The following is a 70,023-nucleotide window of genomic DNA, read 5'->3' on the forward strand; positions in this document are numbered from 1 at the left end:
CAGAGACAGGGAGTAAACAGCTTTCTGCGTGTGAGCCACATGGAGCACCACGCAGCGAGAGAAATCACCTCCCAGACAGGGGGGTCTTTCAACACCGAGCATGCGGAGTGAAGAAGTATTTGGAATGATATATAATGATGCCATTTAGATAAATTAAAAATACATAGCACATGGCCAACTCTCAGGACGCCTGTGGAATGAAGCAAGATGGGCGCATGTAGAATAACCTGAGTCACAGGATGGCCACGAATGTGGGCAGGAGAACAGAAACAGCGCTAAAATGTTGGGCAAAGTCAAAATTAAAATGTGGAGCAAAAAATCTTAAAAAAAAAAAAAAAAACAGAAGAGAATGCTGTGTGGACCAGTGATGACGCTAGATACAAACGCGTGTATGAGCTCAACCCTCTGCAGCTGGAGACAAGGCTTACGCGAAGACTCAGCTGTGGCCCCGGCCCAACTCCACATGCTAAGAAGACACCTGTCCCTTTGCCCGAGCTCTTCCTTCGCCACCTCCTATCCTTCCCCCCAACACCCAAGGCCGACGGGGTCTGGGCACCCGCGCTGGCTGACTAACCCACCCAGGCCAGCAGGCCACGGGCGCGCTAACAGCCAGGGGTAGGCGAACATTGCTCGCACATTTTCCTTCCCTTGTAAGAAAAAAGTTTCTTAAAAAGGGCTGATGCTATTCTTACTCCATCTTCCTACCAGGAGCAACAACATGATATTGGCCACGTACAGTGCCCACTTTGCCGCCGTAAGTGTGAGAGTCACACAGCACCCAGAGTGGGGACAGGAAGGGCAGGCCCTGGTCCTCACTGATATCCTTGACTGGCTGCGGGAGCCTCAGCCTGCTCGCCCCAGGAGTTCTGGTTCACATTTCACAAACTGATACAGCGAACATCGTTGCCCCTTCATTACCAAGACTCAAACCAAGCACCCTGTCCCAGACCGGTACGCCGGTCCACCCACCCCCAGCCTGTGTCCTGGCCCTTTCTCCACCTAAAACATACAGCGGTGGGTGTGGGGTTTGTGTTCATGCTTAGCTATAGTGTAATACACGCCTATACCACGGTTCATTAATATGAAAAAGAGCCAATATTGGAGTTCAACCAACAAAAACACATAGGCTTATCCCAAGAAGGTCACAAACTCTCGAGTCAGTGACGGCTCTGATATGAAGAAAACCAGCCTTGTGCGGAAAGGAAGCCTTTTATTAAGAAGCCGCTATTTTTGCTCCATTTTCGTTCACCCCGATTGCACAGCTCTATGCTCACGCAAATAGCCATGGTACAGAGACAGGAAAAAACAAGTAAGAATTCACATTCAAAAAGCGCTCCAAACAAGATCTTCTGTCTCCAGAGATGAGCTAGAACCGCTCGGTCTCCAATGGCAAGTAGCTTTTTGAAGTTAAATCAGGTCCGACAGAGAATACTCATTCTTTGCTTTAGCATGAAATGAGTCGACAGAGCACTTCTCTCGGACTTGGGCTTGAACTTGGAGTGACGATTAGCAGCAAAAGGGCTCTGTGGGAAAATGGCTAGTAGCCACAGCAGCCATAGCCGTAGCCACAGCCGTAGCGGGAGCCATAGCCGCAGCCGTAGCCACAGCCAGAGCCGTAGCCGCAGCCGTAGCCACAGCCATAGCCACAGCCGTAGCGGGAGCCATACCCGCAGCCGTAGCCACAGCCAGAGCCGTACCCGCAGCCGTAGCCGCAGCCGTAGCGGGAGCCATACCCGCAGCCGTAGCCACAGCCAGAGCCGTACCCGCAGCCGTAGCCGTAGCGGGGCCATAGCCGCAGCCGTAGCCGCGGCCGTAGCCGCAGCCAGAGCCGTAGCCGCAGCCGTAGCCGCAGCCCCCGTAGTAGCTGCCACACATGGTGTCAGGAGGTGAGGTTCCAGGGGAGGTACAGGAGGGTGCTTCTGAGGTCTGAGTACCACCTGCTCTGCCCGCGCCTTTATATACCTCCCGGGCTGGGTGGGTCGGGCCCCACGTGGTCTCTGTTCCCTTGTTTTATGACAGTTTGCCTCAAATGAGCTCATTCCCGGCCCAGCGCCTGGTTAGGAGGTCATGAGTTTTTCACGGCTCTCCCAGGCATCTCCTCACGCCTCCAAGCAGAAGGAAGACATACTTCCGCGCCCCCGAGCTCACGCGGCCCTAATTTTATCTTCTGTAATTGCACTAAGTGGCCGTGACATAACATGTGACCAGAATCCATAGGACCTATAAACATATGTTTATGGCTTTGCTCTTTCAACACCTTAGAAATTTTCTATTAAATATGAACTCCTACTCACTGCTGTTAATATCCTCTTCATCATCATCATCATACCATCTTGGCATTTTTCCTCCTTTCCTAATATTTGGGATTTTTTCATCACAATTGTTCTTAAAGAGCTTTTCACGGCTTTTGGACAAGGAGTTGAGTTTCTCGACATGTTGTGTGCACTCCTTGAAACAGTCTTCTCTCTGCAGGAAAATGTGTGCACCCCCTGCCTTTCCACTCAGGTTAGGACACTTCCGCCTTAGGAGCAAAAATGTTTGTTAGACTGCTGATGGATAAGTTATGTAATATTTATTATTGATTATTTAAATACAAAGGACAAGCTTTCCCCAGAACGTCAGGCGAGAGTGAGACACAGCCTTGGGCTGACGAGCCTTTGTTGCAGCCCGGCCGTACCGCAGGCGCGTCTGTGCGGGGTCCTCGCGGACCGGCCTCCTGGGTGCCCCGTGTGTGTGCCCCTGCCGCACGCAGCCGCCACTGCTCCCACGTCCGGGCTCTGCCACGCTGCCTTTATTCTCACCTGTGTCCTACCACCAGCGGTGCTTCAGTAAAGATATTCACGTATGCAACCTTTGCTGGAAACCTTGCAATCGTGACGTGAACAATAGACGATGTTCCTTGGTGTTGGCTATCCGTCCTTGCTTCTCACTCACAACCCTGTTTCCCGGGGTTTCCCTGAGGAGCAGGTTTGTGCCCCGCGGTGTCTCCGGCGTGGACTAATCCTCCTTTACTTTTCCCTAAATGCGGGGCACCTCGGGCTCCTTTGTTCCCCGCCTCTGCTTCCCCCCTTGCGCGCCAGCATGGAACTAGAGGCCTCTGCATCTGCCTGAGGCCAGTCAGGAGACAGGAGCACAGTCAGTAAGCAGGAGAGCTTAATACAAAAATTACTGAATTACGATACGAGGATAACTATACGGTATGAGGAGGCTTCAGAGGGGATGCTGAGGATGGGGAAGACAAGACTGAGGAGGCGTAGCTCCGTGTCCGGGGCGGCAGAGGTGGGCTGGTTCGGCCAGCTGTGAACAGGCCACAGCCGGACCCCCGGGGCACGGACGGCAAGCAAACCGTGAGCCTGGCCATGGAGACGTGTCGGGGGCCTGGCGTGGCTGCGGCAACGAGGCGGGGCAGCCCTGGCTGCGGGGCTCGCTTGGTTGGAGTGTCCTTCCATATGCTGATGGGTCACCGGTTTGACTCCTAGTCAGGGCACTATGTGTGTGCTATGGTTTTATGTGTGTGTGTCTTAATTAACATTTTTTGTAATGACTTTTCAGAAGTGACTCAACTCCCCTAGAAAATGAACTATTACGTGTGTTGAAAATGCACCTTGCCTCAAGCATTTTCAACAGTAATATCGCTGTAAAAATGCAGAATTAAGCAGTAAGTGCTAAGGCTTGGCTTCAGGGCTCATTTTGAAGCCCAGCCGTCGTGAACAAACTGGAGTGACAAGCACCTGACTTAGACACAGGCCGCGTGTCTGATGGACACAGGCCCTGCCTGCCGAGAGTGCCACGGGGCGCCACGGAAACGACAGTCAGCCCGCCCGGGGGCGAGCATGCGCTGCTGAAGGTCCCCACGGAGCTGGCCCGGCCCCCACTCCGAGGGCTCGCTCCGAAGGTGCCAGAGAGCCGCGCGGGAAGCCGTTTTCTCTTTTCCCTCTTCCCCTCCGACGTCAAGTCAGTGGGAGTCAGGGTGAGGTTTGGTCCGACCCCCGCGACCAGGCGGCACTCTCTGCCTGGCAGATGCTTGACCCACTGGGAAACAATCCCACGGCCCGTGTTCGTGTGTGAGCCTCTCAACCACTCAACGGAGCCGGCGGCTCCCAGCTCTGCACGTCGCCTTGCAGAGGTGGGGGCTCAGAGGGGCCGTTTCCACAGTGAGGTTGCATCTCCAAACTTCCTTGGTCTGATGCAGGATCTATACTATGTCTCCAAAGATAAGCCAGTGGCCTGTCCTCGAATATTTTCAGTGTCGGGGGCTCTCCATTTCTTGTTTTACACGATCCTGCTTCATTGTACGACCTCTCTTCGTGAGCACTTTCCACGCGGCTCCGCGCCCTCCAGATGCCCAGCAGGGAGGCTCCCCAGGACTCAGGATCCCGCCACACTTCTTCCTCTGAGTGTCCCCAGGGCCCCAGGAAGCCTCTGGCGGCCTTTGCTTCTGGGGACAGTTCTGCCCCGCCTTCCTGCGGGCTCAGCGGCTGCCCACGCCGCAGCCTCGCCTGGCGGAGACGGTTGCTGTCCCCTCGCTCCAGCCCCTCTCCCGTCTCTTCCGCAGCACAGGAGGGGCAGCGTATGCGCGTCACCTCTGACCACCTCCCAAACCTATCAAAAGTTGTTTCTTTCACTGTCTTCCTACTGTTTCTGAGAACATTGCCACTTTTTCAGGGACTCTCGCTCTATGCCTTGAGGCCATTGTTTAAATTTTAGGATCAACTGTTTAAAATTAGAGAAAAGTATCCCGGCAGACAGATCTGTCTGTCCCCTGTGTGTGTACGTGTCCTCATGAAACCAGAACAGGCAGGAGTGACGCCCGTGCTCAGGCACCCTCCCGATGGATCGCCCCTTCCGGCACCAAAATCCAGTTTTGGCCATTATGTTAGTAAAACTGTCAAAGATTGAAAAGATAAACTTGCTATCATTTCAAACTTGTTCCTCTAATTCTGGCTCCTGGAATTCCCAGGAGACCCACACTAATCTGTCTTCTAGGAAACGATGATTTAAGTGCGTATGTATGCGGTGCGGGGACAGCGCCCTTTACGCAAAGCGCTCCCAGGAACACGCTTCTGGGAGCCCCTCGCCCATCTCCTCCTCTGCCCTCCTCACTCTTGGAGCCGCGCCTGCCACTCCTGGGTCCAGGCCACATGACAGGCGAGTCCGACATCCTCTAAACCAAACGCCCTTCCTCCCCATCCCATCTGCACACGGAAAGGGTCTGACTCTGTGTTTGTAGTGGACACAAAACATGATAAAGGAGCAGAAAAAGAATGAAGAAGCTGCAGGCACAGGAAGAACTGGCTGGATAAACCAATAAATATCTTAAAATCCAAGCACCCAAGCTTAGCTCCGTCTGACCTAAAGCAACTGGGCCCTACCTGCCTCGCCCGCCCTGCTGTCCGGTCACACAGACCCCCCCTCCGCCCCCGAGCACACTGAGCCTCAGCGCCGGGAGCCTCCGCCGGAGCGCGCTTCCCGCCCCGGGCGCCCGTGTGATTCAGCTGTTCCTTCCTCAGGCACGTACTCCGATCTTCCCGCCTGCAACAGCACCGTGTGGTTTCTTTAATTAAACGTGCCTTTTTAGAGCAGGGGTTTTTTTGGTTGGTTGGTTGGTTGGTTGGTTGGTTGGTTAGTTGGTTGGTTGGTTTATAGAGAGAGGGGAAAGAAAAGGGAGAGAAACATCACTGTGAGAGAGAAAAACCAACGGGCTGCCTCTGTTACACGCCCTGACCAGGGACTGAAGCCACAACCCAGGCCTGTGCCCTGACTGGCGACTGAACTGGTGACCTTTCAGTTTGAGGGACAACGCTCAACCCACTGAGCCACGCCAGCTAGAGCTAGAGCAGTTTCACCTTCACAGCAAAACTGGGCAGAAAGTGGGGTTTTTCTGCATGCCCCTCCCCCACCCAGGCATAGCTGTCCCCGTCAGCAACACACTGCGCCGAGCAGCACGTTTGTGCCACTTTCATAGGCATGTTTGCCGTCCATATAAAATCTTCTTTAGTGAGGTGTTAAGGTCTTTGGCCATTTTTTAATTGGGTGGTTTGTCCTCTTATTGCCGAGTTTTAAGAGTTCTTTCCATAATTTTTCCCATATCGGGCATGCCTTTTGCGAATATTCTCTCCCAGGTTGTGACTTGTCCTCTCGCTCTCTTGGCAGCATCTCTCACAGAGCAGGAGCTTTTAATTTTAATGAAGCCCAGCTTACCTGCTCTTTCCTTCATAGGTCACGTCTTTGGTTCGCATCAAAAAGCCATCGACAAACTCAATATTATCTAGAACTTTTCCTGCGTTACCTTCTAGAAATTTTGTAATTTTGCATTGTACATTTAGGTCTGTGACCCACTTTTGCGTTAATTTTCTAAAGGGAACAAGGTCTGTTTCCAGGTTCCATGTATTGCAGGGAGACATCCAGTTGTCCCAGCGCCATTTGTTGCAAAGACCGTCTTTTCTTCATTTTATTCCCTTTGCTCCTTTCTCAAAGGTCAGTTGGCTGTGTGCCCGTGAGTGTACTTCCGGTTTCCCTGTTCGGCCTCATTGACCCATTTGTTTATCCCCGACCCCCCGGGGTGATGGCCGCAGTTACAGTGAGACTTGCGACCGTGCCGCGCGGCCCTCCGACTTGTTCTTCTCCTTCGACACAGTGCCGGCCGCTTTCAGGGTCTTCGCTTCCGCGCACCTTTAGAATCTACTGGTCAACCTTCAGAAAATCACTGCTGGGATTTTGACTGGAATCGCTCTGAATCTATAGATGGAGGTAGGAAGAAAAACTGACATCTCCACAATATGGAGCCTTGCTACCTGTGAACGAGAAAGGATCTCTCTCATTTTTCTTTTATTTTTTTTTTCAGTTCTTCCTTGATTTCTTTAACAGAGTTTGTAGGGGTTTGTTTTTTGTTGGTTTTTTTTTCATATAGACCTTGTACATATGTTTTAGACTTATATCAAAGTATTACATTTTCAGGGCTGCTATTTTAAGTGGTAATATGCTTTAAATTTCAAATTCCACATGTTCAGTGTTGAGATGCAGAAAATCAGGTGACTTGTGCCTATTAACCTTATATACTCAACCTTGTTATAATCTCTTACTGTTTCAGGAGGGTATGTTTGCAGACTTGTATTTTCTAAATAAGCAGTCATGCCGTCTGTAGGAAAAGACAGTTTTATTTCTTCTTTTCCTGCCATTGTGACTTGCGTCCCCCGCCATCAGCACAGACGCCCGGGACGGTGCTGAGATGCGCCACGGGGGCAGCCGCCTCCCCCTCATCTCAGCAAGAAGCGCCGGCATCTCATGCTGAGCGTCTTGTTAGCCTCAGGGGCGCGTGCGTGGCCTGTCTCAGGTTGAGAAAGAGCCACTCTACTCCCAGCTCTTGAGAGAGGTTTTCATGAATGGGTTTTGGATTTTGCCGAATTCTTGTTCTGCATCTACTGACACGGTTGTGTGATTTTTCTTCTTTAGGCTGTTGATGTGGCACATGACGCTGACCGGTTCTGGGGGGTTAAACCAGCCTTGCACCTGGGACAAATCCCACTCAGTGATGGCACGTAGCGCTTTGTATCCATAGTGGGACTCAACTTTATAGCATTTTGTTGAGAATTTTTACACAAACATTCATTTCAGATACTGGTCTGTGGCTTTCTTTTCTTGCAGTATCTTTATCTGGTATCGGTATTAAGGTAATGTTGACCTCATAGAACAAGTTAGTATTTCTTTATTCTATCTTCTGGAAGTGATTGTGGAGAATTGGTGTAACTTCTTTCATAAAAGTTTGTAGAATTTACCAGTGAACTCATTATGGTTTGATGCCTGCTATCTGTTTGGGAGTACTAATTGTTGATTCAATCTCTTAATAATTATAGTCCTATTAAGATTTTCTATTTCTTCTTGTGGTTTTGGTAGACCATGTGATTTTTTTATAGCAAGTAACTGTTTATTGTTTATAATTCTGTTCCTTTATTTTTTATATAGTCTTATAGATGTCTGATTTGTTTTTTAAACTTTTGTCTTACTTCCCCACTAAAATATGCCCTCTTTGAATACAAAGATAATTATTCTTGTTCAACGTTGCATTAAAGCCCACCATGGAAACCCAAGGAGATGTAAATAAATGCAAAGATGTATCATGTTCATGGATTGGAAGACTCAGTATTGTTAAGAAGTCTGTTTTCCCAAAATTAATCTATATTCAACCCAATCCCAATTGTAATTTCAGCACTTTTTTAATGTTTAGACACCAAAAGGCTAAAATAGCCAAAATAATTTTGAAAAGGAGCATTACAGTACCCGCATTACCCAGTATCAAGATTCACTACAACCCTGCAGTAGAGAAACCACGTGCTGCCAGGGTCGGGGGTACACGCAGCCAGCGAAGGAACAGCCCGCCCGCGGCCCGGCTAACAGGGCGGCGGCTCCGCCGAGAGGCCGCGAGAATGGGCATCGCGGCGATCCTGGCGCCCGGGGCACAAGCGCATTTGTTTATTGAAAAGATATAATTTTCCCAATTTCGGAGTAATTCATGCCCATGGACAATACAAAACCATACAGAATGGAATAACCAAAAATTTATATTTTGAACATAATCAGAATCAAATCTTCTGTCTTTGGGTCACATAATGGAAGGATTCCCAACTCCTCAAAATGAACAGATTCTCTAAAGTGAATAAAGATGGTATCCAATCCTTACAAGATTGTAGAGATGATAAAATGGGGTATCCTTTGGAGGAAAAGCGTTAATTTTTAAATATTATGTTAGAGGCACAGGATGCTGCTGTAAGATGGTGTTCTAACAGCAAAAGGAGTAGCATCTTCTGTAGCAAAATGGTCGGAAGGCACAGCAGCCACAGCCGTAGCCGCAGCCGCAGCCGCAGCCGCGGGAGTTCCCGTAGTAGTTGCAGCACATGCCGGCGGAGCGTGAGGTTTCGGGGCAGCTGCAGGAGGTGCGCCTGAAGTCTGAGTGTCACCCACGACCCTGGGAGCTTTATATACTGACAGGAGGGCCGGGGAACGCCAGTCCTCTGGTGGCTCACGTCACAGACGTTTATTTATTGCCCCGAACGTGCAGGTCACGCCTGTCAGTTGATAGTGAGAGGACTTGGTTTTTCCAGACCTAGCAGCTGCCTTAAATGACCCTTAGTAAAGAGTCTCCACTGTTTCCTGGAGAACTGTGCTTGCTTTTTGTCACCTGGGCATTGTCTTGAACCAATCGCATATCTATGCGGTGAGTGCCCTTCAATTATCCAGTTATTTGAACACGTGATCCCCGACCTGTGTTTCAGAGAACGAGGCTCCGCGAAGGGGAGGGAAGCTCGTGTCTGGAAGGAAACTTCTCCAATGAGCCTGACTGCTTCCTTGACTGGCCGGCTGCACGCGAAGTGCCTCGCAGGTTATTTCATTGGAACACAACGCCGCTCTGCACAGAGACCTCGACGCTTCACGTCACGGACTCCCTGTGACTCCAAGCGCAGGGGTAAATAGGGTTCCGATGACAGATCCTCACCCCGGGGGTCACCCCTCAGTGACTTCTTACAATTCTAGGTGATCATTTACTTAGCACCAAAATAACACAAAAAATAACTTTTATTAGAACACTATTGAATGTTTTTTAAACCATAAATTTCAGAGATTTTAATCTCTTTGATCACAATGAAAGTGTAAAAGCAGTAGGTATCTTACAATATGGAAATGAGGTTATAAAAGGTGAGGACACCTAAAAGTTTCACGGCTGACACGCGACCAAGACCCAGCGTTTGTTCCTCTTTGCGACGCGGCCCGAAGCCCCGCTTTCTGACCCCGGGGCCTTGGGCGCGGGAGCGACCAGGAGCCTGCGGTCCCTTACGGGGCCCTGTCACTGTGTGATCGCTGTGTCCAAGGCCCCACGTGCTGCGGAGTCCCTCCGTGTTCCCAGAGTCGTTCTGGGTCCTGGATGAAATGTACTTCCGTGCATTGCTGACAAGCCACTGTCACGAGTGCAAGTTTGTGATACAGTCTTTCCCATAAGTCCCATCCCCCAGGAAAACTAGAGGTCAAACGCCTGCGGAGCGGCCCGGCACCGGGGAACGGACGGGAGTCACTCACAGCCGCTACGCTATGCACTCGGCCTTCCCTGAATGCAGGTTCACTCAAAGCAGAACATCAACGTACAGTAATATCCTACTCACACTCCAACAATCTAAGAGAAATGTAACACATACACAGCAATCGATGGGGGATAGCGAAGCCGAGTCCCAGGGTCTCGGTCTGCAGGTCCGGGAGTCAGCACGGTGGGCAAGGGAGTCGTCCGCATCCTGCGCGGAAGGGTCTCCGGGGCCGGGGGGGCAGCAGGGCAGGCGAAGTCCTCGTCCAGCAGGGCAGCGCCTCCGGCAGCCGAGGCCCAGGGAGATCGGCGTGGCGCGGAGCTCGGCTGTCCCAGCGGCGGCCTGGAGCCTGGTTGTACCTGGAAAGTGGTGTGCTCCACCCGCTGGGTCTTCTTAATAAATGTCCTCGCCCCCCGGTGCCAAGTGGGCACTTTCCCGCAGGCCCCCGGTGCTCTCTGTCCCCTTTTGCTATCAATGCTGCCACCCACTCGCAGGCTCCCCCGGCCAGGCCAGGTCACTGCGACGCCTCCCTCCGGCCTCCTGCCTGCCCACATGGCCACCGGCGGCAGGTGCTGCACGCAGGCCCCTCTGAGGCGTCTGACTGCGTGCGTGTGTGCGCACACAAAGGTGCGCGGGGGGTGAGTGCTGGCCGATGTGGGAAGGAAGGAACGGGGACCCAGGGTGGTGGGTCACTGACACTGGAGAACAAACCCCTGAGGACAATGGGTTAAAAACAAAACGTTCAGCCAGAAGAACCCATTTTCCAGACATGAAATCCCAGGTGTGTAACGTCCAGTATGTGACCAGTGGGAAAGGAAAACAGATGCACGCGATTGGAATGGACAGCTGAGCGTCAGCCTGCTGCCTTCTGAGGGGGTCACAGAAATAGAAGACAAAGTGTAAGCCAGTAGCATGTCCGATACAAAAGATACGTGAGCATGTTAGGACCAAGGAAACGCGTTTATTTGGAAAGTGTCACACAGAAAGAGAAGGCAGTGGGTTTGCACAGGAACTAGGACCGGAACGAGGTCTTCTGCCCCCAGGGATATCGGGGGCTGACTCAGGCGCCTTGGTAACAGCAGGGACTTTCCAGAAGACGACCAGCTTTCTGAGCCTCTGCTCTCTATTCTGTGTGATCTGATGTCCTTGGGAGACATGGAAGCAGAACAGGTCTTGGAACGATCATTTTAGGGGAAAGGGTAAGAGTTGAGCAGTTACAGCCTAGCAGCAAGAATAACATCTTCTATAGAAAAACGGCCGGTAGCCACAGCCGTAGCCACAGCCGTAGCCAGAGCCATATCCAGAGCCGTAGCCACAGCCGTATCCAGAGCCGTAGCCACAGCCGTAGCCACAGCCGTAGCCACAGCCGTAGCCAGAGCCATAGCCACAGCCGTAGCCAGAGCCGTAGCCACAGCCGTAGCCACAGCCGTATCTAGAGCCGCAGCCGTAGCCGCAGCCGCCGCATGACTTCCTGGAGTAGTGGCAGCACATGGTGTCTTGTGTGGAGACGGTTCAGCGGCTCAGGAGAGGAGCAGGTGCAGGGTCTGAGGTGTGAATGCCACCTCCCCCCGGCCGAGCCCTTTATATACTGACTGCCAGAGGTGGGTGGAGCACCCAACACAGACTCTGTGGCCTCATTACCACAGCAATTTTCATTTTTAAAAGGCTCATCATTCTAAGGACAATTCTGTTCAGGTGTCATGCCTGGGCTTAGGCCCCAGCTAGTCACGAGAGTGTGACAAAACAGACATCCATAACCCACACATCGAACACGCATGTCCCTGGAATGTCATAACCCTACTGCAGACATTCGCTGCAGGGGGCGGGGGGCGCTGACACCCTGGCTCCCTCAGGGACACGGGCGTGGGCGCCGGGCGGCACTGCGGCCGCTGCGCCGCGGCAGCGATGGGGACGCGACAGCAGGGCGTCCGGCAGGGCGGCGTCAGGGTCCCCTGCACCGGCAGGCGGGGCCCGGGCAGGCGGGCCGCGGCCGAGGCGGCGGGGACCGGCTGGCGAAGGGCCCCTGCGTGGGTGCGAACCGCGCGCTGCCGCCATTGACCAGAACGCCGCTGCGGTTTCGCTCAGCGCAACAGAACCCGCTCTGTCTGAAAATCCTGGGAGCTTTCCAGTGGGACGCTGCCTTTGAAGCGTCTTGTCCACGTGCATCTTCAAAACCGTGTCCGTCCAAGCTCCACTGATTCCTCAGAGCACAGCCTAGGCCGCCGCCCACGCGAGAGGGACCCCGGGCGCTCCCTGCGGCCCGGACACGCCCCCCCCCCCCCCTCCCCTGCCGCGCCCGCGCCCGGCCCCCCCACCCCGCCCCCCGCGCTGTGCAGAGCGCTCGGGCAGCCCCTCCGCTTCCGTGGCCTGCGACCCTCTGCCCCCCGCGAGCGGCTGAAGGTCGATGATGCCGTCTCTGTTTTCTGTGGATCTAAAGAACTAGGCCTCACTGCTGAATGAGAGCCTATAGACTTCTTCTGCCAGTAAAACCTATTATCATGTTTTTGTATGGGATGTAATACAAGAAAAATTGTTATTTATATTTGCCTCTATCTTTTGAGACACACTTGCATTTACTAGTTCATTTGGTTCTCGCAAAAGCAACGTCCATCAAGAACCTGTGCCACCCGCGTTCGCGCCCGCTCTGCGGAGGAGGACACGGAGCCAGGCGTCCGCCTCGCCCGGACACGCGTCGGCTGGGGCTGGGGGCGATCTAGCCCCGCTCCCACTCCAGCGTGCAAGCGGGACAGAAGCCATGAATTATTTTTCCTTCAGGTTCCCTAACGCAAAACAGTCCCTTCCCCTGACTGAAATTACAGGGAACTTGGAGCTTCTGCCTCATGTGCCTGTCACGCGGGCTTCCTCTCCCTGCGGCTGCACCCTCGAGTCAAAGCTCGGTGTGAGCCTCAAGCGGACAGCGCAGGCGCTCTCAGGCCCGCGCGGTGACTGTCCCCAAGTGCCATCCCAGGGAATGACAGCACTCCCTAACCAGGAAGAGTAAAATCGTCCTAACACTCTGCACATTAACTCTAGAAACTACAGCCTTCGAGTAGAAATGGTCACTTTTCTAGACACTGCCAGTGTTAGTGGTTACGGGAAAAAAGTGCCATAGATGAGCAACTCCGATGCCAAAACCAAAGCCTCAAACCCCAGGTCGGCTTTTCGATTCTGCCTGGTCCACATCCCGCCACCGAAACACGTCCCGCGTGGGCTCCACGCCTGCACACTCTACCGCCCGCCCACGTCACGCGCTGCCCGCCTTCTCCGCGGCGCGGCCTCAGCCCGGCCGCGCCTACCTGCGTCCTCCCAGTCATCGTGTTCCTGGGCAGGGACGGAACAGTGCGCGTCAGCTTTGCAAGCGTTTCTGGGGACCCACGTCCCGCGGGCGCTGCTCCTGCGTGGAGACCGCCGAGTGGGACACGGGCGGCCAGAGCCCAGGGCGGAGCCCCGCGCTGCGGCGGCAGCTCCGGGGGGCGTGGAGCCCCCGCCTCTCCCCCTCTGCCCCTCCCGCCCCCACCGGTCCCTGCAGCCCGCCTCGCTGTCCCACGGCCCCCAAGGACACCGTGTGCATCAGGTTTCTCACACCTCCCGCCAAGGCCACTGGAAAATTTTCCAGCAATTCCTACAATTTGACAAGAAAGTAAAAAGGAGGACCAAATCGCCAGGAAATAAGGGACTCCCTGAAGCCCGCGTATGTGTTCTGGCAAACAGACAAATGTGTCGCTCACTTGGAGTCACAGCACGTCAGAGGCCGCAGCCATGGAACCTGCGCAGGACAGGTGCACACAGCGTCTGGCCGGGCGCGCGCCCACGCGCTCCACGGGAAGAGACTGACTTTATGCATTGCAATCCCGGGGGTTGTCCAAATAGTGTCCATATTAGTAAGTGTAATACGTAACATATAAAATTGTCATTTTTGTATGTTATATATGGTTAAGTGTCAGCGATTTCATATTGAGCAACCTAATAATAAATATCATCGCAAAAACCTATGGAGTTGTCACAATGATAGAGCTTTGCATACTCTGTTTATCTGCGAGTCTCAACCATCTTCACGTAGCATAATCCTAGCACTCAACCCTCGAATGCTGGGGTTCAGGGGAGTCAGGAATGTGCGCGCGCTCGCCGTCCGTACCCGGCGGAGCCTGTCCTGGAGCAGAGTCGGTGACCCGGCCGCAAGGCTCGCAACCCCTGTCTGTGTGGTTCTTGGACGTGTGAGCGTCCCGGCGACCTGCAGGGAACCGCGCCTTGTGAGGAAGAGTGAGGAAGAGTTCTTCGTACAGGAGAACTTGGGTGTCCGCTTAGGCTGTGCAGCCTTCTGGGCACCGCAGTGCTACCGCTTGTCTTCGCCAGTTTCCAAGAGGGAGACAGGCCCGCCCGCTCAGCAGGCCCTCGAGCGATGCCATTTCCTCACAGCAGGGATGAGGCGCCATCGGGACTTAGCTCTTGTTTACCTCAGGTGGCTCAGGGGACACTGGCTTCTTTGCTTGAAATCATAGCACCAACCGACAATGTGAAATGAGGACTTGCTCCACCCCGTTCCCTGCAAGGAAACACGTGTCTCACACGGCAAGAGGGAGGCGGGCGGTGGCCCTGCGCACCGACGAGCGGCTGGCTGGTGGTGGGCGCCCGGTCTGCCCGCGCCCGCGTGTGAGTGCTCGGCGCCGGACGAGCTCGAGCTACCAGTGTGGTCTAGCGGCTGGCTCACAAAACTGCTGGGAGCCTACGCCGTGCTTCCGCGCGTGGGTCATGTGGCTTTCGGGCTTACAACTTTAACCGATAGAGAATTTCTTCTGTGCGTCACGGGAAGCAGGTGGTTAATTGGCAAATTAACCACTCCCTTTTGCTGAATAAACTCTCAGATGAACGTGTAGTCCTCAGTGGCTGTCCCGAAGCCATCAGCCCCAGCGACTGCTGCTTCCGGCCTCAGAGCAACCTCGCCGCTGGGCTCTGGGGACAGGACTCCATCGCCAATCTTTGCTTTTCTCCTAGCCTGAGACGTCAGCCACCCCACCTTCTAGAATCAAACCGCGCCAAAGAAAGAGACCGTGAAACACAGAGAATTTTAAATGGCCCCATAGCCACGTTTGAAAAAGACAGAAAGAAGGCGAATTCATAATATGGCACATTTTATGTAACCTATACATGCAAAACACTATCATTTATATGGTAATCAGTATTTTTAAGTGAGGTAATATAGTTGTCACTCTTTTTTATACACTGCGTCTTTAAGACCTGGTGCGGATTCTGCTCGGGACGCGCCGCACCGCGCTCGCGGCTGCTGGTCGGCAGAGCAGCCGAGACCAGAGCCCCCGAGGACTTCTCTGCTTCTCTCCGGTGGGGTCACTCGCCGTGCGCAGCGTTTTCCAGCAGAAGCTGCCGCACCAGCACTGAGCCGCCAGCTCGCCTGCTTCCTCCCTCGGCGCCTCTGCCTTGGCCCCTGCACCCCTCCCCCCGCCACGGGACTGCCCTGCTCTCCGGTCACCTCCCTGTGGGTGCTGAGCCACAGCCCCTCCCCCGGGGACCTCGGTCCCTCACTCCTCCAGGGTGAGTGTCGTTTCGCTTTTTCTTTCCCTTCCAGACCCATCGGAGACTCAGTGAGATCCCCAAGCACAGGTCAGAACCGTGTGACCTGCGCCTGCGCGGGCGAGGGCCTGAGGATGTGAGAGATGAGGAATCGGCGGGCAAGACGTTACTTGTGGTTCAGGTACAAGGAAAAATGCTTGTTTTAAATCAAGGAAGAACCCCAAACTGAAGTAACATATTTTAGCCCATGTTTCAAGAGAGCTAAAATAAGGAAGGATTCACAATCAAGGACACAGAGATTTCTTAGGACCAAAAAAAAAATTTTATTGCAATAGCGATCTGCCCAATGGTAGGATGTTAGATTCATCCCCACCATCACAACAGAGATTCAGAGATTCGGGAAGTCAAGGGTCACATCCGGAAAGCAGCCAGATGATGCCACGGAGCCGCGGGGTGCAGTCGCCGTTCTAAGGGGGGCGGGCGCTGGAGGCCAAGACCTCTGGCGAGCGTGCGGTTTCTGAGCTACAGAAAGCTTCCGGTGCGGGGGTTGAGTCGGCAGTGTCTGCAGAGGCGTCATTTCAGAAGCGAAGGAGGTGTGGAGAGTGACCTTCTAGCAGCAAGAAGAGTAACACTTTCTGTAGCACAGTGGCCGGTAGCCCCAGCAGCCAGAGCCGTACCCACAGCCGTAGCCGGTTCCACAGCCCCAGCCGTAATAGCGGCCAAGTCCACAGCCGTAGCCGGATCTATAACCCCAGCCATAATAGGGGCCAAGTCCACAGCCGTAGCCGGATCTATAACCCCAGCCGTAACAGGGGCCAAATCCACAGCCGTAGCCGCCGCAGTTGCCGTAATAAGTGCCGCACATGCTGTCCAGAGAAGAGAACTCAGCCGGGTTGCAGGAAGGTGCTTCTGGAGTGTGCAGTGTCTGCTGCCTGCCGGGGACCTTTATATATGGTCAGTGATTGGCAAAGCACGGCATTCCTTCCCTGACTCAGCCAACAAATATTTAAACAGCTACAAATTATGTGCCCGTCGCTGTTGACAATCAAGACTGCTTTGCTTAAAAGCAGCCCATTATTTTGGAGACTGGTTTTATTTAAAGAGCATCATTTTATTTTGCTTTGTCAGAGTTGTCACAATAGACTTGTGTGCCCAAGAGTAAACCTAATAGCCAATTTCGAAATATCCTGTTATCAAGTATATACCTTATAGAACAAGGCTTGGGGGTTGAAGGCCACCGCCGCCCCCTTCCCTCCCTACTCTTTCCTGTAGCGCCCCCCTCTGCCCACAGGCGAGGAGGAGATGACTCTCCCCTTGTCCTAGATGCGTTGTACCTTCTCACCGGGCTCCGCCCACCCACCTTGGACTTCCACACCTCCCCTTCGTCCCACTCCGCTCCTGTCCCAAGACACAGCAACACCTGATGACTCAAAGCCAACGACACCCACTGGGACAAGGGCCACTTGGCGGATGGACCCCCGTTCCACATGCCAGTGCTGAGCCTTGAGCTCCCTCCCCCCACCAGGCAAAGGGAGGCCAGGCAGGAAGGGCCGCCCCCTTTCCTCTCCCCGCTTGTGTGGCAACGAGCGACTTCTCGTTGAAAAGCCATCCCCAGCCTAACCAATTTACGGGGCTGGAGGAGCAGAACACCTTAGTCAGACCAGGAGCCCACTGGGTTCCCGACGCGGACACCCTCAGAATTTTGCACGAGGAGCTACGGGCGCGTTCCTAGAGCTTAAAGCCCTTTTTCTCCTCTCCCGGCCCCACTGCGTGCCGCACACTGAGCGCGGGGCTGAAAGGGCCCGGGCAGCTCCCCGGTGTCCACAGCAAAGCCACCCTCGGCGCCCGGCGCCTCCGCGACCGAAAGGACACAGAAATCTACTTTGCCTCTCTTCATATAACCTTTTTGCTCTTTCCACTCAGCCTTCTCAAGGCGGCCTTCGCAGAAGCTCATGAGAGACACCGGTGTAGTCGCGCCGTGCGAGGCGGCTCAGCAGCCCCTGCAAAACGCCTCCGATAAACCCAAAGTACCTTGGGCGACCAAAGCCTGCATGAGAAAAACGTATTTTGCAATGAACTTCAACTTTCCATTCCTGTCGCTACATGGTGACCAACTCGTCCGCGGCCACCCTGCAGCAGGGGACCAGGGTTCACAGCCGCGATCAGAGCCCCACCGGCTGTCACCAGGCTGAGCGGTCCTCGCACTGAGCCGGGAGCCCTAGGTTAGCGGGACCTGATCAGAAAGACGCTCACTTCAAGCTCCTGACGTAGAACCTCCTAGGAAATGCAGTGTTGTCCTGCCTGGCCCCGCCCCCCGCCCAGCTCCTGCGCCCCCCCCCAGTGCCGCATTCCTGTGCCACCAGGTGGGGGGCGGGGAACAGGGTGAGGGGGTATTAACAGAGCGGAGAGATTCCCCCTCTGTCGCTCCCGTGAGCACTTGAATTCACATCCCATCACCATCCAGCGAGAACTTGGAGCCTGTGAGCATCCATCTAGGAAAACCTGTATCGGCTCAGAAAGGAAGACACATTTCCTTCCCGGCAGTGGGGGCGGGGGGGGGGAGGCAAGGCCAGGATCCCACGCCCTGTTACAACCGCCCCCCCCTTCCCCGTGTCCCAGGAAGCCGGCGACCTGCAGGCTCTGAGCCAAAGCCACCGAGAAGGGCCCCGTCCTGATGGCCTTGTCTCCAAGGTTTCCGCCCGGATCCCTGGACATGGATCCACCGACACGGCAACCACCTCCGCTCTGCGCACCCCCAGCCCCGCTCCGGGTGCCGCGGGTGACTCCGCCACCCGTGCCCGCTCACGGGTGCGCTGCCTGCGATCCGCCTGGGTGAAGCGGCTGAGTGCCTGCTCCTCCTCCCGAGGGTCAGTCCCGCGGGTACTGAAGGCGCAGGGGGCGCGGCTGCTCCGCCGGGGCAGCGCCTCGTGGGGGCTTCGCAGCAGAAGCTGCTCTCAGCAAATTTCTCCCTCCTCATTTTTCCACGTGGTAGTTTTACATTCTCCTCTACTATTTTTCAAATATCCACATTTTTTATAATGAAATGCTGATTTTTGTTTGAATTTACTGTAATAATTCTGTCGCCTAGGGGAGGTTACGCTGTGGTATACACATATATGCTCTAATTAAAAACTCTTTCGTGATGAAGAACCAGTACCCTTCAGAAAACAAACTCCTCTCCTCGCGGCCTTTGTAGGCCCGCCTGAGGCACTCTGTACACTAATTCACTACCGAAAACACGATGTCAGCATGGCTCCGCTGGACATAGCCTTGTGCGTAGTTTCAAGTTCAGTAATTGGAGGAAGACTTTGTTGTATTTCCAAAGCACATCAGTTGGGGACATTAGCTACAAAGCATGTAAAAAATCAATGTGATTTTCTTGAAATTCCAGAAGAGCCAAAAGACCGGTCCACAGTAGAAGTATATTTTATTTTTCAGATATGTCTGTTTTGAAAGCTTGATGAAGGATCACCACAGAGTAAGAGATTTCAGTCAAAGATTTATTCAACAGTAACTGCGCACCATCCATGTGAAATGTGCTCGAGAATCCCCATCACTTGCCATGTACCTCAAGGTTCCCTGATGGTATCGTATTTTCTCCAACCCCCAATCCCCCCAGAACTCACCTAGTCTAAACGCCAGCGGAGCAATGCGGCCGCCTCCCGCAGCCCACCCCGCGCGGGTGAAGCGCCTTCGCGCGCGGTGCCTCCGACCTCTCCGCCTCCGCGGCAGCGTCTGCAGAATCGGGCAGAGGCGCGGGGGACTGAGCGGCCCGCCCGGCGTCGCAGGTGCCCGAGCTGGCGGGCCCCGCGCGCCCGCTGCTCCCGGCCTGCCTCCCTCCCCCAGTGCTGACGGGGCACTGCCCGCTGGGCGCCTGCTGCGGGCGGGGACCGAGGGCCTCGGGCTCCGCGCCAGCCCCCCCTCCGGCCCCCCCCCTGAGGACGGGATCCTGACTCCCACAGCCATAAACAGCCGCCCTGTCTTTTACAGCCCCTATAACACGTCCCTATGAAAACGATGACCTCATTCTCTTTTTAATCTTATTATATTGCTGCCGCATGAGATCATGAATTCACTGAGAACTGGGCCCCTCTGCACAGAGATAATGGCAGGTTAGACAGACAGACACATTTACCGCAGCTACCGCAGCGCAAGCTTTTCCTCTTTCTCTCGCCTCTACATCGGATAATGACGCCTTTCCTGCTACTGAGCACCCAGGAGGCTGGATTTCATTTGAAGAAAGAGTGAGGGGAAGTCACACCTGCACCATATTCTTCCCTCTTTTTCTACCAGACTTTGCAGCATGAAAAGCTGCCGCTCCCTTTGTGCCCCTCCCTGCTCTCGCTATAAATGGCGGGGACCGCAAATGAGGGCGGGGGGCTGACCCCCTCTCCTGCCTCCGCAGGTGCCAGCATCGTCTTCCCGGCCGGGCAGGCTCCCCACTTCGGTTCCCCCCGAGAAGCCGGCAGCCTTTCGGGGCGGTGACGCGCGGCCGCCTGGGCCCTGCAGTCCGGCGCGGCGGTGCCGCCGGCCCCTGCGCTTCGCGGCTTCTGCCCCGTGACCCCCGCCGCAGAGCCGGCGGGACGCCCGCGGCGGCCGGGGTCGGCCAGCCGTCCCCCATTCCGAAGCCGTTCTTCCTGCTGCTGTCGTCCTGCGGTGTCCCCGTCGCCTCTGGGACCCAGAAGCAAACGGCACCGTCTCGCCACAGGAGGCTTTACGTGCATCTCGACCACCCACGCCAGGCCTCTCCTCGCACGTCTGCTGTTAAAAGAACCGTTCCCACCCGGCTTCTGGCCTTGGACGCCTCCCTGTCCTCCCCCGTCGTGTCCAGAATTTGGGGACACGCCCTCCGGGGGGCGCGGAGTCCGCCCCACCTGCGCCGCCCCGGGCCCCTGCCGCGCGCTCCCCTCCCGGACGCCCCTCGGGAGCCCCGCCTTCCACGCCGCCCTTCTCCCTTCTGGTCTCCTCGCACGTGAAATACGCGAGTGTGCATGTGCTGCTTTGTATTTGAGAAAAGTGTGAGGAAACCCGTGGAGGCCCAGGGAAACACAAAGACATTTTGAAAAGGTTAAAAACGGACGTGGCAAAGCTGGGAGGCACGGAGGGCGTCCGGGCGGAGGGAGGACACAGGCGGATCGACTCGAAGGCGCGTCTCATGGGGAAACGGACGTGCCCGGCGGGGACGCCGGTGCCCACGCCCCGGCCCCGGCCCGCGGGGCAGCCAGGAGGGGAAGCGCGCCGTCAGGGGACAGTCGGAACCGCCCCTCCCGCCCGCCGCTGCCAGCGGACCCGGAGCCCAGCAAAGGCCAGCAGGCGCGGGGGGGACGCAGCCCACGGGGGCTGCCGGGGCTGGTTTCTTCCTCCGCTTCAGCAGCCGGGGATGCTCCACCGAGTCTCCAGCAGCCAGAGCGCGAGCGGCCCTGCGCCCGAGGCCGCGATGCCGTGGTCGGCCGCGCCATCGCCGGAGCGCCACCCGCCACAGCCGTTCTTGGGAGCGCGCGCCCGGGCCCCCGCGGCCGCGGCCGGGCCGCCTCCCGTCCTCCAAGGAACGCACGCGCCCAGAGCGGCTCTGGAGGCTTGGGAGTGCGCGTGCCAGCGAGCGGAAGGCGTGCGCGCGGGTGCGGCCCCGCGAGTCTGCACGCTGCCCCCCACCCCGCCAGACCGTCCGTGCAGCCGGGGCCGGGCCCGCCTGCTCAGACCCCGGGCAGCGGGCAGCGGGCAGCGGGCGGCGGCTCAGCTCGCGTCCGCAGGCGCTGCTCCGCCGCCCGAGGGAGCCTCCTTCATTGGCTGCCCTCCCGGGCTTCTCTCTAGTTAATAGCGAGCCCGGAATAAAATGACTTCTTTTTCATCACCCAGTTCTAATAAAAATCTAACTTTCCTGTGACTCACGACCTCGCACAGACCAAAACAGTGCTTCATCCTCATCAAGTGGAGTGGCTCTGACCGGGAGTGTGCGCGAATGTGTGGTGTGTGTATGTGCGTGTGCACCCTTGCTGGACAAGCCTAGTATAACTGATGTCATTATTCTCATTTCATAGAAACAGAATCTGCGGGGGATGCGTTCCCAGCCCCCCAGCGCAGGCCTGAGACGTGGACGGTCCCCTATGCATGTATGCGTATGTGAGTGTGTGTAGACACACCACATTCTTTCCTTTTCCCCAAAAGGAAGCCCCTCGCGTCCTCTCTGGCGCACCTGACTCGCCAGCACCCACTGCGCTTGTGCTTTGGGGTCATGACTCAGTAAACAGCGTCACTTGAACACAAGCCCTGTGATGCCAGACAGTCGCCCTGACGACCGGCTCCCGGCGGCCGCACCTAGAGCGTGGAGAGGGGACAACGGGAGAAGGCGCGTCCTGCGGGGGACAGGGTGGGACAGCGCAAGGTTGCATCATGCTACTCAGAGCGGCGCACAGTTTAAAACGGAAGTTGTTTATTTCTGGAATTTTCCATGTAATGTTTTGGGACCACGGTTGACCGGCGTAACTGAAGCCGCAGAAGGCGGCGCTCCAGGGGAAGGAGGCCGCTGCACCGCGGACCCGGACCCAGCCAAGGGCCTGTGGCCGGGCCGGGCCCCGCTGCGGGGTGACAGACGCGGGGCTCGGTCCGAGGCCACTCCCGGCAGCGTGGGACCGCCGGGGGCAGGCGGCGCCGACCAATGAGCTCTCGTTCGAACCATCACATGCCGCCCCGCACGCTTCGTGAATTTCCAACCTCCATGCCTCGTTTTTTTATATTAACAGGTCGCTTCTCACATTTCACTTTGACCTTCATAGGTTTGTATAAACCGAATGCAAGCTGATCATTTTAACTCTGCTTCTGGGCAGTCCGAGGGCCCCCGAATAAACCAAGTGCCTTTAATATCTGCTCCCCACATAATCCTGCTCTAGGTTTTGTCCCCTGAGGTCAGAACTGCCTACTACCCTCCTCCCCAAAAGAAAAGGCAGGTAAAATAGGTTTAAGAGAGAATTAATATGGCTGTTTATAAGTGTTTTAATTCTGGACATAAGCCTGTGTTAAATTATATTAACTTTATTTCATGATCATATAAAATTAAGCCATAAAATAAAAGGCATCTTGAGGCTTAGATTTTCATCATTATATGTGCCCCTTCCCATCAAAAGAAAAGTCCCAATCTACACCGAATCCTTTAAAATTCTGGCTCCTTCCATGTGGCAGACTCTTCTCTGCCTTCTCCCCGGACAGGTTCATAATAACAAATTCTCTTGCTCGAGTTTAATGGGATCCTTCCCTCGACAGTCGCAAAACAAATCAATTCAACTCACAGACATGCCCCGCATGCGCCACAGGGAGCCACCGTGAGGCCCAAGCGCCCAGGGAGGGACCCGGGCGCCGGCGCTCGGAAGGGGCCTCCGTGCCGGGTGTGCCACGCTCTGTAGCCACTGTCCCTAAGCCCTTAACGCCTCTGTCTTTCTGCCTGTGGTTTGTGACTGAAATCTGCGGGGACTGGGGGTGCCTTCTCCCGAGCCGCCCCACCTCCCAGGACAGGTCGCCAGGCTCCCAATGCCCTCCCTGCCCCGCGCCTGCCACCGCCGCAGCCTGCGCAGCCCAGGCAGAGGCGTGGGAATGGCTGGGGTCCAGCCCCTGCGGGGTCCTCGCACCCGCGAGCACACGGCGCAAAAGAGCAACCAGAAAGCACCGTCAAGGGCAAAAGAGCCCGCGGGACACAGGACGCCGACTTCTCCCTTCCTTTTAAACAAAAGTCACCGGATGTGCAGACCCTGGAAGCTGCGTGGCCGGGCCGGGCCAGGACGCCGAGAACCGAGAGGTGCCGCAGGAGGCCATGAGCCAGGCCCCGGGGCCCCGCCGACGCCGCGGGACGTCGTTCCCGGCCCTGCGTCCCGGTGCGGCCCACCCGCCTAGCCGCTTGCCTCCGCAGCGGCAGGTCCGTGGAGAGCCAGCTCGCCCACCCGCGTGGTGCTCCGTCCCCCAACCCCCAGTCCGCCGCCACGGCGCGCATCCCGGCCTTCCCGGGGGCCCTGGCCAGGCAGCGGGGGCGGCAGGCACCGCGGCTCCACGCCCAGCATCGGCCCCCATCTCCTCGCTGAATCTCAGCGAGTCGTCTTACGGGCCCCTCGGGATACACGAGTCCCCCAGAACACAGCTGACCCAGCATCTGCATTCGCCGGTAACACACAGCTGTACTGGCTCCTGCTCTTGGCGCAGTATATTCTGAAATACACTCCTGCATATATTCTTAACTTCATCTACATTAACATCCCGCGATGCTACTGTAACTATGTCTTAACATTTTGATAAAGAAGAAAACAGACAAGACCGCGCACTCAGAGAATGAGCCAGCCTTGGAAGTGTGACTGCACGTGTCCGGGGGCATTTCGTACAATGGTTCATCAGCAGAAGTCAATGCCACGCGCAGTGCGACTGGGCTTCGCATCACGGCCAAGTCGCAGCGCGGCGGCTTCGCGCGCACAGGTGCGGGCGCCGGGCGCTCGTGGGGGCCTCCCGGTCCGTCGGGTGGGAGGGGTCCCCGCTGATACCAACTGGCTTCCCTGCACCCGCTCACCCCTGCGTCGTCCAGAAACGATCGGGTCGCCTCTCACAGAAAGAGAAAAACTCCCCAGCAGGAAAATCGTGGATGCTCAAAATATTAAACAGTGGCTTTAAGGATTAAAATTAGTTTATCCCTGTACAAATATCATGAATGAAGTAGCACCGTTACTTTAATCCTGGTTTTACAGAGAGGAAAAAACAAGACCCAAGAAGAACGGGTTTTTCTCAAAGTCTCCCTGCTCCTCAGCAGCCACTTACCCAGCAGCCCCCGGGCCCGTAGCGCCTCCTCAGATCCCTGTCACACGAGGCGGCTCCCCAGCGTGTCACCGAAGACTCTCACAGCTAGACGGTGGCCGGTCCCCAGGATATCTGTACCAACGAGAAACAGTCCCAACTGCTGGAGCTGCCCCGCCCCCGCACCGCAGTGCCCACGGGCGCGGCGCACCGCGGCCCCGGAGGGACGTCACCGTCGACACTGGGTTCCTCGCTGAGTCGCCCCGGGGGCGGGGGGGGTCTTGCAGCAGCAGCCGTGCATCTGGGCTCTTTCTCCAGCCCCAGCTCCTGGGGGGCCGGGGGCTCACGCAGGGCCGTGCAGAGGGGCCGCACCACCCCCCCGCAGGCCCCCAGATGCCCCGACGGGATGCCTGCCACAGCGCTGGCCGTCGCCCACCCCCGGGAAAGCCAGGCCTCTGTCAGCGAGGCGACGCCGCGTGGGTCCCGCTCCCGCCTGCGGCCTCTACGGTCGCGTCCCCGGCGCCCGACAGCCTACGTCCCCCTTCAGCTTCAGTGCCCTCCAATCACCCTTCCCCATCATCTCTGGTTTTGACGCCTCTCTGGGTTTTTGTCCCAAAACACCTCCTGTGCCACTATTAGAGCGATTATGTCTATGACCCAGGCTGCTGGTAACAGGGACGCCAGCGAACCGACTCCCTATACAAATTAGTTTATCCCTGTATAAATATCATGAATGAAGTAGCAGTTATTTTGATCCCGGTTTTACAGAAAGGAAAAAATTATACCCAAGAAGAACGGGCTTTTCCCCGTCTCCTGCTCCTCAGCAGCTACTTACACAACAGCCTCCAGGTCCGCGGAAAACAAATCACACAAGTATGTGCACTTTGGCGGGTTTCCAACCGCCCACGGCCTGTCCCTGATGTGGAGCCGCGGGCGGGGAAGGGAGCGCAGTCAGGCCTAGCGAGCGGCCGGCTGCCCCGCGCACGCGACAGGGTGGGCGCCAGGCGTGGCCACACAGCACACGCACCCTGCCTTCAGGTCCCGGCTCCAGCATGTCCGATCTATAGCGTCTCCGGCAATTCCCTCAGCTGTCCTGTGACGCAGTTTCCTCATCTGTAAGCTGAGTGTCATGAGCAGGAAAGTTGTTGAAAGCATTCACATTCACACCATTTAGGAGAGCACCTGGCATATGGTGAGCGGTATCTAAGAGACATATAGAAATAGATGGAAGGCAGGAAGGAAGGAAGGCAGGAAGGCAGGAAGGAAGGAAGGAAGGAAGGAAATGGATGATCTTTTCCTTGGAGTCTAGAACTGTCTCTTAAATCATTAACTCTATAGCCCCTCATCAAGTCCAACATCATAGTTTATAAACGTTTGATGAATGACTGTTTATAGTTCAGAATCTAATACAGAGAGTGGCTCAGAGAGGGTGAATTTTGGTCTTTTCTCAAAGCACTGACACACACGCGCGCGCGCGCGCACATCCTACCCGCCCTCTGATTTGAATCTCAAATTCATTCAATGCTAGAAGGTATCTCTCCAATGTGATGAGGTTTCTAAAACTAATACTACTTAATCTTTCCCTTTATTATGGAAACTATCGTTTCTATATCCAGAATTATTGTCTTCAAGGCTTTTCATTTCGATGCTATTCTTGGCGTAGAGAACCCCAGGGTATGACCACGAGGAGCGACACGCAGGCCTTAGCTTTCCTCTGTCCCCGACGCCAGAGTCCCGCCCGCGAGCCCCCGGACAGTGGCAGGGCTGCCCTCGGCCTCCGGCCAGAGCCGGCGGGGCCAGCCTGCTCTTCGGGCAGAAGTAAATGGCAGAGGGGCTCCTTAGGCCAAGGCGTCTAACCCCTTGACTCCTCCATTTCTTCATTATGACTATGGCCTCTTAGCTGGACAAAGCAAACAGAGCGCGGCCACCTAAATCCGCTCCGGCACAGGCAGCATTCCGGTTCTTCCTGTCGCTCTGAACACTGCCATGGAAACGGCTTTTTTCCAGTCAGTGCTAACATTCAACACATCTGATCATGTGATGCTGAATTATTCCTGTACACCCCCCACCCTTTTCTTCGTCTACGTTTGTATCCGCATGGATCTAACCATGGACCATCTGCAAGCCGATCGCTGTGACTGGTGCACAGACACGCCGTGTGTCCCCTGGGAAGCACAGAATGTCCTGGCTGCTGCCAGGCTTTTAAACAGTTAAATTAGGGAAGACTAAAAAAGGGGCAGCAGGCTCCCTCCAGGACCTCCTCGTGGTAAAGAAGCGTCCGTAACCAGAGAACAGAGGCCCGCCGCGCCTCACACACAGGACCTCAAGTCCTCGGCTACTTGTAGAAATTCTTTGCTATTCGGTCATGATTAGTAAACTTTGACAAATTCTACCCCCTGAAGAGTAGCCATCCCTTTTCCATGCTTCCTGAAGCCAAGCGTGTTTCTGCATTTGTTCCTCGCATTTTTTTCTCTCTCAAACAGCTTTACAATGTCCATATCTGAATTAATTTGCTCGGTTGTCTTCCCCAGCGACAGCCCCTACTACACTTACAGGAGCTGGAGCACGCGGCCCAGAGCCCTGCGGTGGCCCCAGGCCCCCAGCTGGGGACTCGCCTTCCGGCAAAGCTCGCCCCTCGAGGGCCGTCGTCTCCCCTCCCCCCAGGCACCTCCGAGGTTTCCATTTCCCGTGCTCAACCACGGTCCAAAGATATTAAATGGAAAATTCCAAAAATAAACAACTTAGAACTTTCAAAGGGTGCGCCTTTCTGCGTGGCTGATGAACCCCAGGCCGGCCCACGCCAGCCTGCCTGGGACGTCCGTCACCCGTGTGCCCAGCCTCCCCGCCCTGGACGCCACCCGCCCCCTGGCGACCGAGGAGCCACCTCAGCAACTGGCTGGACCGTCATGGTGTCGCGGTGCTTGCGCTCATGGTCCCTGGTTGTACGGTGCCCAAGGCCAGCTTAAGCTCCCCCACCGGAGGGCACGCGCAGGACAGGCGCAGGGCCTGCAGGGCTCCGCCGGGGCCTCCCAGCCCCTCCCCCGAGGCCAAGGACGGACCGCTGTGGGCGGGGGCCTGTGACGGCCGGCCGAGCCGTGGGGCACGTGGAAGTGATGCGACTCGCTCCCAGGGGTGCCCCGCCTCGCACAGGAAACGTGAGGGACCCTGCTGATACCGTGAAGATCCCTAATGGGTTGAATTCCAGGTAATCAAACGGGAGAGGATCCTGGGAGTGGCTCCTGGAATCGGGAGACACCCGGCAGCGCCCCCGCCTCCCTCCACTGCTGGCGCCGAGGGAGCCCACGCTGCCCCAGGGCCGGGGCAGGGGACCAGGCCGCCCCCGCGGGACCCGCGGGTGAGAATGCGGCGCGTCCTCGCCGTGAGACGCCGACCATCGGCCCGGCAAGGGGCTGCCAGCCTCCTGGCCTGCTGGCTGCTGACCGACGCATCTCGTTGTAAGCCACCGGCGCGTGGGGATCTGTCACACGGCCACAGATAATTGACAGACACGCACGCCCTGGGGAGCTGCGAAGCCGGAGCACGGGCGTTCTCCGTCTCCCGTCACCAGATGTAATTTTTAGGAAGCTCCTCCTTCACCTTCTTCATCAGTGGCCACGCACCCTCCTCCTCTCGCCCACGACGCGCCTGGCTACGGGGCCTGGACTCACGTGTTCACCCCTGTGCCGGCCAGTCCTTCCTGAGCCTCGCCCCTCTGCTGAGGCGGTCGCGATCCCCACCAAGGTCGCCGTAGTTACACTCACGGTCGAACCTGACTCGTGTTCTGAAATAATTCCTGTATTATTTTATGAAGAATCAGAAAACGAGAAGGATGGAACCAGGGGAATATACGCTCTTACTTCCAGGGGCCTCATTACACTTCGCCTGAAGAGCTTTCTATGATAATTCATCATTAGAAGGTAATGAACGCAACCTGGCGCCAGGAAGACTTTGAAGTTCGGGAACGAAGGGGCGAGCGGCCGCGTTTCTCCTTGTGTAGGACCCTGGAGGGGCCATTTCTGTCTGCTGGACTGTGGAGTGTTATAACTCTCCCCTGAAATTCTATTATCATCGGACGATTTCGATGATATGCAGATGGTTGGACCTCGGAGCGCGATCAGCCCGGCCCTCGGAGCTGCATTTCATTCTCACAACACTCTTACGAGACAGGCCCCGTTAGTCCCTGCAATTTATTTTCTAAAATACAGTTTGGAGAAGAAAGTAAATTTTCAAGATCACAGATCAAATAACTGACAGAGAAAAGATTAAAACTTCGAAATCAGAATTCTCACGCTAGATCCTGAAATTTTAATCAATATATGCCAAATAAATTTAGGCATAGAAATGTCCAGTTTTAATGAACTAAAATCACTATTTCTTGTAATGGAAGATTTTAATGGTGATTGATGTTTCCTTCCAGATTCATCTAGAAGACAGAGGTTCCCATGAATCAGGTATCACAAATCCCATGTGGCAATAAATACATCATTTTTCCTTCTCCTCTCCTCATTGCTTTCCAAAGAATTTTTCATGCACACCGATACCTATTTAATTTACATAATTCTATCGTAAATCTCACTAAGTGAAAACGCACACGGTCGCGGCGCCCTTCCTGAGCGCCCCTGCTCAAAGGTGACCACAGCGCACGACGTGGCGTCTCCGGCCCAGGCCTTCGCGAGCGGGGGCGGCGGAGGGGATTCCTCTGTGGGGAAAGGACTGCTCCTTGGGTTAGAAATGGAACTTGGTCGGTTATTTTACCTTCAGTAAAGAAAAGGAAGATCCCAGGAGCGTAACCTGGAGGGCGGCTGCAAAGAGGACTAAACTGCTCAGCACATTAAAGGCGAAAGGGACGGAGTGCGGGCAGGGAGGGCGGCGGAGGCAGGGTGTCCGCAGTCCTCCGCGGCCTCCTGCCACGGCCGGAGGAGCACACACCCGGGGCTGCGGCTCTGCGGGCTGTCGCAAGCGGGAAAGGCCGGGCAAGCCCCTCGGCGCCGGGAACGACGCACCCGCGCCCCTCCTCCCGGCCGCGGCCCGGTTCTCCTCCCAAACGGAAGACCAAAGCGCCATCCACGGCGCGTTTTTAAATTTCACAGACACAGAATCCTATTCACCCATCTTTTGTTCATTGTATTCAAATTTTGCATTTTTGTCTGTTGTGTTCAAAGCAACAGGTGCAAAGCTTTCCCACTTGGCGTCCACCGAGGCGTTGTATTTCCATCGCGGCCTCGTCTGCAGGGCCCGGCAGAACTGAGGCCGCGGGAGCGTGGCCGGAGGCGTCACAACGCACATGCGATGGTTTGTGCCTTTAATCTGAACATCCCACCTAAAACAATGTCACAGGGCGCGCTTGAGGGTGAGGCTGAGATGCCGCAGGACTGCGTGCTTACGATTTTGTAATAAAGGATTTTGTAATAAAAGGGGGGCTTACGATTTTGTAATAAAGGATTTTGTAATAAAAGGGGGCGTTATTTGTGCCAGACTCTCCACCAAAATACCGTGTTTCGCTCGTGCGCTGCACTGTGCGCGGCCCTTGGAGCCGCCGCAGGTCTCGGCCATTGAAACCAGCACCTGCTGGGGATATTCCTGTGCGCGTCCTTTTGGGAACACGTGCACGCGCTTCTCTTGGGAACGGTCTTTGGAGCAGGACGGCTTGACCGCGGGGCGCGCACAGGCTCATTCTTAAAGACACCGCCGACGGGCCTCCCAGGACGGTGCCGCCCCAGACTCAGACTGGCTGGGGCAGAGGCAGGACTGCGCCCACCCACGCCCCCGGTACCTGGCTGCCCTCTGCCGCCTGCACCGCGTGGCCCGCGGGCGGGTGAGGCCCCCCGGCGGCAGCTCCCATGTGCATATCCCTAATGACCGACGAGGACAGGCACGCTTTAAAATGTTTGTTGGCTATTGGAATTGCCTCTCTGGCCAACGGCCCCAGTCTTCATTTTTCTCCTGGGTTCTCTTTTTCTCCCGATAAAGCTGTAACTTTTACATATTGTGGACACAAGTCCTTCATCAGACATAAAGGGACATTGTCAATATGTCCTAGCGGCCTGTGACTTGCCTCCTTCTCGTTAACTGCTCTCCAGGCTGCTTTTGGGAACATCAACAATCAAACACAACATTCCCACGGTGACGCATCGGATGCCCAAGCCACGCGCCCACCGGAGGCGGTCTGGCGAGACCCCACGCATCATCTGAGCGTCAACACCGACGTCCGCCTCCAGGAAGGCCTCCGGGGCCCCCACCCGGACTCCCACGGCCCCCTCTGAGGCCGCAGCCCCTTGTGGCCTGGGTCGTGACCCCCACACGTCACGTCACCCTTCGCTCTGGGGTCACCGGCCTCCGTCGCTGAACCCGACCTGCTCACCAGGGCCGCCCTTACGTTTCCTTTATTCCGAAGTCCTGCCCGATGTCCGACTCAAAGGAGGCGCTGGGCAAGCGCAGCTGAACACGTGAAAGAATGGATGAGAAAAATAAATCGATCGCTTCATGGGAGACTCCGACCGTATTTAAGACCCTTCCAAGTCTGATATTCCATGTTTACTATTTCAATATAGAGATTAAAAAGTCAACAGTAATAGTTAAAACAGCGGCAAATATTAGCAACTGCCTCGGATTATGAATCTCCCCCACCCAGTCGGTGCACGCTTTCCTCAAGGCCCCAGGAGCACCGCTTTGTTGCTCGCTCTTCTCCTTCTACATGTCAACAGACAGGCTGGTATTGGAGATCAAGCCACTGATAAGATCACTCAGTGCTTCACCGTCAGACCCAGGACAGGCCTTTTTAATCTAATGTTAGCTGTTTTCCTTAATGTCTCAAAACAAGAGAAAGATGAATAAAATCATTCATTCCTGAGTTTTTTTAATAAAGCTTATATTCTCTACATCTTTGAAGCAACAAAAGATGACTTCTTCCTTCTACACCCCAAATTCTTTTTCTTTCCTTTCTGAGCTTCATCCCTGCCCTCAAACCACAAACACTTCTAATTAACCCCCGTAATGAGCTCTTACATTTGCTGCAAACACCACTTCAGACCCAGCGCTGTGTTCTCACAACAACACTACGCTGGTCTCTGGTTTTGGGGGGTGGGGGGCATTATTTCTATGATGAGGAGTCAGGCAACGTTAGAAGTTAGGGACCAGAACAGTGATTTTTCTAGCAGTTTTAATTCTAAGTCTTATGCACTGAAGTGTAAGCTCGCGGCCTCCGCGCTGGAGCCGCACCGCCTGCTCGGGGCGCCCTCAGGCCTCGGTAATAGTCGGGGGCTGCGACTCCTCCTTTCCACAGTAACCTTCGGAGGTATCAGTCCTTCCAGACCCCAGAATTCATTACACTTGTATTATCCACTGCCATCCGCACAAAGCAGATTTTACGGCAATGATATTTGCAACTTTTTTTTTGCTTGCTTTTCTGCAGCCAGACGACTGATGAGCATTTATCAAGCACATACATCGTAAAAGGCGTTAGGCTATGGAACCGTAGAAGGGTGTCCGTCTGCCGTGCTTCCCCTCCTGCCCGAGGGGCTCCCCCGGGCCCGCCCACCCTCTGCCTGCGACAGGCACGCCCCCCTCCCCGCCTCCCCTCTTCCTCACCACGCCCCTCCCGCCTGCCCCTTTCCGGGGCAACCGCTCTGGTGGAAGCTCCGATGGTGACCCAGGTTCCCGTTTAACGCCACCTCCAGTTTCCTGACAACACGCTTTTCTAGGTCCAAGGCTACTTCTCGGAAGAATCTTGATTTTTCATTGGCTTCTCTTTGGGATTTACTTGAGCACAAAGTCACTTTCTGTTTCCTCAACAGAAATGCACTTCCCTTTCTCATACCTTCTTTCATCAAAAACACATATCCCACGTTTCCTGCCCACGAAGGTGTTGACACTAGGATTTCTAGCAGCCTTCATTACATATATTATAGCTCTTAACCCTTAAAATATTCCATTCCTAGTGAAAAATAAGTAAACAATTATGGACTGGTGAATTTAGTTCTCTACAGTAGAAAGCCAAAAGTAAATAACGTATGTTCAGTAATTAATATCTGAGCATTTTATCTTGTTTAGAGAATAATCTAGATATTCAATAAAATTCTGTTATTTAATTTAACTTAGCAAAACTCTAAAGTTTTACGTTCCCCAAAAGGTTTGGGGGTTCTTGTGTTTAAGCACACGCACCGTAAGACACAGCCACGGCGCCCGGAGCTCTCCTCCCGTGTTCGCCTGTCCTGGAGCCTTCACTCGGGCTGTGTTTAAGCCGCCACCACGGAAGCCCCCGGGACAGAGACAGGGTTGGCACCGTCTCACGAGAATTCTTCTGCTGACAAATTTTGAAAAAGAGGTAACATGGCCTTGACTCATAAACGCAGGTAAAATAAAAATACATTTAAGTCGGTAACTCCAAAGGCACGCCTGTTTCCATTAAACCCGCAAACTTAAACTGATTTTAATTCTGAGTATTTCCTCAGACCACATTAACCTGAAAAGCATTTGGGTTAGTTTCTACGATATTTCTGAGAATTTTTAGGAATACTTAATTCATACAAGCACTCAGGTTTCCTTCAGCCCGTGAAGCAGATCTCTTTCCCACGTTAATTCTGGCAATACCATCTAGAAGTAGAAAAATGCCAGCTCCATAACCTATTTACAGACGGACACACAGACTGCTGCCGACCGACCTCGGAGCTTCCATTTTAAATACTGCAGTCACATCCTGGGTACAAAACTCCAAAGAACAGTTGGATCTGAATTGTATTTCTGACACTGGTGCTAAGTAAGGTTTCCTGCTCAGTTGGCCAAGACTTGGTCTGGTTTCCCTTGATTTTGTTTTCACTAAGGGTTTTCACATGAAGGCCGTGCAGATCCTTTCGGAGCCTGTTTCGGAGCCGTTTACCTCTGAGAAGCTGCTGTACCCACTGAACACCGCCCCCCGTGGCCTCGGAGCCGTGGGGTCCCCTGGAAGGGCGCCCCTGAAGGCGGGCCTAGCCAAACCAAGCTTCCCCGGAAAGGCCACCGCATCTGTATATAGCGTACCCAAAACTTCACCCGGTTTTCCAGGAAGGCACAAGACGCTGGTCCAAGGGCCAGGTGGGACCCGCCTCGCCTTGGCCCCCTGAAGTGTCTGAACTCCCAAGGGCCTGTCCCCCAACAGCCACTCGGGACACGAGGAGCCCTGTCTTCCCCGCCTGGGACAGAATGGCGGCGTCTGAGGCGTCCACAGACAGAGAGGAAGCCAGCGAGGGAGAGCTCACCAGGACGGGCGACGACCTCGTTCAAAGTAAAACAAAACTCCAGGGAAAGGCAATGAGCTCAGGATGCAGAGAGGGCAGAGCCTGGGTCCAGGGGAGCCCTGGCCCTCGGAGGCGGGAGGGCGGGACAGCCTGAGCTCGGGGCTCCGTGGGGGCCGCCCCCACTGGCGCACCGGCCTCGCGCTGTCCGCTGCGCTCAGGGTCTGATCCCCAAACAATGTGACTCTCAGAATTGGACGGTCACTTATTTTACCAGCAACCTGGGTTTACGTGGGACTAGCAGAAGAACTGCAATTCAGGACGTGCAAACGCTAGCAAAACTCCTCAGCGGGTCAGGCAAGCACGGGGAAGAGGCAGGGAGCTGGGAGATGCGGTTTTGAACGCAAGTCCGTTGGAGGAAAACGAGAGGTCAGGAAGGTGCGATGTCTCCTACTGGCTGGGCCCCGGCGGGGGGGGCGGTTGTTTCCGGTGAAGCCTGGAGGGGCCGCCTCCTGCTGGGGCCTGTAATGGAGGCCCCCCTGCGGTCCGTCATGCCTGGAGGGGGAGCACATGAGGGCTCCCCCTCCTGGCCTCCGACTCCGCTATATTTTTTTATTCTTCATTCAATCCGCTGGGGCGACAGCAGTGAGTGAAATGATTAAGGTTTCACGTGGACATTTCCACGACCCAGGGTCTGCAGGTCGCGTTGGGTGCCCGCCACCCCAGGTCGAGCCACCTCCCGCCACCACCCACCTGGACAGCATCTTAAACTCTGCCGCACTCGCCCGAGCCCCAGGCCCGGAGCCCCGCTTCGCAGCGCCGCCGGCAGCGGCCACCGGCAGCGGCCACCGGCACCCGCGGGCCCCCGCGCCCGGAGGTGCCTCCTGCAGACGCCTCTGGAGCCTCACCCGCCTCAGCCGCGTGCTCGTCCCTCGCCGCAGTCCCATCGCTCCTGCATTATTGCTGTACGTTATTTGATCTTTCTAGCACCGAGCCACCTTGCAAACCATTCACACAATTTTTCTACGAGTCTGGGCGTGTGTCCTCGCTAATTCAACACTGCCTGTCCCCACGCCAGAAGCAGCGCCAAAGTCACAGGGAACCTTCGAGAGGTCACTGCACGAGATAAAAGACAAGGAATTCCTGGCCTAGAGCATTTGAAACGACGCTGTGAAGAAGGCAAAGTTTTAAGAAATGCAACTGGTTTGGCAGCAGACAGGCGCCGGCGGCGAAGGGAAGGAGAGGGGGATGGAAGGTGGGCGCGACTCTCAGGGCCGCGCCGCTCGGCCGCGGGGCATCACGCCGGCGCTTGCTACTTCTTTCTTTACGGTTCCGGTGATTCCTGCTGTGTGCGCGCTCCCTGGGATCAGGGGACATTTCCCACAGTGCACAGAAAGGACACGCCCCGCCGACGCGCCCAGGCAGCGACAGCGGCTCCGACCAGTAGCAACAGCTCTGACAGGTGCCTCCGCCGGGTGTTCCACACCCAGCAGACGCTCCTGGAAGGACTGACCCAGTTATTAACTGTGCGCCTCTGGCTACGGCTGGAACCACTGCAGTCCCTCATTACCAACACAGCGGGCGGTCCCTGGATCACTACGTTGCCACCCGAACGTAACAGCAAGCGGGGCGCCTCGGCCCAGTGCGCGCGCTGCCTGCCAGGCGCGGCCCTGCAGACCCCGCAGCCGGCCGCCTGTACCACAGCAGCTCCGGGTCGCCAACTCACTGGAAGGGCTAAACGTGTGGGGGAGCCCAGACTCAACGACCGCGGCTCATTTCTTCTCTCCAGGGAGGCCAGTGCGGGGCCGTGTCCCAGGGCAGCGCGGGGCAGGGCGCCCGGGGAGGGCGGCGCGGAGGCCCAGCCGCACGGCCGCGGGCGCTGGAGGAACGGGAAGCGCTTCCGGCCGCTTCCCGCCGCCGCCCCGCCCCGAATCAGGGCCAAAGGGCCGACGACGGGCCACGCCTCACGGCCACTGTGCCGTGTGTGCCAACTGCGTCACTATGCCGGGTTTTCCAGGAGAAGGTGACAGCGGTCTTTTGCATATGATGTGAACAAAAAAGAATTATCTCCAAGAGGCGCCCCCGCGCCGCCAGAGCTGTGAGATGTCTGTGCGGCGCTGAGGGGCTCGAAGCGAACTGCATCTCTTCTCTCTTTTCTGCAGGAGGGAAAGCTCCGCTCGGTGTTGAGCCCACACCAGATAAAGAACCACCGATGGAGACGGGCGCGCACGAAGTGAAAACCGGAGGGAAAGCGCCCCCACACGAAGGTGCGCCCCCACCTCCCCGCGGCTCTTCCCGGGGACTCCTCCGGACTCAGCGACAGCGCCGCCCGCTGTGGCCGATCAGACGAGGTCTCTGCTTCTCGCGGCCCTGGGAGCCACCGTGCTGTCTCATCGCCTTCCCGGACTGTCTCCTGTGGACCAGAAGCAACGGCGAGGAACTGCCAGAGGCCCGCCAAACAGCGCGGCACAGACCGGAGAAACGGGGGCGCGCACCGGGCGGGGGCGCAGAATCGCACCGGCAGAGGCCACCTTACATTCCGTGACGCGGGGCAGCGCCGAGGGCACCGTCAGGACCTCTGCGGCCATCTGCGGCCCAGCTGGTGGCGACACGCGCCCCCGGGCCCACGAGCCCCCGCGGCACCTCGCCCGCCGCACCCCGCGCCCCGCTCCCGCCCCCGCGCCTGGTTGCCAGCGGCGCTCGGTCCTGGGGGCGGACACCCGTCCGCCGTCCACTCCTGGGCCGGCGCACAGCGGGTCTGCCTCCGCTTAGGCGGACAGCGAGGCCGCTGTGCAGCATTAAGCCTGGTTTTGCGTGGACATGCAGTCTCCTTTCTTAGGCTGCGCGCCCGAGAATCGAGCGGCCGGGTCACAGGCTACCCCAGTTTCCATACGGCGGAGCAGCCGTCAGCGGGTCTCCCAAAGGGCCTGCCCACGGCGGCGCTCCCTGGCCCTGTGCGCGGGCGCCCGTCTCTCCTCCGCCCCCCGCGCCGCGCGTCCTCTGACTGAGGGGACCATCCTGCTGGCGGGCGGCACGCCACCGCGCACCGGGGTTCGGCCTGCGTCTCCTCTCTCCGAGGGCCCGCGCTGCCGCCGTCCCTCCACGTGCTCGGCGGCCCTTCCCACGCTTCCTCCGCGAAGTGTCTGTTCAAATCTTAGGCCCGTTTCCGTTAGTTTGTCTCTCGCGATTGAGCTTCACCCACGTGTTGTTGCTTTTAGAAATGAGGACCTACGGGTCGGAGGCCATGAATCCTGATCAGAAGCCGCGCCCTGATCGCCGAGCGCACTCCGCTCGCCTCCTGGGGAGGGCGTGCGCCCGCGGGCCCACAGCCCCAGGGAGCCCCAGGCCAGACGGGCCCTCGGCAGGGGGCTCCCCCTCTCGGCACTGCGCCCAAGGGCTGCGGTCTCCCGGCAGAGGATCCAGTCGTACCAGGAACTACAGCCAAGTGCAAGCAGCCTCAGCCATTCAGTCAAAAACCTCAGAGAATTCCGACGGTTCCTAAGTTGATTTACGGCTCACAAGTGAGAATATGGGCGATTTAAAAAGCGCTTTCTAGAAAAGCTTACAGAACAACTGAAAAGCCCGGACAAGGAAACGCGCGCTTCCCCGCGGGGCTGACCGGCGCAGGCAAGGCCCCGAGAGCCCCGAGCGGAGCAGAGAGGACCGGCCTCGCCCCGGCGCCGGGGCTCCCGCGCCGGAGGCGGAGCCCGCTCTGGACATGAGCCGCCGGACACAGGAAGCCCAGGCGAGCCGACCGATCTCCGACGGGACAGAGCAGCCGCCACCCCCCCATGCCCCCCAGCCCTGTGGAGCCGCGGGGACTGGAAGGCTCAAGCCGCGCCAGTGCCTCCCGTGTGTCCTGGGGTCACAGGACAGGAGAGCCCGTCCCCCGACTCCAGCCTCCGCCCCTGCACACCCGTCTCTTTCACTCCAAGCTGGTCCTCCTGCCTCCTCCCGGGCGGCTGACGTCGCCAGGTCACGGCTCCGGGGACTCGCCGAGAACGCAGGGGACAGAACAGCAGCCGGGGCGGCCGTGCCAGGCCCTGAACGAAGCTGGGCCCCCATATGCCGCGCCCCTGCCCGGGCGCGCGGGGACCCGGAGCCCGCGCGCGGAACACACCCGCCCCAACGCGCCAGCCCCGGGCCGCGGCCGCCTCCTAACGGGCATCTTCCCAGAAGGGCAGAACAGCCCCTACCATGTTACGTGTTTCACGGTGTGTTTCCACGTATGTGACCTAATTTCCCGTGAAAATTATGAAGTCAAGGTTACAGGAGAAGAGTGTTTTCCGCGTCCAAACACGACAGGCGCTTTCCTCCTCCCTGCGCTTTCCCGCCGTCACCGCCCCGGGAGAGCGTCCCGGCGGCGCGACTGAAGTTCCGGTCCCTCCCCAGGACTCGAGCTCACGCTGCGTCCTTGTTTTCTCCAAAGTCCTTTCCACGGGCGACACGGTGTCTTCCACCTGTTTACCGGGAACCCCTCCCCCTTCTAACAGGCGAGTTCCGCCAATACGGCGGTTCTCCTCTAGTAGTAATTAGTGGAGAGCAGGGTCCACGCGGCTTTGCTGAAAGAACGGCTTGTGTGTGGACAAGGTGCACGGCAACGCCTCGCTCGGGACAAGGCTTTAAAGCGGAGCCACATTCCCGAAAGGGCCACCCCGCAAGAGCGGCCGCACGCCGGCGGTTCCCCGCAATGACCGCGGAGGACCCGTCTCCGTCCGCCCGGCTGCTGTCACACAGCAGACTGGGCGGGTCATGAACAACGGGAACTTACTTCTCCCGGGCCCGCAGGCTGGAGGCCGGCGGTCTGGGCGCCAGCGTGGCCGGGGCAGGGCCCTCTTCCCACCCCCGCCCCTCCTGGGGTCCTCCCAGGCCTCTGCCCTCAGACTCTAGTTCCCACCGCGAGGCTCCGCCCTCCTAACTGGGCACCCCCGGCCCCACCTCCTGGCGCCACGGGCATTGGGCATTGAGGTTCGGCCCCAGGAATCTGGGGGGGTCACAAGCACTCAGGCCACAGCAGCCTCCTCTAAATCATCCGTGACGTTCCAGCTTGGATGGTAAATCCTGTGTCACCTGCTGAAACGCCACGCGCGGAAATGTGGATCTTCCCCCACCGGCAGCTGGGAGCTCGCGGAGCCTGTCGAACAGGTGTTTTAAAAAGCGACCTGATGGCAGCAAAGGGATTGGGCTCTGGGGGGAGGCGCCCGCGGCGCGTAGAGCGGAGGGGACGCCAAGGCGCCGCAGGCCCGCGGGCTGGGGCCGCTCGGAGCTGCGGCCGCGCCGGATGGGGCCCGGGCGGCAACCAGAGGCGCGGCGCTGCCGGCGGGACAGCGTCACTGCGCCAAGGCGGGGCGGGGCGGGGCGGGGGCCGGCGTGTCTCCGTCAGCCTGCGGTGGCGCAGCTCGGGAGGGCGCTCCGGGGACCAGGAGGCACCGGCGGGCAGGCGAGCCTGCGGGGGACACCTTGGGGCCCCGTCTGTGTGGGCCCAGAGGACCGCCCCGCCCACAGGGGAGGACAGCGATCCCGACACTCGACACTCGGGGACAGTCAAGGTCCGAAAACGGAGAGAGGGGTCGTCGGTGCAGGCGGGAGAGGAGCGCGCCTGGGCCTCCGCCTCCTTGCGCATTTTGAGTGGTGTCAACGGTGAGGAGATACGTTCCCACATTTACTTCTGACAAACACACTAATACCTTCAAGTGAAAGGATCACATACCAGAGGTAGGTTGATGTTACACACTTTCTTAAACAGTTATCCAGGCTCATGTGAGAAATCTTTTAGTTAACGTTTGGAAAAGTACATTGGGTACTGCAAGTCCATTTTTCATTTGGGCACAAGCTCCTTGAATGACACCCACGTGTCCCTTTATAGCTCAGCAATGCATCGTTAACACGTGTGCATTTGACTTAAATTTACCTGAGGGGCTACGGGAAGATCTGTAAAAATGTAACAGCACTCAGGACCAGGTGTGTGTATCGTAAGCCAAGAGTTTGAAGTGCGCTGAGGACCTATTTTGACCAAAGTACGAGTTTGTGACTTTGCCAGATGACGCCAGCAAGCACGTGCTCTATGCGCAAGCCATCAGCCGTCCTGCTATGTCGGCATGATCCATCAGAGTCAATAATAACGGTTTTTTCCAGCCTTATTTACGGTGAAAATGCTACTCCATCTTGTTCAGAACATCTTCTCCATCTTCTATGACAAAGAAGTTGCAAGATTCTCCGCATGTCCTCTAGTTCGTGCCGGGCTGAAGGGTAGCGACTTAATTAGCCCAGGGCCTGGCCGATCGCGGACAGCGCCTGGGTCTCCCCGCTGCACTGTGGTCACACCCGGAACGGGGGACCGAAGGCAAGGAGGAACCCTAGCGCCCCTGATCTGCAAATCACTCACAGCCTCTTCTGTTTTCCCGCGATGCGTCCATTTAATCCCTTTTCTTCCCTGACTTTTCCCCCTACAAATATATTTCCACCAGATTCACAATATTGTTCACCGAATGAGTTCCAGAGACCTCTCCGCAAAAAAAGGTAAAATAGAATTATGGTGGGTTTCATAATTAATATAGCATATAATTAAACTGAATAACAATTTTTTCAGTTTCCACATGTCAAAAATATCTAATATACAAGGTATGAAAATAACACATTCAATTATGTTGTTAATCCTTTGGGGAACAGAACATAATTAAGGTGGAAAATAGTAAGTTAAAATTAATTTAAATGTTTTCTAGAAGAAAAACTGTATCTTAGAGTCATACCCTGGGGAAAATCTCAATCTTTTTTCCCCAAAAATATTACCTAGCCTGAGAACTTTCGCCACAACTCAACGTCTGTTTCCAGGCTCAGAGTGTGCGGCGAGTGTCCCTCTCTGGAGCCTGTCACCCTGGAGTCTGTCACAGTGAAACGGCCAAGTGCCCTTCGCAGACCTTTTCCTCTAATCGTTTGCTGGTACTAGTGTTAATATTTCACATTCTGTCTTTACTGTCAAAGGTGTATTGGAATCCCATGTAGAATATTGTTTGAAATACTTGTATCTAACTGAAATGAATAATTAAAATTAAAAGGCGTCTAGTTCAATGTTATGTCGGCGAGAACATAAACAACTCTGCAAAGATTAGAACCGATGCATCCCCCAAACCTGCTTTCTGCCTTATACTCACCCTTAAAAGTGCCCGGGGCTCACTGCGCACACGCGCCCTCCGCAGGCCCCCTGGCTCCGGGGCCAGGCCCCCGACCAGCAGCCTCGGCAGCGATGTCAGGTCCCCGCCGCGGCCCGGAATCCGGGCTCCACAAGACCCTTGGGTGAGTCGGCCCGTCCTTTGGGCCCTGCACCCGAGTCCAAGCTGCAGGGGCGGCTGCGGGCAGAGGGCTGCCCTGCCCCGACGCAGCGGAGCTGGGGACATCGGCCGGGCATCCCGCAGCTGCGGGCGGTCTGGCACCGTCTGTCGCCGGGAGCCTCCCTTGAGCCCGCGAGGCGGGGCTCCGTGCCCACGGCTGCCCCGCCCACCCCAGCCCAGTGCCAGCCCAGCTGCGGCGCCCGGCTTCGGAGCTGTGAGGCGGAGGCTCCAGGGAGGGACCCCTCGCGGTTCACTGATGGCCTGAGGGCAGCTCACAGCGCCCGGGAGAACAGTTTACTTCTTAGGCCCCCGTTTAGTTTAAAGGTTTACGTTACAGAAGAAAAGGAACTTGGCACAGCAGAGGGAAGAGAGGCGCAGGCCCGGACACGGGGCGGGGGCGCTGGGCTCCACGCCCTGCATCTCCCCGCGCCCGGCACCAGCCTGGAAGCTCCGTAACCACCCGCCCCGCCCCCGTGTGCGTGTGGGGCCTGCGTTACGTCTGCGGGATTGATTAGACCACCAGCCACAGCCGGTGGGTGGCCACTTCCACGGCCAGCCCGTCTCCCCCCTGGAGGTCAGCGGGGCGGGGCTGAGTTCCGATCCTCTCAGCACGGGGTGGGCTCCCCCCACCCTGAGGTGGGCCCCAAAATCAGCGCATTAACAGGACTAGAGGCACCTCCTTTGCTGTCTTTGCTCAGGAAGTGGCGAAGGTCTGAGAGCGTGGGCCAGGCAGGGGGTGAAAACAAACAGGTCCTTCTACCATAGAGCCCGCATCGCAGGCGCAGGCTGAGCTGTGACAGGCTCTGACCCACAAGCACACGCTTTCCCAATACTTGGACTGCGGACGATGCATGTCTCAGCTCTGAATAGTTTGGGTCCAAACATCATCCAAAACCACTGTTTTCACAATCATCACCAATTTCGGCAGCGTGGGTCTTATGACCACAGACACCTCAGTGAGCAGCCGGCACGTCCGCCCACAGGAGAGCGGCTCGGCTTCCCCCGGGCCCCTTGCTGCTGCCTGACAGCAACTGTCCGGACGATAGCTATGGGTCTCAGCGCCCTGCCTTGGCTGGGGGTCGGCCATCGGCCCCGTCCCGGGACGCTGGCAGCGTCGGGGACAAGGAGGGGTCCGCGGGGCTGGGGCGCGGCTCGCAGGGCGTGAGGCCTCTCAGATTCCCAGAGGCCGGACCCAGGGCGGACGCTGCATTGATTCTCCCCTCCCTGTCCATTTTCTTCCCTTTTCTGTTCCTTTTCCTCATAAAACAGAGAATCTGCCTATGTCCGTGTGCGGGATGTGTTCCTAACATACAACCCAGAACGCACCGCGTTTTCCAGCCAGGCCGAGTCCCACCGTCTCACCAATCTGCTGCGAAGCGCCTCACATTAGCAGCTTGACAAACTACACGTGATCCCATGACGATGGTCGGGCGGGGCGACCCAAAAACGGAAGGCCGAAGGGAGAGGCGGCGCGTGCTTCTTCCACACCCAAAGGAAGGGCCATTCGGGAAGCACGGGTTCAGGCAAAAAGCCACACAGTGCTGCGAGGAGAAAGCGCGGCCCGGGGTGTCCGCGGGGAGAGGAAGGGGTCGGCGGCACGCACGGAGGGCACGCGGCGGGCACCGCGAGCACAGGAAGGGTGCCTACGGGCGCGGCTAAGCTAGCCCGGCGAAGCGGATGCGGCTCCCGCAGGGCGTCCGTGGGCAGCCACAGCGCACGGCTGTTTGGAACACGCTGGAGCTCGGCCACGGCCGAGGGCTGGGTCGCCCTGTGCGAGGCGCCCGATGAGGGAGGCGGCGGCTCTGACCCCCGGGGAGGGGCTCTGCTCACAGCATCTTCCGGCTGTGCATTGTGTGTCCTCGTGGAGAAGAATGAGTGCCACATGAATGCTGTATGAGAAACAGTGTTGTCCTCGCATCCCTCCAAAACTAACAGGCGTGACTAAGGGGCCGTATATAATAGATCGAAGTATGTCAACGTTTCAACAGTGAGCAAATGGGCTGGACCGGGGAATCGCAATGCTAAGAGAAGGCCCAGCACCCATAGCTCTGAACAGCTTTGCAAAACATGGACAAAAATTCTACCCAAACATGAACCTCCACACGTCAAGTCACAAACACGTCCCACGGAGGGCCAACTCAGGACAGCAAACAAAACTGCAGGTCGACACAGCCGGCAGCCACTAATCCAGGGCCCAGGCTGAACGCGGATGGGAAAAAATACCACCGCCACAAAGTGGGCCCGAGGATCACAAAGAAGAATCAGCAACTGCCACTCCAGGGAAGCGAGCACCTAAAAGGCCCCTGCACTTGCACCCACGCGCACTAGAAGCCAGCGCCCAAGCACACGTCCCGTGGAGAGGAAACGGACCTCCCGGCGGCGAACACCCGGGAAGCGCCAGGGAGCCAGTTCCCGCCGACCACGTTGAGGCAGAAAGTTCACCCTTGCATTTGGACCCCCAAGAACAACAAAATTAGTTACCAAAACATAATGCAGAATCTAGCACCTCGGTGTGAGCCGGGGGGCAGACGAGATGGTGGGTCACAGGGTCACGGTGCAGGGGGGCCCGCCCGGAAGGCAGGGAGGCCCAACCCCCAGTATCTCCCACCGCAAGCTGGGCGTGCACCGCCCCAGCCAACAGCGGAGGCACCGCCCTGGGTAAGACATGGGACCAGACACCCCCAGCCACACCCGTCCCTGTAGCCAGACAAGGACACCATCGCCGCAGTCACCACGTTCAGACAAGCCTGGGGTGGGGGCACCCACAGGAGAGCGATTGTTGTGAGAGGTTGTATCAGAGCAAAGGGGGTCCCCGGGTACCCGGGAGCAACCAACCCCCATTAGACCCTCCCAAGGCCGGGCCCACGGGTCACTTACTCCATCTCGGAGGCGGGATTCCACCAGTTAATCCCATAACCCATTATTCTGGTAACGCATTTAAAGTAACAGCAGACTTGCTCCATCAGCTGCCCTTTCGCGGGAGGACCGGCTGCGCACTCGCCGAAGACACGGAGCCGCGCTTAGAGGCTCAGCCGCAGCCTCGCCGCGCCGTCTCCGTCTGCGGTCTAGGAAGAGGGGGAAATCGTCTGATTTTTTTACACCAGGTCTGCAAAGAAAAGAGCGCGGAGACCAGGCTCTGTTCTCTTCTGCTCAAATACGCTAACAGTGTTTGCCTTCTAACAAGATCTCGGCCTCTCAAAGCTGTTGACGGGGTGAAACTGGGGATCTCTGGAAAACGCCCTTGTGTTGGGTGTCGCCTGTGCCAGCACAGGGCGGACGGCACACGCCCGCACTCTCACCGCAAGCGGGACACCCAGCAGGGCGGGTCCAAACGCACCAGCTGCTCGCGGGCGTCACCCAGAGGTCCCGCCCGGCCCCCGCCGAGGAACCAGCGACGTCAGCAACCCTGGAGCCGGGACATCCGCTTCCCTTCACAGCGTCCGGACAGCAAGCGGCTTCACTGGCCGTTCAGGGCGCGCAGGTATTTTAATGAATACCTGTGCTCAGTGGCAGCTACGCTGAACTTAATGCCTGTAGTTGCTTGTCCCTGGGTCGAAGGGAAGCCCAGAGAGAGACACCGGGGCCCGTACCCAGAAGCACACTTGGAAACGAAGTCACTCTGCACCTCGATTTGTCACCACAACAGCAAAGCGGCACAAACAAACGTCGCCTACTCAGCAGGCCTCTGCTGCACTTTGCAACACACAAAACCCCTCCTCAGCCCCGAGCTTTACCCTGTTTGCCTGCACGTTACTTTGAAAACCACCAAGTGCTGGCCTAGTCCCAGAGAGTCGCCAACGCGCTGGGATAATCGAGGAAATGCTCTGCGCAGCTGTGCCGGCGCCGGTCCGCTGCGGTGGCCTTACTGCTAACCTGACAACTGAAACTAGCACAGAGGGCAGTTCAGAAAGCCGGCAGAAACGGCTGCTCGCGGACGCATCTGGTCAGCAAGACAGACAGACGGCTACTCCACTTCCAAGGCAAAATGGAGGCCAGGGCCCAGTCCCCCCGACGGGTCGCCGGCGGGCTCGCCATGACAGCCGCACGGCCGCCAGGAGGGAGCCGGGATCCGCCCAGGCCCCGGACACAGTTCACAGGGCAGCGGGACGCAGCGTTTCGGAGGAGCGTCTGAGTGTGACCCTCGTCCGCCCCCTTGCCCGGCCCGGCCTCTCGGCAAGTGCGCAAAGCCCAGGCACCTCTGCCCTCCGCCCTGCAGTCGGACGTCACCCCCGTCACCGACCGAGGGGTGGGCAGAACAGTGTTTAGCTCGGCTGGCGGCCCCTCACAGGAACGGCGCTGGCCATCTGGTCAACCTCTATTCTCCCCCTGGTGGTAACTGCACTGTTTTTATTTTCATTTTTCCTTCAGTTGAGCTGTGATATGGGACATGTGGAGTGACAAGAATCTATGAAAAGAAACTGAATTTTTTTAAATAGATTGAATATCAAAATATACAGCATTTAAAAGAGAACTCTAATATATTCATGCATGTGACCTTCTAGAAGAAAAAGCACAGGAATCTTCATGATCTACCAGGAAGTAAAATTTATCTTAAAAATTATTTCCAAGCCAGGACCGATCGGAAGAGAATCCCGCGAGCTCTCACGGGGAGGAGGAAGCATGGAATGGCATTCGCAGTCTCAACGGCAAACTCAAAGCCAGAAGAAAGTGAAGCAACGTTTCCCAAAAAAGCAAAGACAATGATTTTCTAACCTGGAGAACCCGCCCGCCTATTCACCAAACATCGGGGTGAAGGGAACACACCTCCCGATGTGCGGGGCCTCAGCAAACACCTAAAGAGGCCCCGGCTCAGAAGCCCGCTGAAGGACGAGCCGCGGTTCACCAGGAACCCCCGAGCCCCAGCCCCGGTCCAGGCAACCAGAGCGAGGGGCGGGCCGGGCTGTGCGGCTGTCCCCGGGCCCCCACGCGGACGGGACAGACAGGGCCCAGACTGGTATCCCTGGGGGAAGACGGGACCCACGGGTCCTCCGGGGAACGCAGACCCCCTGGGAGGCCCCTGCAGCTCCGCCCAGGCGGGTAGCGCGGCCCCTTACAGACGTCCGGGCAGCGGCTAATCCCTGGGGAGGGGAAGCGGCTCCGACAGACCCTGGACTCGGGGTGGAGGTTCTTGGTCCTGCTGGTGTAGATGCCGTAGTGACATGGCCGTGCGGGGGCGTGGGGCCTCGAGACGCGTGTGTGACTTGGATGAAGGACATATTTTTTAAAATCCTCATGTTGCATAACCGGAAGCCAATAAATTATGTCTCAAATTGAGAAAACAAAAAATGTACAGTAAAATTATATATAAATGATTAAGTATTTAAAAAAAAAGTCTGAAGTTCTTGAAGGTGGTTGTCGCTGGGTAGAAGAAATGGGAGGCAGGAGGCGACAAACCAGGAGGCTGTCTGTTTTCTGCTGTCTGTTTTTTTGTACGAGTTTCCTTTAAAATATCTATTTGACACTTTGGTCGTTTTAACAGCTGAGAATCACAGAAGATGATTTTAACGAGCAGTAAGTGCTACAAACAGCAGCTGAGCGAAGGGCTTCAGGAGTGGCTTTCCAGGGCTCACACAGACAGACGGACGTCGAGCCGCGGCCCGGCACCGGATGACGACGCGTCCCGGACCTCAGCCGCACCTCTGACCTTCGGCTTAGTTCTTGGCTCTGATTCGAATCTAAAACAGGGAAATTATTATAGATGGGAATACTGGTTATTTGGTGACGTTCATGAAAACACTATTTCAAGCGGTCAGTGTTTGAAAATATCCTAAATATATAAAACTGAGATTAAATAAAAGAACTGTTGTATTTATGTAGGAAAGTAGGACGCATTTTTAAATAATGCTTAATTACAGAGGAGAGTGTTCAAAACAATCACACTACAAAGGCTATTAAAACTACTTTCAGTCACTAAGGAAATAATAGTAATTCCTGATTCATAGTTAATGCTTATGTCCTTTCTTATTTTACTCTCCACACGATTTGCGACGAACAATTACTCACAGTGCATTTTTTATTTTTCTGTAAGTCAGAACCTATATTCATCTCATTATTCCCCATGGAGCTCAGTTTTTCAGCCTCTCACAACTTCTATTGCTTTTCTCGGGACTCTTCCTCGTCTCCCACATCCTTAATAAAACTCAGATCATAAACATGAATCCAGGCTCTAACGAGAATTTGGGCAGGGCCGCATAGCGGGAGGGTTAATTTGCACCTCCTACGCACCGCGCCCCTGTGAGCGCCCATCTCAGCGCGGCCCTCCTTTAATTGCCCAGCACGCCGCTGATTCACCCTCCTGTGTCACAGGCCGGTGCCTGCGATGCTGTCCTGAGGCGGGTCCTCCGTCCCGTCCCCGCTCGGTGCTCCTGCGCCCGCTTTCTCTTTCGTGGGTCACTGACATTTAGGTCGCCTTTAAAATCCATTCCTAACCTTCCAGGCGGGGGAATGCCACGCAATTTAGTGACACTGGAAAAATGTCGTGGGGAGCACGTCCACTTTTCTCTGTAGATCAGCATGTCTTAAAAAGTGATTCTGACGCCACGTGCTTCATAAGCATCTTGTGCCGGTTAAACATGCGGAGGCGCGGCCGAGCCCCGAGACCGCAGCCCCCGAGCCTGGCCTTCCCCGCACCCGGCCGGAACGTGTGCGCGTGCTCAGGCCGAAGGCCAGAGGCCAGTCTGCTGTGGGAAGTGAGCGCCGCGGGCCGCACGTGCACGTCAAGGTTGGTAAGACACACGCGTGCGAGGCCGCCCGGTCCTCGTCCCGCGGTTCCCTCCCCGGCTCGGCCTGCGCCCTGGCCTCCCCCAAACGCTGCTCTCAGCCGGAGACAGGTCAGGGGGCTGAGCGAGCCCCGGGAAGGACGGTCTGTCTTGCATGCTGCACACCTTGCGACTCCACTGATACGGCGAAAAGGCAGCCTCACAGGGTGCGCGGAGAGGCCGTCGCTGCCTGGAACAAAGAGCAGGGGTGACGGAAACAAACACAGCGCGAGGGAGCGTCTGGGTGACAGAAACGTGCAGCGTCCTGACTGTCTGATGGAACAGGTGCGCCACTTGGCTGTGTGTTGACTAAAGAAAAACCAAGATCTGCCTTGGAAGGGCATTTCCCGACAGCGCGGAGAGCCTGCGCCCCCTGGGGTGGCCCAGGTCAGGGCCCCTCGGGAAGCGAGGGTCTCCAGAGCCCAAAATACGCGCTGCCTTGCTCTGCCGCCGAGACAAGTGCCTGGCGCCAGACTTCGCTTTGATGTTGCCACGCAGCTTATGCTGAAGGAGATTATAAGAAACAGACATTAGAAACTCATTATAACGGTAATTCTTGAAGAGTTCTCAAAGTGGTATTTAATAATGATATGGCAATTCAACATATAGACACATTATTTAGCTAATCTGATGCCAGGCCGTGAAAGCACAGTGAGCAGCTCCGGGGGGGGCTGGCGTTGTTCTGGGGACCATGGTTTTTGCTCAGGTTGGACCCCCAAGCAGCGAATTCCTCTGCCTTTTGCCTCCTGTGTCTGTTTTTAAGATGCCACGTTCAGAGATTCAGGAATAAACCACAGCTCACTGTCAGAAAACTCACCTTCCTTAACCTCGTATATTTAAAGGCGTTTACGATGCCCCTCCTCTCTCCTGCCTGTGTCCGTGGAGAATACCCAGAAGACGGCCTTCCTTAGCCTTTCGTGTGACGTCAGCATCGCCCTGACGTCATCGGGACTTACTGTAATGGACAACTTTGTCCTTTTCTTAGTAACGGTTTGACTGCAAAGCTCGTACAACAGGCTGAAGAGATGAGCCACGTCAACAGAAAGCAACTGAAAACAGAATATGGTCAGAGAGCAGGGCTGCAAGTTCCCAGGCGGCTTCTGTGCCTTGGTCCCTCTCATTTGCACTTTCAACACAGAGCCAGAAGAAAGGCGACAGGGGACTGGAAAGTGCTCTTTAAAAGCTAGAACCCTTTTTGAGGCACGTAACACCCCAGATGCTGGAGGGGTTAGAGCTCGTTTTAGCACCTGGATTTGCTCTTCAAGAGCGGAATAGGAACAAGAGGGACGTCGGGAGAGTCCCTGCAAACTTACCACAGACGTTTACGTTTTCCTTAAGTCACTATCCTTTCAGCAGATAGCATGCTTCAAATAGCAAAGCATTATCTTCCCTGCAAAATGCAGTAAGAAAATATACCCACAGGAACAACGAGAGAGCCAGGAGTGAAGTGCGATATCTATCTCACACCGTTTGCAAAAATTAATTCAAAATATATCAAAAGCCTGTTAAATGGAAGCGCTAAAACCATGAAACTCTTAGGAAAACAGTACAGGCAGAGCTCTTCATGGTCTCAAGTCATGCAGCGGCTTCTTAGATAAGACGCCCAAAGCACAGCAGCGAGAGGAGGAAGAGATGAACTGGACTTCGTCGAAACGGGAAACTGCTTCAGAGGACGCCATCAAGAAAGCGAAGAAAACAACCTGCGGACTTGGGGGGAATATTCGCAATTAATATATCTGCTAAGGGAAATACTTGTGAAATACACACAAAATGTTTACAACTCAAATATCAAAAAGACAAGTAAGCCAATTACAAATAGGCCAAGAATCTGAATAGGCCTTTTTTCCAAAGAGGGTACATATGGTCAATAAACACATGAAAAGATGCTCAAATACATGAGCCATCAAGAAAAAGCAAATCAAAACCACAATGAGATATGACTTCAAACCCACCAAGACAGCTATTTAAAAAGAAAAAGAAAAACATATTCCCCAAAAAAATGAATGAAGAGAAAAGAACAAAGTTGAAAATAACATTTACAGACTAAAGGGAGCATATTTATGAGAATTCTGAGCCGGAATTTGGGAGGAAACATGAAAACCAAATACACTTGGAGAATTTAAAATAAGGTCCAACACTCTATCAAGAACAGTTAAGACCTTCATCAAAAAGTTCAGCCCACGAAGTTCACGACCGCTCTTCCTTGCGCAGCCTAACACACAGGGAGCCCGCGCCTCGCCCTCTGGGGGGCGGTCAGCGACGCTCTCAATGAGAGCTGCCCATGGGGGCGTGCGCGGCCATGCCCGCCGCCAACGCGGCCCGGGGGACAGCCGCACCTGTCCGGGGCGGGGGCGGTCCTGAGCGACGGCCTCACGGAGGAAGCCAAAGGACATCAGTTCGGAGTTGAGCCGTTGGCAGCAAAAAGCACACTTCCTGAGAATGGCGTGTTTTTACACGTTCCCTTCAGAGCACGTGCAACAAACAGCCCCCCGCCCTTAAAATCGCTTGAAGTCGACAGACTTCCTAGTGTCCCTGGGGGAAGCGCCGTCCCCATCATTGTGAAGCTGCTGAAGTGTCATCAAAGTCTCTGTGAAAAGCTGATTTCCAACTGAACCCTCAAACCCCAGGCTCCCAAACAGCCGGAGGACTCCTGCCGTGTGGCCGCGCGCGGCTTGTGGGGCACAGCCGCTCCCGGTCCCACGCAGGGAGACACCCGAGGGGCGTCCTCCCGCGAGGCTCGCGCGCGGTGCCCGAGCCCGAGCCCACGGCAGGTGGTCGCACCGCGAACGCAGACCTGTTCGTCACCTCCCACGAGACTCGGAAGGGTTTCTTCCCCGTTAGAGGCCATACCCCATTCCCCGGCGATGCCTTGGTGCTCAGCGACCACCACCTGGCTTTTATATTCACAAGTATTTCATCGGTTTTGAGAACGGCCACTGCCTTCACTCACTTTTTAATAAATTTTTAATTTCTTCCCTGTCCCTCCTCTGTCACGTTGAAGCTCTAAGTTCATTAAGTGGCGGTGACGTGAACCGAGACCGCCCCGTGCGCGCTGCCAGGCCGCCCCTCCCTGCCCCGCCCCCGCAGAGCCGACCTTGCGGGACTGACTGCGGCCGTGGCCAGCACCCAGGATGAGAAAAGCCGGGAGAAAAGTAATCAGACTGGCCTTTCAGCAGCCTGCCATGTATTGAAAGCATTAGGCCGACTGGCTCCACTCACTTAACTGTCCCCCAGGATCGGATCGAGGTTCCTGGGAAGGAGCCCAGCACGCAAACTGAACTCAGGAAAAACAAAAACTATCAAAGGACAAATTTAATAAAACAAAAACTACATTTCCAATGTTTCCTGGATTCCTCAAAATATCCCTTTGCTTAGAAAAGTGTAAGAAAAGATGGCGTGGACTTCGGCATGCATTTTGGGAACATAAATGAAAGGACCTATTCAAGGCTCCACGCGACCCTGGAGCAGCGTGTGCGAACCCGCCGCTGCACAGGGTCTGCGGCCGTGCAAAGAACCCTCCGGAACAACATTCAACACTGGGTGAAGGGGCGAAGTGCTGGCCTGGAAAGGTAAGAATAATGCACTAACGTGTTGCTTTGTTTCCCTCGAGGACATGCATAAAATTTCCAGGGCTGTATCTCAACCTTGCAGGGATTTACTTATATTTCTGTTTCCATCACCTATCAGCAGGCGATGCGGCCAACACGCACTGTACCGGAAGGACCATGGCCGTAGCAGATTTGAACTCTGGCCTGAGAGCTGCACACTGTCTGACCTCTGATGTGTCATCACATTCTGTGCCTCGGTCACAAAGTTGGGAAAACAAGGTAACCCCCCGACCTGATTCACAAGGTTCGGTGACGCTCTAATCGATAACAGAGACAAATGCACAGTGGAATACAGGCATGTGTTAAAATCACTATTTTTTTAATCCCAAATCTAACTCTTAAAGTGGTTAACCAGCGCTCAGCTCTGCCAATCCGGTTCAGCCATACCTCCCAGATCTGCGCTAGAGCGTACGCCGCCGGCTGCGGGGCCGCGGGCCAGCGTCGGGGCTGGAGAATACACCCCCCAACGTGCCCCCCGTTGATGCCGAGGATGCTGGTCCAGCAACACACACCGACCAACATGGTTCCAGGGAGGAGGCAAAATGAAAGAGAATAGCAGGATGGACAAATGTGTGTTCATAACAACACATGTTAATTAATTCTCATTGATGTCAAAGAGCCGGTGTACTTGGTGTATACTTCAGTACAGAGAGTCATTCCGTACTATCAAAGTTCTAAGTCAATAGCTTTGACTTTATAACTGGACTTCATATATTCGTATGTAAAGCAAATCAACCCGGCACCACCTGCCCCCCTGTTCAGATGCCCAGATGTGAGGGTTCACGTCTCTGGGTGATGTATAAAATCAGTCTTCATGGTACTGGATTTAAACAGTGTTGTGTTTTTGGTTTTTGGGGTTTTTCTTTTTTTTTGTAATGTGTAACTGAAGTTTTAGTTATACTTCAGCTTGAAGTGTTAGCTTGAAAAATACGACCACCATAAACATACTCAAATCACAACAACCAAAAATGGTATTCAAGCTACATGTCCTATGTCAACGCAGATCAATTTCTGAGGAGAAAACAAGTCAGTCTCCCAAAGACAAAAACCACTGGCCAATGAGCCAGAGCAGGGCGTATTTCAGACGAAGGGCCCAGGCCGGCATCGGGAACCCCCGCTCAGAGGCGAGCTTCAAAGGCCTCTGGGCTCTAGGCGGTCAGCCCTGAAGGGAACCTTACTGAGCGCCTGCAGGGCTGGATTTGGCCCAGCAGCAGCTTCGGACATGAAGAAGGGTAGCGTCAGACCAGAAACAAAAGAACCAAATGTCCCAGCGGGTCTCAGAGAGCCGGGTCCATTCCCAGGCTCCTGCTGAGCAGCTTCCTCTGCAGCGAGTGCTGGGTCACCTTCTACTGCCACCACCGGCCCGAGCACAGAGGCAAGCAGGTGCGGCCGGGGCGCAGTCACACCGCGCCCGGGCAATGCCCGCCACTGCGCCCGCATTGGCACATTGCGCAGGGCACTGGCACATTGCCCAGGCCATGAAGAGCGGATCCGGCGCGGCCCACGGCCTTGGGGAGTGAAAGGACCATCTTCCCAGGCGACAGGCGGGAGCCCGGAGCAGCGCTCGACGCGCCGGCGGAGCACGGAGCACCTTTGTTCTTTAGATCAGAACCGCGATCCTCATTCGCCTGCGGGGCCTGACTGCAGGGGAGGCATCCTTCCGGCGATTGAGAGAACTCTGAGCTTGATTAACTGCCAACATCAAAAGCAGCTTCTTTATGGGCTTTGTCCCCGTAATGAGAAGCTACTGCAGGGCCTTCAAAGTCTCTGGTTAAATCTGACTCCAACGGTCAGGCTTCTCGGTAACAAAATCTTGCTGGTTGCAACACCAAACCGCGAATTTACTGAATGTCCTCATGCTTCATCCAGCTCTCTGCCAGGAGGTGAGGTAAAGATATGAAAGAGCTCGTAGACCTAACACACCTTTAAAGCCGGGAGCGGTGGCCGAACAAGCCTGCAATGAGCATAAACACACACGGGGCGCTGGCGCTGGGGGTGGGGGTGGGGCGTCGTCACCGCGCACGCGGCGCGCGCCGTGGGGCGGCAGCGCCGGCAGGGGCGGGTGCGGCGCAGGGCGTGGGTGTCTTAAACTGCGCGGCCGACGTTAGGACCCACAGAGTGTGCTTGGCACTCAGGTGGCGAAATGGAAAGCTTCTCTTTATATCATAAATTACAAAAACGAACTTTGCAAAGTAGACCGGGAACACGGAGAGCTGAGTCGCGTAGAAAATGACTCACAGCACTTGCTGAAGGCAGAAGGCTGACCTCGCTCGAGGACCCTGCGGATGGGTGGACTTTGCGGCCGTGGCGCGGGCAGGTCTCCTTCCGAACGCAGGGAAAAGCGGGGCTTTCCAGCCACCGCACAGGGCCAGGGCCGGTGGGTGGGCAATTTCCAAGAGGAAGCTCCAGGGGGAAGGGCTGGTTTCAGGGGTCGCGCTTAAGGCCAGTGGGGCCATCAGACGTCCCCCGGGAGGCGGTGGAAGGGGAAGGACCTGGCCAGGGAGGTGGCCAGGGCGGTCAGACCTGGGACGGAAGTGCTGGCGTAAGCACGTGGCAGGTTTCTCACTAACTCAGACAACACGGAGACCAGCCGGAGGTCAGCGCCTGGCCGAGGCGGGTCCGGGTGGGGGGCCGACTTGGGCTGGGCCCAGGAGAACACCCCCGATACATGGGCTGCCCCCTTCCTTCCAGCTCCCCCTCCCCCGGCCTCCCGGCTCTGCCCTGTGTGCGACTTAGCCATCGCGCTGGGGCAAGAACGCCCCATCTCATCCGACATTTATGAAGAAGCCTGCGACAAAGACTCCGCGTTTGCCATTTCTACAACACAAAGAGACCTGGTTGCATGGGGGTCCCCTGGAGACCGGGAAGAGCAGGAAGCCCTGGGAGACACTGCCACTCGGCCCTCCCAGGCCCCCCGGCCGCAGCCCCCGATCACAGGGCCACACTGCTGGGCTCAGAGCGCACACGCTCAGGACCCTCTCCTGGGTGTCCCCAAACACGCAAACTACACAGTGCCCTCCTCCTATCAAACAGGTGACGTCCAAAGACTGCATGGCGTCATGAGGGAGTCGTGTTTTCAGTTTGAAAAAAAATAACACTCTGCCTTTTCCTTTATGGTCTATGTATCGGGGAGCCCAGTGCTGTGCTTTATTTTGGGGGCACGGCGGTGAATGAGGCGGATGAGGTTCCTCCCTGCGGCCCACACGCCTGCGGGCGGCGGCTGCGGGCAGCTCTGCGCAGGAGGCGGCGGGTGGGCGGGCGGGCGGGCAGCGGGCTCCGCAGCCTCCCCGCGGACGGTACACGCCCCACCCTGCCGCTCCCGCTGGCGACCCTGGTGCGTCCCTGAGCTTCCCAAACGCCAGCTTCCCCGTGTGTAATGTGAGGTAGGAGAACCTGGACTTAAACCAACTTCCTGGGGTTGTTAGGAGGAATAATGACCATCTACAAGCCCAGAACATACTAAGTATTAATTAGTTCTTTCACATAATTATTTTTATTGTTGAAATGACTAAAGAAAATCACACTAGAATATGATCAAAATGACAGCCTAACTTAAAATCTCAAAGCCATTTCGGAAGGTTTTTGGTTTCATGCAAGACCAATGGGATGAAAACGCTGGACACTCAGCTCAGAAGTAATGGGGCTGTTAGAGCGACGGGCACAGGCTGGCCATGGACGGCTGGGTGGTCGGCTGGCCGGGCGGCCAGTGGGTCTTCAGCATGGCCTGGCTGCACAGAAGCCACCAGAAGGCCGTGAGCAGAGCAGGCAGCTCTCTGAGGATAGCCTCCCTTCGGCCGAAGGAGAATCGCAGGAAATCGAAGTCCGTACCCACGTGCGTGTGACGCATTTCCGGTTTCTGCTTTGCTCCCTCTGTCTAACGTTACTGGCAAAAGCACAAGCCAACTCTCTTTGGATGGGGGAAAATTTTTCCTTTTCCATCGTAGCCAAAAGTGTCTCCTCAGGTGTGGGAGCAGGGCCAGTGTAAATCTTTGCAAAGGCTGGTTTATTGCGGCCATGAGACCCCTCTGCACTGGGAAGGCCCAGCTCGCGATCTGTTAACGCTGAGAGGCGACTCATAAATCCGCGGGGGAGCTGACCCCGCCTCTAACAGGATCTATGGCAGCGGGAGAGAGAGCCGGGGTCCTCCGAGAACTGAGAGGCTCGAGGACGACGGTACCAAGGCAGAAGGGAAGGAAACGCAGGCAAAGAAAAATGGGGAGAAGGACAGCTCGTTCCTTCGCTCCCTGCCTGCAAGGACGTCGTAAGCACCGAGGAAGGTCTCCCGCATTCACTGGGCTCTGCCGTGGCCACATTCTTGATGGCCGTAATTTCATGGCCAGCAACTTTATTGGACAGTGTCATCAAACACCCGCAGGCACACAGAGGGCCATTTGGAGAACATTTCCAAACGTGATAGAGGGCAGATGTTAGAAGCCGTCAGAACAGCCTGGGGAAGATGCTCGGGAAACGCTTAACAGGGTAGCGCAGAATGCATTTCCTGCGGAAATTATCCTTGAAAAAGTCTCTGGGCTTTTAACCCTCTCCTGTGAGCCAAATGTGCAAATATAAATTAGCGTGCGTGCAGTCAGCCGTGAGTGAAGGGTCAGTGCTTCCCAGCAATAAGGAAGGAGTCGGGGCGCCTGGGGGGAGGGGAGGGGCTTCCGCGAGCCCCGGAAGCCTGGGACCAGGCAGGGAACACAGCGAGGGACGGGGCGCCTGGCTGGTCCGCGGGATGTGAAATGTTAGCAATGAATTTTTCAGGAATCTTGCAGCACTTGAGGTACCTCCTTTACAAATAGAAGTTCATTATGGAAACAAGTCATTCAAAAAAATAAGCAGGATAGGAATGACATTGCGCTCGGATTTACATACGGTTATGCAACGTGATCCTGTCCAGCAACAGGTAGTCACAGATTCATAGTTGAAGAAAGTGCTCAGAATATTCTCCAGACACTCCTTTCTATCAGGAAAATTACTCCAAATCCCCTAAAATACGGGAAGAAAACATCTCTCTCCGTCTCTCTGTCCCCTCTCAAACGCTCTGGGTAGACAAGATGCATTTAATATTCAAACCACCTGTCTCAGTTCCACAGGCTCCATTCAGCAAGAAAACCTTAAATATACGGAGCTTAGATATTTTTCAAGTAACTAGGAGAAATAAACAACGAACGAGGAAGCAGGAAGGAAAAACAGCACTTTGCTTCCCGTGCGACCTTCTGAGATGACTCCGGGTCGTAAAACGTGCAGACGCCTGGCTCCGAACCCTCACGTGGCTCCGGGTTACAGAGTAGTTCCAGATGTTCGCAAATGGGCATTGCACGCACTCCCCACCTTTCCTGAGGAAACCACCAAGTCCTGTCACATTTACTCAGTTTCTGCTACATGCTGAGCAGCGGCACCACAACTGGCCTGGGGTTCGAGGCAAATGCCCACGGTCGCTCCCCACGGAGCACAGCCGACGCTGAGGGGCATCCAACGCGCCCCCTGCTCTGCCACGTCACTGTGTCCCTAAATCGTATTTATCCCGCTTTTATTTTTAGAGGCCCTCTGTAAACATGGATAAATCTCTCTGTTCCTAGATTGAAAATAAGTGGAGGAAGCTGAAGAAGATGGGAACTGAGGAGCCACAAACAAACGACCCTGAGACCGCCCCGGACCGGCCACGCCCCAGCGCCAGCCGCAGGCCCCGGGGGAGCCTTCTGGTCGGACCCTCCAGGGTGAAACCCGGGGACAGCATCAGGGAGCAGGGAACGGTTTCGCATTACACAGGGAAACGGGTTTATAAAGTCAGCCAACAACACCCGCTTCCCTTGACGCCGAGCCCGGCGGCAGGCGGCCAGCTCGGCGCTCCGTGCGCCCCTCGCCGGCCACTGAGCGCGTGCAGCGCGATCCTCCCTCCGCCTCACCTCGCAGAGCAGGAACGACCTTCCTCCTCGGGGCTCCGTTTCCTGAACGCAGGTACACAGACAGGTCAACGCGAACGTCGCCAAAGAGGCGTGCGCGTGCGTGCGGCCTGAAACAGCGCTCGGGGCACTTCCACTGGGACCCCTGGGGAACTTGTAAAACTTCAGCCTTCTGGTTCATCCCCGTCATTGCAGATGACGAGATGTCCTCCTTTTTAAATAATATGTTGGTATTTAATGATTTTTACCTTACTGCACATTAAAATACTGTCTAAATTTTTTACTTTAAATTTTAGTTTAAAACCTAATAACATCCCGCGGTTCCCGCAGCTCATTTCCCTCACGCGCTCGTCTGAGGACACGCGGGCCGGCCCCACGTCCGGCAGTCGGGAATGGCGTGGCGGCGAACGCGGGGCACGCCGGCCCCTCCGCAGCGGCGCCCGCCCCTCCGGCACACCCAGGAGGGGCCGCCGGGCCGTCCGGCAGCTCGCTGTTCACTCTTTTGGGAGCCCTCCACGCTGAGCTCTGTAAGTGGCGGAGCAAACCCGCACTCCCCGCAAGCGCGTGTCAGGGCCCCCGCCACCCCCTCGCCAGCGCTCGCCACGTCTTGTCTGTCTTTAATAGCAGCCAGTCTGGCAGGTGTGAGGCAGTGGCTGGCGGCGGTTTTGATTTGCATTCCCCTGATGATTAGTGATGTTGGGCACCTTTTCATGTCCCTAAAAATGGTGTCTGGACGGGGCGATGGGCGTGTTCACTAGCCCGGTTGTGCAATCGCCCCATGATGTGCACGCATGTCAAACCACCCTGTCGTGCACCTTCGTATACCATTTTTATTTGCCAACGAGGCCTGTTACACTGGAAAAACATCGAGGGCTCTGGAGCTCGCCGCGGACGTGCCGAGCCGGGACTCCTGGGGGAGGGGGGCGTGAGAACGTATGTTTTAAGCCAGCTGCCCGGTGACCCCCCCCGACACACACACACAGCCGGGGCCAGGGGACCAGAGGCTCCCTGGGCTCCCTCCGAGCACAGATGCAGCCGTCACTCCCGAGCGAGTGGACGCCCTCTGACCTGCATGCCACCCTCTTATTCCTGGAAAACCCTTCTCTCCTATTCTAACCCTCATGGTGACTAGGTTACAGTCCTCGGTGCGAGTTAACCCTCTGCATGAAAGCTTCAAATGGGGAATTTCATTGGCCACAATCGTCTACTGGAAAAAGGTCGACTAAGTAGACCCTTGACCAGGATGTTTAACAAAAAGAAAAAGACAACCATTGGATGTGATAGGGTGGAGAAATACCCTCTTCCAAAGGGAACTCTCCCAGCAGCCATCTCGGTTTTAGCCGCAAGGCCAGCTGCGCACAAGAGAACCGCGTGCAGGTCGCCCGCAGAGGGCAGCCACGCCCGGCTCCGGCCCTCGCACGGGAGGCGCGCTCCGCAGGGGCGCTGGGCCGTTTTGCTTCAGCTGATAGAAGACACGCTGCTCTCTCCTCCAAGGAACACAGAGAAAAGCGGATGCAGCTTCTGAAACTCTTCCTCGTTCCAGCCACATTTCTCTCCCAGGTCTATGAAAAGGTGCTCATCGCTTTGAAGGGTGAAACGCACAACCCAGCGTGGCGTCTACAAAGATGAAGCAGCTTTCCGCCGTCGCGCCCAGCCCGGTGCGCCTGAGCCACAAAGCAAACATCTTCGGTGGCTTGAAGCGGGGGATGTACTCCTCCCCCGAAAGGCTGTCGGTCCCCCTGTGCGTCTATCGCTGTTCTGCTACCGGCGCTTCAGAGCCTGGGGCGAGGGGGCGGCGTTCTCCCCCGAGCCGGCAGCACCTGGAGAGGGAGCGCGCCCGGTTTCGGTGGCACTAACACAGAAGGAACCGCAAAGGCCCCGCCTGAGGTTTGCCTGAGGCGGTGGCAGAGCGGCAGGTGTGACGGCAGCGACCCCTGAGCCACGGGCACCAGGTGGGACGAGGACGTCCCAGGGCTCCGGGCCCGAGACAGCCGCCCGCTTCTCCCACGCGAGCTGCCCCCTCTCGCCTGCTTGTCACACACAACCGAGGACCAGCTGCTTTCTCGCGGCTGCTAACACCCACGTGAGAAATTTAAACCCACTTCCCTCCCCACTCAACCCACAGAAAATACACGCCCCCCCCCAAGGAGACTCCACTCAGACGGGGGCGTCATGCTGATTCAGACGAGTTTATTGAGGCTCAGACAGACACATCCACAGCTTTACCACGACCAGGCCGTGCGGGTGGGGGAAACCCAGAGTCATACACGTGTGGGTGCGAAGTTTCTGACCACGTCCCAACGTCCGTCACCCAGGGCCGGCAGCGGGAGGCGGCCTGTGGTTCTCATTTCTTCCCCAGGATCCTGGAGCGAGGTCTGAGAAGCAGCCCCTGAGCGGGGAGCAGCCGGCGAGGATCCCACGCAGGGCGGGGGCGGGCAGGGGAGGCGCGGCGGCAGCGGCCGGCAGCAGGGATGCGTCCTCCTCTCCTCCTCGGGCCGGCCCCTCAGTAGAGCCCGTAGGGCCAGAACCTGCGGTAGCTGAGCGGCCCGCCGCAGCCTGCGTAGCCGTAGCCGCAGCCGTAGCCCACGGGCGCATAGGTGCTGCCGTAGCCACAGCCCACGCTGTAGCCCAGCGGGTAGCCGTAGCTGCCCCAGTAGCAGCCTGGGAAGGCGGCCCCGGTGAAGCTGCCACAGGACATGGTGCAGGAGCAGGTGCGGAGCAGGTGCGGAGCAGGTGCAGGAGTGGGAGGAGGTCTGTCCTCGGTGTGATGGTCCCGGCCTCGCTGTCTCGCTTATATACCGGCCAGGGGGGCGTGGCCCGAGATGCAGGCCCTCCTGTCCTCTGGTCGCCGGTTTGCATCACCCAAAAGCTCATTAACATGCTTGACTCTGGCCTCAGATGTCTTTACAGGTGCTTAGGGAAGCTCTCCCGGGCAGCGTTCCCTCCAACAAGCTGTGCGCCCTCCCTAAAAAGGGCGCCGCGCTGGCCTGGAAGCGCCGGGGGACTCGGAGGCCAGGGCCGCAAAGACACAGCCAGGTGCTCGGGGGCGGCGGGCCCGGGCCGTGGCCCTCTGACTCTCCGTGGCGACGCTCGGCTGCAACGCGACAAGTCGGTGCTGGACACACAGTCCGTCTCAGAATCCAGGGTCAGGACAGCTGGGTTCGAGGGTCCTCTTTCTGCCCTGGCTGGCGCGGCGCAGTGGACAGGGCGCCGGCCTGAGAACCGAGGGGCGGCCGGTCTGATCCCCGGCCAGGGCCCAGGCCGGGGTTGCGGGCCAGGTCCACGGCGGGGGGTGTGGGAGGCAACCACACATTGTTTTTCTCCTTCTCCCCCCTCTCTCTAAAAATAAACAAATAAAATCTTTTTAAAAGTGCAAGTCATTCAATTATTAAAGTAGAATCTTGAACGAAAAGGACTCTCCTTCCGGCCGTGGGCACGACAAACGCGACAGGCCCCCGGGGCGGTGCTGCGCCCCCTTCCCTGCTCGCAGCCGCGCGGGCCGGGCCGGCGCGCCGCCCACCTGAACGCCAGCGCGGGCCTGAGTGACCACCTGTGACACCGCGCTCCCAGGCCACTGCCTGAACGAGAACTCTGTCACTGTAAAAACAAATGGCATTTGTAAACTGGCCCTAGAAAGTGTTGACCAACTACGATTTGTTGATCTATTCTTAAAGTAAATATTGAAAACAATAACATAAAAAACAGAAAAATAGCCCTGGCTGGTGTGGCTCAGCGGATTGAGCACCGGCCTGCGAACCAAAGGGTCACCGGTTCGCTTCCCAGTCGGGGCACAGGCCTGGGTGGTGGGCCAGGTCCCCAGCAGGGGGCGTGCAAGAGGCAACCGCACATGGATGTTTCCCTCTCCTTCCCTTCTCCTCTCTCTTAAAAAAAAAAAAGGAAAGTTTACCCTAAAATGTGTATTTTTTTTAAACTAATAAAACCAGATTACCTGTCCAATCAGACGGTCTTGTGAAGGGCCAGATAGTAATTTGAAATCAACAATATTTTACTCCTAGAATGAGCACGGACCCCCAGATGAGGAGTGACCGTCGTTCCTCTCCAAACAGAAATTTAGTTCTCGAACACAAGTTAAGGGCGTGACCGAAGCTAACGTGGGTCGTGCGAGACCTGCTACCTCCTTCCCGGATTCCTGCGTGGAGGTCCCCTGGGGCGGCACTGGGCAAAGCCTCGCAGGCAACGCAGCGGAGGAGGACACGTGGCAGAGAACAGAACGGCACGGCGCCGTGGGGAACCCCTCGGGGAAGGGGTAGAAGGGCACGGGGTGGCGATGTTTACATACCAACCCCAAATTTTACTTTAGATCCTGAGGTGAGCGTCCTCCCTGTCACAGCAGCTACAACCGAGGTGTCTGGGAGCACGCAGAGATCATAAGTTGAATCCCAGGACACGGCAAAGGAAACGAGACGCCGGGAAAAACACAAAACTCTGCCACATCCTAACCACTAATTGGTTAATTACAGTGGAGGCTGCCCGCCGTCTCCCTGGGAGCGGAGCTGACGGGCCACCGCAGTGACTCAGTGTTTAAGATGCAAACACTTCACGTGAGGGACAGCTAGGCCCTGAATGGCAAGGTGTCTAAGTCAGCTTCCCTCCTCAAACGCAAGGACACCCGGCAGCAGCCCTCCCGGAGGGACCCCACAGAGACTGATGCTGCGCCCCGACTGCCGCCCCGGCGCTCTGCCTCACGAAGGAAAAAACGAGCAGCGCTTGGAGACAGAAAAATGGAACAAAAAACAGCATCGCACAGCGTAACTGGAGGGAAAAGGTCTGAATCGCTGCCGAGGTCAGTTCTGAGGCTCCATTTAAATGGCCCGTCTCCCCCCGGCCTGCCTGCCTCAGAGCCCGGCTTCGCCCCCCAGGGCAAACCCCCACGCCGCCTCCGAGCAGCGCCAGCGGGGAAAGGCTGTCACACGATGTCTCGTAAAGACTTACTCCCCATTTACAGGGATTAAGTTTTGCCTAGAAACTCTACAGAAAATCCTAATGCAAGACTATTTCGGGAAAACCATTATTTATCAACAAGTCAATCCAAAACAAAACTAGGAGCTGGCTGAGCCGCACCCCGCGCCTGTGGCAGTGCCACCCTGCTGCGGGCTGATGGCGGGGCCGCCAGCCGGGCCGTGCGGGGCCCGAAGTCCACCCAGCGTGGAGAACGCCCGTTCTGAACAGGAACGCAGCGCTGAAATGCAAAATTCAGTAGCAAATGCGAAAATGCTACAAGAACTCACACAAAAATTTAAACACTAATAAAAATCACAAGTATTAGGAAATTCTGAAGAAGTACTTTTATTCCTTAATGGTCCCACCCAGCTCTGCACTGTCTTTTCCACAGACCCGCTCTGCCCGCTGCGTTTCCGACTGTGTGCTCCCCACCGCGCGTCCTGGCCGAAGGCCACGCGCAGGTTCACGCTGGGAGGGGACCCCAGCCCTGCACCCTCATGTCGCAAGCTCGGGGGCAGGGACCGAGCCCAGAAGCCGTCCCCGCAGAAGGAGGACCAGAGACAGCCGAGGCGCAGGGTGGCGGCAGCCCGCCCGTCCCCCCGCAGCGCCCAAGCTAAGCGTGTCTCCAACGCGGCTCCTCACCCAGGCCCTGAACGTCGGCGGCCCCGTCACGCCTCCCGGCGCGCGCAGAGGCAGGGTGGGGACCCGGCGGGGAACCAGCAGCGGTCCAACCAGCTGCGGTTCCAATGTGCTACTTTTGCAAGTTTCTCCCAAAAATAGGGTCATGTGACATGAAGGCTAAAGAAAAGGAAAACACTACATTCGCACATGTGAGATGACAGAGCCCTGGACGGAACGTCGCTGGGCCTTTATGAGTCTGGACGAAGCCCAAGACACGTTTCTCTCTAAGTGACAATCTTAAGATGTTGTGTAATAAATAATTTCATTTCTCCTTTTATATATTTCTTTGATTTCAGGTAAGTTCTAACATAAAAGGATAGGAAAAAATCTTGCTCTTTGATTTTCTACAAAGGAGCAGGAAGTGTATTGTGTACAGATTTTGAAAGATAATCAATTCTAATACACACAATAGAACAGTTCTGTCTCCTCAGCTTCATACACAAAGTTTTCAACTTCAAATATTACCATTCATTTAACATGACAGAAATTACAGGCAACGTTTTAAACGAGTTTTTAGACTATACACCAGTGGTAACTCTATAAAACACAAATTGTCTTCCATTCACCTTCTCAAACATTTATTTTCACATTCATTGAGCTGCTCCCGAGTCCCCGGCACAGCTACGCCCTGGGCCCCACCTGGCTGAGCCCGCAGCCGGGAAGCTCTGAAAGGCACTCGGGACAGTTGCGGATAATGAACGAGCCGGCGGAGACAAAACCGGCCATCGCTACGGAAAGCACATACACCTTCATCTGTGGGAACGTGGGGTCACCCCAAGGAGGAGGCGGGCTTAGACCTTGGCTTTAAAATCTTCCTGACCGTTGCTCTCTGGCTACTTCTGTCTGATGATCAAAGGCATGACCCTCAAAATATGACTTCCTTTCAGCACGATGGCTACCTTGCACTCAAAATTTAACTCCTGTTGTCTCGGGCCTCATATTCAGACGGTACATCTGCTTTTCAATATGGAATTAAGAGCGGCACCCTCCCCGCGCAGGACACCCTCCCAATAGCAGGAGCCAATGCCCAGGAGCCGCCCTTGGCGCCGCACGTGCCGGTCCAGCTCCTAGGATCTCTTGGCTCCACTCCTGTCCGTCAGCCTGCACTCCCCGCTCCCTGGCGCTGCGCCTCGCCACCACCCGGGGACTGGGAGCGGCCGACCGGCCGGGCCAGCTGTCAGAGGGCAGCCCCGCCGCGGCTCTGCGGGGAGCGCCCATCCCTGGCCCGTCCCAGCCTCTGGGGGCGGCCCGCCTGCTCGGGCCTGTGTTCACTCGCAGCGCCATTCCCAGCTCTGGCCTGTGCCGTCACAGCTCCCCCTGCTGCCTCTGACCCCCGCGGCCTCTGCAGGACGCCCGTGGGGCTGCAGTGGCCTGCCCCCCACGACTCCGGGGCCATCTCATCCACTGGGCAGCTCTGCCAAGCCCCTCTGTCCGCACGAGGGACCTGTGCACAGCGGCGGGGCTTCGTGGTGAACGACTTCGGGGCCCCTCACTCGGCCGGCCCTGCTGCCTAGCTCTAGCTGCCGGGTTGGTGCCGGTGCTGCCTCGGTGGCCTCAGAGTCAGCTTCCGCCTGACAGCCCGCTTCCCACGGCCCCCGTGTGCTCACGAAATGCAGGTCTGGTTATAAAGCACATGCGCGTGCGTGCGCACACACACACAGACACAAGCGCACACAGACACGTGAAACATGTTCCCACAGCCCCTGCCGTTTGGCTCAGTGGGCCGAGCGCTGGCCTGCGAGGCGAAGGTGGCCAGTTCCACTTCTGGTCAGGACACGGGCCAGCGCTGCAGGCCAGGTCCCCGGCTTGGGGGCGCAAAACTGCTGGATATTTCTCTCCCTCTCTTTCTGCCTCCCTTCCCCTTTCCCTGAAAAGTAAATACAGTATTTTTTTAAAGATTTCAGTAGCTTCCTATTGCTTGTAGGGCAAAAATATTTTTTAACCTTTAAACTGATCTAAAAGCCCCTTGAGCCTCGCTGACTGTCTCAGTCCCTCACGCGTCCCGCGTCCCTCCCCTGAGCCTTCGCGCCGCCCGCTGTGCGCTCTGCGTGAGGTCCCCTTCTCTCGCCCCGCCTTCCGCTGACGGACCCGCAGCCCGGGCTCGGCCGCCTCTGTCGGGAGGCCTCCTGGCCCCACTCCGCCCCTCGGGGGCGAACGTCCACCTCAGCGAGACGGACGCCGCCTGCCCGTGCCCGCGGCCCATGCGCCCTCGCCTCGGTGACGGGCATCGGCCTCGGCGACCAGCCCGCGGCCAGGAGACGAAACGATGCCCCCGGCACCGGGCACAGCGCGGGCGGGCGTCAGCGACTGCCCGCTGGGGGAACAGACGCGTGCACGACCACTCTAGACCTGGCCTGGCCGCCCGCCCACTGTGAGAATTGACGCAAATCGCTTCTCTGGACCCCACGTCGTTCCACTGTGAAACAAAGTAAGTGGACTTCCCAGGACTCCTCGCTTAACTGTCGCAGGAGTCGAACACAGAGTCTCTGAGGCGCAGAGACTGCCACTCAGCCTCTGCCACTGGGATCCGGTCCAACAGGCCCGTGGCTGCCGCGCCCCACGCCCCCCACGGCCCACGATCAAGCTCCCAGCCACTGTCCCGGCAAAAGCCAATGCAAGGGGGGGTGGAGGAGCGGAAACGTTGGTGTCTCGCCCTGGTTTCAAGTTCCGTCTTTGCGAGGATCGCTCAGGACATGGGTCCAAACGCACGTTTCGGAGCCCCAGGTGCTGTCGCTGGGCCGGGCCGGGCCGGGGGCGGGGCGGCGGGGGCCTGCGTCCCGCAGGACCAGCCCGGGGCGCCCCGTGAGGCTGTGCCTTGGCCGCCCCGTGAGGCTGTGCCTTGGCCGCCCCGTGAGGGCTGTGCCTTGGCCGCCCCGTGAGGGCTGTGCGGCGCCCTGCGGGAAGCTGTCTGAGGGGGTCGTTTCCAACAAGACACACACCAAAGCAGGAAGAGCTGAGGGAGGGAAAGCAGACAGCTCCTCAGCCAGGCTCCACAGCCACAGTTGGCGCGACGTCGTCATGGGCGACTCTGCTCCCCAGGGGACGTTCGGCCGTGACAGGAGACGCTTTTGTTTGTCATTGCGGGGGAGGACACGGGGCATCTACGGGGTGTGGAGAGGCCAGGGGTGCTGCCCGACGTCCTGTAAGGCAGCCGTCCCCACCCTCATTGGCGGCACGGGCCGGTTTCAGGGAAGACTCGGAAGGGGGTGGACGACAGGACGCGGAACTCGGGGAGCCCCCCCCCAACCCTGCTGCAGACCGGGGTGGGGGGACGAGGGCGGAGCCCGGGCGAGCTTCACTTGCAGCCCGGTTCCTAACAGGCCCCGGACTGGAACCGGTCCGTGGCCTGGGTGTTGGGGACCCCTGCTATAAGGCACAGGACAACCCCCCACCCTCGCCCCCCCCACACACATCTACTGGCCCAAAATGTCAATAAAGCCGAGATGAAACAACGCTGGTCGAAAGCCAAGATCACATGCAGTCACATATGATCTACCCAAAAGGGACACGAGCCAGAACTTGCCGGCCAAGCCTTGAGACACAGTTTCAATAACTTGCTTTCTCAGCACTTTTGGGGCTAAGCCACACTGGCGAGGCTTCTTGGTTAATTATCAGAGCAAGCCCTTAATTACTCAGATTGACTATTTGATGTCGAACCCATGTGGTTTGCTCAGAAAAAAATACGGCACCGCAGCCACGCCAGCGCCCCCTGCCTGTGGGCCCCGCCACCGTGAGAAGCCCCGCCCAGGAAGGGGCCTGTCGCTGCGGGCCTCCCGTCGCTGCAGGCCACGAAGCCGCTCGCAGCGCTGACCCTCAGTTTTTGGCAACGCAGAACGGACAGCTGAGGTCCATGCCGTGCGACGCAGGCAGCGTGAGAGCCAGAAACGGCGCACGTGTGCACATTCAAAGCTCAGCGCGGACCCAGAAGCTGAGTTTGTTGAAAGAGTCAGGACAAGGCGTGATGGTCTCGTGATGGTCTCGTGCCGCCTCGCAGACAGACTCGGTGAGGAGCCCTGTTCACTGTCTGGTTGCCCTTTGGATGACCTGCGGTCATATCCTTCTGAAGACCTTGAAAATGATGTTTCATATTACTGCCCAATAACAAAGGATGGCAAGCTCACTCTACGGGGAGCCTCACGTCTTCAAAGTCTTTGCCGACCATAAACTCCATTTAAAAATAAGTAAATTTAAAAAATGAGGGCCCTGGCCGGGTGGTTCAGTGGGTCGGAGTAGCGTCCCGATGCTCCAGGGCGGCGGGTTCAATCCCCGGTCAGGGTACAGACGGGGGTCAGTCACGAGTGCACGAAGGGGCGAGGCAACAGGTCAACGTTTCTCTCCTCCTCTCTCTCTCAAAATCAATCAGTAAGTTAAAAAATAATAAATTTAAAAAGTAGGACCCATGTCCCCAAGATTTCTTTATCTTAAAAGCCACGGTTGTCGATGAGGAGCCTTGAAAACTCTGAAGTGGCACCGACGTGCCTTGGACAGAGCGGCCCCCGCGGGGGACGGGGTGAGGAGGCGCATCTGCGAGCGGGTGCCTGAGGGGCGGCGGGGCGGGGGGGGGACGGGACACGGCAGTGCAAACACCGTTGTCGAAGGCGGTGCCGGGAGCCGCGGAGCGAGTGCCCGGGAAGGCACGGGTGTCTGAGAAATAGGGGGCATCTCTGCAGGCCACTGTGACCCGTGCCTGCAGGAGCTTCCGCGGAGGTCCCACAGGGTCTCTGGCCGACAGGCCCCAGGAGCAGGACAGGCTTCCATTCACCTGCTCGCAGGCTCCGCCCCCCCCAATGCCAGGGTTTAAGTGCTGGCCCACTATCCTCAGTGGAACTGGCAACAAGAAGAGTTTTCCTGCAAAGAGCAATAAAAAGTAGAACAAAAGTATAGAAAATAATTTTTAAAAGCCTTTCCTTTTTCTGCTGAAATTAACACCATTTTCCTGGCCAGGTGCCTCCGTTGGCTGGAGGGTGGCAGAATGGTCGCCCGGAGCCCGGAACCCGCTGTGTCCAGCTGCAAGGGCGGGTGCAGGGGCGGATCTCCTGGCCCTGAGGGCGGGCTGACCCAGGGTTATCTGCGTGGGGCCCGGGTCATCTCAAGGACCCTGGAAGTGACATGGGAAGGCAGGAGGGCCAGAGCCAGAGTCCGGGACAGACTTGAAGACGCTGTGCCGCTGCCTGTGAAGACGGAGGAAGGGGACACACAGCGGGGGGGGGGGGGAAGCTGGGGAGTGCGCGCTCGCAGAGGCGCCTGGGAGCACAGCCTGCCCGACCCGAGCCCGCTCGCGCCGGTTCTGAACACTTGACCTCCAGAACCGCGAGGGAGTGAATCTGTGCTGTTTTAACCATGAAGTCTGCCACGCACGGTCCAGAAGAGACCCTGCCTCTCTTACCCTCTCCAAACCCAGCTAATTCGCGCCCAGTCCTGGGGCGAGCCCCTCCCAGCCCCTTGCGCTTTGTCACCTCCCCTGTCGCCACAGGCGAGGGATGCGCTTTGCCTGGCAGCAGGTGCGCGCGGCCTTGGCTGGGGCTTTGGCAGTGCCGTGTGAACACAGCGACGCTCAGGTGAGGAAGCTCTCCCGGCCCGCGATCCCTGGGGCAGAGGGGGGCCTTTGTCGCTCAGGAGGCAAGGCAGGAGGCCGGGCGCGAGGGCCACAGGGGCCCCGTCGCTGGGGAAGAGGCGTGGTCCCGAGGAGCACGAAACGAGACCAGAACCGGTAGTTCTGTGACCCACAAACTGACCTGAGATTTGTAAGAACCCGCAAAATAACCAAGTCTTTGGAGGAGTCCCTGGATTAGATTTGTATTTTGAGAGAGAACGCCGTCGGCTGCGGGAAAGTGGGCCGGGCCCGCCTGGCAGAGTGGCCAGGCAGCTGGCGCGGTGCCCTGGCCTGAGCCGAGGTGGCACCGGAACGAGGCTCTGCCTGGCCGCTCGCCGAGGTCGGGGAGGAAAGGCGCGGGCTTGGCGTCGAGGTCCAGAACGGAACCCGGTCGTTACCCAGCGCCACCTGGCGGGCCCGAGCAAACAGCAGAGGGTCCCGACCGCCTGGCCGGGCCGCGGGGTCCGGCCTCTGCGCGCGGGTGTGGCGGAGCCGGGACGCGGGAGCCTTCTCCACATGTCGGTGTGGGGAAGGGCTGGGCGACCTTCGGCTCGGGCCTCGGGGCAGAGCGCAGGGTCCTTCTGGCACCCTCCTCTTCCCTTGGCCTCCCTGACCGTACCCGGAATTTCCTCGGCCTCTGAGGAATTCCGCCCCCGCCCGCCCCCGCAGCCACGCGCCGTTGTCCGGGCCCGTGGGTTCTTTCTCCTTCTTTTTTGCTCAGCCCCTCCACCCGCTCCCACAACTGGCAACCACAGGGAAGGACACAGATGAGCACACGCAGCGCCACGCAACAGCCGTGAGCCCACTGGTCCCGTGTCTCAGCTTCCAGGTGCCAGTCCCCACTGCTGGGGCCAGGGCTCCCAGGAGGAATCCCCAAGAGGAATCCCCGAGGCCTTGCTTGGAGGAGAAAACTCAAGACGAGCCTGGAATAGCCTCTAAAGGACACAGGACCCAGCATCAGCGTGTCCCGTGGTCCAAACCTGGGACGTGAGCCTCAAAATTAACATTAACGGATATAACATACTGAGGACAGTAAGAATCCGCAAGCTCATACTGATGTAACTAATGATACACAGCAATGTGCTCACAAAAAATGAATGGGCAGAAGAGAAAGACTTTCCTTAGAGTAGAATGCCAGCCAACAGATGCACAAGAATTTATAAAATTATAAAATTCTGAATGGATCCTAAAATGAGTGGGTGAAGCCCTGATAAGAAAAAGAGTTACTGGTGCCAAAGTCTCAAAACACAAATTAAGTATCGACTGCCAAAGCAGAAAGAGCAGCTTCATGACGAAGGGACTCGAAAAACCCCGCTTCCATCGGCGATCCAGGGCAGCGCGCACCAGGCTCGCGCACGCGCACGCGCCTCCTGCCGGGGTGCGCGCGGGGGCGCCATCCCTCCGGACCCGTCTACACAAAAACACCCCGAAGTGCCTGCTCTGCATCTAATCGTGAGAAAAGTCAGGCAAACCCAAATCAAGGCACATCCTGTAAACAAGGGGCCGCATTCTTCAGTTGGATGAGGTCGCGAAAGCAGCAGCTGAGGAACTCAGCCTGGTCCGGATCAAGAGGGACTAGAGAGACTCCCACCGACTGAATAAGACAGGGACCAGGGAGGGCGTAA

The 70,023-nt window shown here is 56.9% G+C and overlaps 3 protein-coding genes across 3 annotated transcripts; all 3 read right to left on the reverse strand.

The window, feature by feature from the left end:
* Positions 1-1,537: 1,537 nt before the first annotated feature.
* Positions 1,538-11,558, reverse strand: LOC129073756 (keratin-associated protein 21-1). Its single transcript, XM_054577418.1, has 2 exons — positions 11,341-11,558; positions 1,538-1,754 (listed from the first exon to the last, which is right to left on the reverse strand). The coding sequence occupies exons 1-2, from the start codon at positions 11,556-11,558 to the stop codon at positions 1,538-1,540; spliced, it is 435 nt and encodes a 144-aa protein (XP_054433393.1).
* A 4,645-nt stretch (positions 11,559-16,203) lies between these two features.
* On the reverse strand, positions 16,204-16,458 carry LOC129073764 (keratin-associated protein 6-2). The gene has a single exon (XM_054577428.1). It carries the CDS (start codon positions 16,456-16,458, stop codon positions 16,204-16,206), a length of 255 nt encoding a protein of 84 aa, XP_054433403.1.
* A 43,207-nt stretch (positions 16,459-59,665) lies between these two features.
* On the reverse strand, positions 59,666-59,860 carry LOC129072425 (keratin-associated protein 8-1). Its single transcript, XM_054575902.1, has one exon. It carries the CDS (start codon positions 59,858-59,860, stop codon positions 59,666-59,668), a length of 195 nt encoding a protein of 64 aa, XP_054431877.1.
* Positions 59,861-70,023: the final 10,163 nt, after the last annotated feature.

Source organism: Pteronotus mesoamericanus, unplaced genomic scaffold (genome assembly GCF_021234165.1).
Source record: "Pteronotus mesoamericanus isolate MK-2021 breed Mesoamerican mustached bat unplaced genomic scaffold, CSHL_Meso_final contig_116, whole genome shotgun sequence".
Classification (NCBI taxonomy): domain Eukaryota; kingdom Metazoa; phylum Chordata; class Mammalia; order Chiroptera; family Mormoopidae; genus Pteronotus; species Pteronotus mesoamericanus.

Coding starts and splice junctions, on each gene's coding strand:
- LOC129073764 (XM_054577428.1), bottom strand. CDS start 16,458: ATGTGCGGCACTTATTACGGCAACTGCGGCGGCTACGGCTGTGGATTT.
- LOC129073756 (XM_054577418.1), bottom strand. CDS start 11,558: ATGTGCTGCCACTACTCCAGGAAGTCATGCGGCGGCTGCGGCTACGGC. Junction 1,755..11,340: donor TCTGGCTACGGCTGTGGCTA/CGGCTGTGGCTA, acceptor CGGGTACGGCTC/TGGCTGTGGCTACGGCTGCG.
- LOC129072425 (XM_054575902.1), bottom strand. CDS start 59,860: ATGTCCTGTGGCAGCTTCACCGGGGCCGCCTTCCCAGGCTGCTACTGG.